The sequence below is a fragment of the Cricetulus griseus genome, assembly GCF_003668045.3.
Source record: "Cricetulus griseus strain 17A/GY chromosome 1 unlocalized genomic scaffold, alternate assembly CriGri-PICRH-1.0 chr1_0, whole genome shotgun sequence".
Lineage (NCBI taxonomy): Eukaryota > Metazoa > Chordata > Mammalia > Rodentia > Cricetidae > Cricetulus > Cricetulus griseus.
This window is the reverse complement of record NW_023276806.1, coordinates 71926209-71987156: the sequence shown is the minus strand read 5'-3', so window position 1 is coordinate 71987156 and position 60948 is coordinate 71926209. Positions and strand designations below refer to the sequence as shown.

The window sequence follows — 60948 nt, the reverse complement described above, 5'->3', positions numbered from 1 at the left end:
ACTATTAAGCGATTATCCGCTAAACATAGAAAGGAGAAACTTTCCATCAAAGATGTGAAACAGGCTCTCTACTGTGTGAACAATGGGATACTTATGTCCAAGCCCAGCTGTGTAGTGCATTAGTTGCAAGAAGTGCTCATATATAATATTAACCCAATGCAATTCGAGATACTTCCCAATATTTCACTACATATTGCACTCAGTATTCACAGCAACCCTTTAAGTCGGGCATCATTATAATTATTAGTTTCAGAAGAAATCAAAGCAAATCTTAATTTGCAAACGCCAAGAATCAAATAATCAGTTTGACTCTGAATATTGCAAAAGTCACTACCACGTTATTCTGTCCGTTCTGCTGACACTGTTCAGATTCACGGATTCCACATCCTACTGGCAAAACGACGCTTTGCATCGTGGTTACGTCATACCTGCACATAAACAAGGACTCAACTGAGCATGAGCAAATCCACGTTCCCTGTCTTGATGGCAGAGGGCGGTCCTATCTCCTAGGCAACAGCCATTGGATACAAGCTGCAACTGCACGGAGCTCCCAACACCTACACCGGTGACGTCACTTCCTTTGGTCTGTGCAGTTGTCCTAGCGACACAGGCGGAAAGGCGGTGTTGGGTACCCAAGAGACCAGGCGGGTTGGAAGTCACTTCCTCCCGGGGACGCTGTTGCCTAGCAACCGCCTTCCACCTCCATCTTTTGCCCCGCCTCCTGCTTATTTCAATACCTGGTTTCACAGACTTCCAGGCCCTGGCCCAGGGCGACATCGGTGCTAGATCCCAGCCGCTGTGTTCTCAGGTGGTCATAGGAGCACGGACGCAGGCGGCGCGGGGTGGGTACAGGAGGCTGCGAGCCATGGGGCTCCGAGGAGCCGTGGGAACCGCGCTGGGTGTGCTCGGGCCTGGCGCGTGCTGAGTCGGGAGCCGCGCGGAGCTAGGGACACGGACGCCACCTGGCCGGCCCGGGGAACTCTGGGCGGTGGCCGGCTATCCGAATGGGCCTCCAGCATCCACAGCGAGAAACAGCGACTTTAATGCAGCCTAGTGTAATGCAGCCTGGTGTCGAGACGTCTTTGTGTGTTTTCTGTGTGAGAGCAAACGATGGCTTGGGAAAATGTTGCTGCTGTTTGTAATTAAGCATTGTTTTTGAATATGGATATATGCAAGGCATTTTTTTTTTTCCGGGGCAGGGAAGGGGTCATATAACCTTGACTCTGACAGACCTCTTGGTCTAGTCTTGAAATGAGTCATACTGTCATCTGCAATGCTATATTGTTTAATAATGGAAAGGTGAAAAATATTTGGCAACATTTGGTGCTCATGCAGTTTGCTCATCCTTAAAATAGTTGCAGTGCAGTTAACTTGCTTTTGTATTTTCTTTTCGTGAAAACAAATTTGTTGTGAGAATTTCATGTTTTTACTAAAACGCCGTTTATATTTTTAGGTGAAAATATAGGCCAGTGTTCAGGGCAGGTTCTCTTTATTTGGCAGAGAGGGCACTAACCCCATGTAAAAACGTCTAATTCTTTTATCTATTTGTGTATTTTTCAGGCACCATCAAAGGCTGAATGTATTATTTCACTTATTTATTAACAATTGTATAAAAGTAGAGGAAAAGGAATACACTATGTCTGATGAAATCTTCAGCACAACTTTGGCATATACCAAGAGTCCAAAAGCTACCAAGAGAACTTCTTTTCAGGTAAATATGTCAAAGCATTTTGGTTTTGAGTGTCCTAGGACTCAGCACTTGCTGATTTGCCGGGGCGTGGAGGTTGGAGAAAAGTGGGAGGAGTTCTTGCTTTTCTTTTGCTGTGTTGTAGCGGATCTGTCAACTTTGGACACCGGTATTAAAACACCCACATATGTGGCTACCCTTTCTTCAGTATTGGCTTCTAAGTTGAAAGTGAAAGAGCCTCTTCAGAGCCTATCTCTGTCTAGACTTCAGTTTTTCTGTTGTAAGCATAAAAAGGACTTACAGTTGGATCCCTACAATTTCAAACTCTTCATCCGTTTTTGCAGTATTGATTATGCCCATCTCTGCAGTAGGCTTAAAGTACCAGTTTCAAGGCTGAGGGAAAGTATGGCTCAGTGGTAGGCTCCGGGCCTACCATGCTTGTCAAACCCAAGCCCCTACCTCCCTCAGAATATACTGGCCTCTAACAAAATGTCAGTTTCTAATAAATCCTATCCAAATTAATGCCCCTGTTATTGATTAGCATTTAGCTCTCAGATGGTAACCTGCAATTAATATAGCTGGTACTAGCAGTCACTCCCATAGGAGATGGCTCTAATTTCAGTGTTCTTCAGTGAGTTTGATGACTTGGGAACATGGCACAAGGTAAGCTTAGAGTGAATGCAGGTGAATGAAACTGAAATTTGAAAACAGAATAATCAAGTATTATTTGCTGAAAAATTACTTCTAAGTATGAGACATCCTGCTTGGATGGGAATTGATATTACTAATCTCATTTCAGGATGAGCTGATCAGAGCAATTACAGCCCGGTCAGCCAGGCAGAGAAGTTCTGAATACTCCGATGACTTCGACAGTGATGAGATTGGTATGTAAAGGAATACACAAATGAACCGGTTTCCTGTATTTTACTTCCTTAGTTACATTTCACCTACCCCTAACTTCATATAATACAATGCCTATGAATTCACTAGTTTCAGAACTCCATGTGTGCAATTAGTTAGAAAGCCACGCTTAATACTCAAGAAACTTATGAATTATTCTTGCTTATTTCTGAGTGTGAATTTAAAAACATATAAATACATTATTGCTACATCTACAGTAAAACGATGCCTTAGGAGTAAGCTATATTGGAAAGCAGTTTCATTTTTAAGTTCAACTTTTAGAATCCTACAATTAGCCAGCAACCAGAGCTCTCAGGATCAAATATTGGTGCTCCTGAGGAGCACTTTGTAATGCTCCATGCAGACATATTCGGGCTTGGAATTGTGGGTACAGTAGCTATTTCCTGTTACTGGTATAAAACATCATGATGTAGAAAGAGTTTATATTAGTTTATAGTTTTAGAGGGATGGAAATCCATCATGGGGGGTAGCAAACATGAAGCAAAAAGCAAGCTAATACCTGCTCATCAAACAATGCCACCAACTGGAGACCAAGTAGTCAGGTACCTGAGTCTATGGGGAACATTCTCATTCAAACCACCATATTCCACTTTCTGTAACCCCAGAACTCATAGTCATGGTAAAACACATTTAGATCCACTTTAAAATCCTCATGGTCTTTAACATTTTCAACACTGTTTAAAAGTCCAGTCTCTTTTGAGACTCAGGGCATCTCTTAATTGTAACCCCTTGAAAAATCAGAAAAGGAAACTACATGCTTCCAACATATGACTGGACAGGATATACATTACCATTCCAAGATAGAAATGGGGGGAGCATAGTGAGGAAATACGGAACTAAAGCAAGACTGAAAGGAACATAGCAGGGCAAACTTGAAGTCCCACATAGCTCTGGATCTAGTGTCTGGGACTCTAGCTGGCTCTGCCCTTAAGCTTTTCATCTCTCTTTTGTGCTGGTTCTAATCTTGTATTTAATTCACTTTGGCAGATATCTCATGGCTCTGCATCTCCAGCATCTTAGGGTCCCCAACACACAGCCCAAGTTTCATTTTCACAATTTCACACAATGGTTTTTTGACCTCTTAGACCCTTCAGACAGAGACTTGTGTGTCACAGGTTGCCTAACCTAGGGGTCTCTCTATAACCCATAGGAGGAGAGTCCATGATCCTCTCACATTTCTGCATTGAGTGCCTCCAAAGTCCTTATCAGGTTTGACTGTCAGCTTAGGGTGGGCTCTCACTCCCTTGAGTCACTTTAAAAAAAAAAATCCCATTGATTTCTAGAAGTGGAATTCCATAAGCTCTTTCACAACTGGAAATTTAGTTACTTAGATGGGAGAGGTCTTAACCTGAGGGCTCCCTTCCCTTTGATCTATTGCAGAGCCAGGAGCCTCCTGTAGCAGTGATCTCATCAGCCTCCAGGCTCAAGTTGTGCTGCAACCTTAAGCTTCCTTGGGCTCTTTTTCTCTCCAAGCTGTATTTCTTTCTGCTTCACTTCTTCATTTGTCTTATCTACCTACATAAGCAAAATCAGCAAAACCCACACCACAGCTTCAATGGCACACTGTCTTCAAGCTTCCTCTGGCAAAGAAAGTAATCCATTGCTTTTTAAGTTCGTGTTTTATTTGCTTTCTATTGCTGTGCTAAAACATTAACCAAATCTCAACTTGGGGAGGAAAGGGTTTATGTGGCTTAGGCTTCTTCATAACAACCCATCACTGAGGTAGGAGCCTAAGATAGAAGCTGAAGCAGAGAACATGAAAGAACACTGCTAAGTGGCTTACTCCTCCTTAGCTTGCTCATCTTGCTTTCTTACACTGTCAGGACTCACTGCTTAGGGATGGCACTGCCCACAGAGGGCTGACCCTCCCATCCCACATCAATCATTAATCAAAAATATGCTTTGTAGATGTGCCCACAAGCCTGTATGTTGGAGTCATTTCTTCTGCTGTGGTTTCCTCTTCCCAGATACTCTAGTTTGTGTCAAAGTGACAAAACCAAAACCCTCACATTTATCCTCAGGCAAGATCGTATGACAAAGGCAGAAGGCATTCAGATTCTTCACCAGAATATCACAGGAATGGCCTCTACCCCAGATGCTGTTCAAATCCTTGCTTCTTCCTGAAACTTCTTGAACTGGCCCTCTACAGTCCCCATTACTCTCAGAACTTCAGTCTTCCAGGCTAGAATGGACTTTCAAGCTCTCCTTACAGGCTTTTACTGCTATTCTAATCCAGAGTTCTGGGGTATTCCACATCCCACCAAAACCAATGTGATCAGGTTTCTAACAGCAGCAGCCCACTCTCTGGTACTAAGGTCTGCATTAGTTACTCTTTTGTTGCTGTGAGTCAACACCATGGCCAAAAGTGACTAATAGAAGGGTTTATTTTGGCTTATGGTCTCAGAGAAATGTGAGTCAATCATGGTGGGGGCAGCATGGCCGAAAGTTGCAGGCATGGGTGGCAGGAACAGGGGGCTGAAAGATAACAATAGCAGACAAGAAGCAGAGAGCAAGCTGGAAGTGGGTCAAGGCTGTGAGCTCCCAAAGCCTGTCCTTAGTGACATCCTTCCTCCACAAGGTAGAACCGCTCACCAAACAGTGCCACCCACTGGGGACCAAGTGTTCAAGTGTATCTGAGGTCGTGGCAAACATTCTCATTCAAACCACCAAAGTGGGTCATTTTGAGAAATATACCCTCCACATTAATATATCCACTATTTTGCTTTAACTTGGTTTCTATTGAGTAAAACATTCCACTGTAGGTTTCAGGTATAAGCATATAGAATTCTAAATCTGAAATTAAGTGCGCTACTCTGTAATATTCATAATGAATATTACATAATGAATAAATGTTCTCTGTAAAAACGTTTTCAATAGCTGTTAAGTCATGTGTGTCTTGTTAAGTTAGTGCTCTTTATTAGACTATAATATTTTGGGGTGGGTACTATATTTAGTAGCCTTTGAGGGACATACCCCAGAATAAACACAGTACTGTAGGCACTTGATAAATAATTTTAATATGTTAATGAAACTCAAATTTTATTTCATAAATGTCAACAAGGTGTGCCTAGATTAGCTGTTTTTAAGAGTTGCAAAATAATTTTGTGCTTATTTGGGGTCGTTGATTAATTTCTAGTCCATTCTCTTCCTGAAGATCGTTGCTTTTCAAAGAAATGAAATATAACCTTCGGATGTTCAAGGTACACTCTTGAATTCACCGTTTTCTTGTTTATATTTCAGTTTCTTTAGGTGAATTTTCAGATACCTCAACAGATGAAAGTCTAGTTAGAAAAAAGGTGAATGATTTTCATATATCTGACGATGAGGAAAAGAGTTCTCCAAGACTGTCTTTTTTGAAAACCAAGAAAGTCAACAGTGATGTAGCCAAAGATGGGCAGGAATCTGTCACACAGATCAGTGAAGACATGTCACCAGATGTTCATGATGATCCCAAATCCCAAAATGATGATCAAGAAGTTGGAAAAGAGATTACCGAAATAAAGGCAAAGCCCAGAGTTCTTCCTATCAAAAAAAGTACATCTTCAGGTAACTTAGGAAATTACTATAATTACATTTCCAGAACATTTTTTAAGATAACCTGTCACAAAATGCTTTTTTTTATGATAGCTAACATATTTAACTGTCCAGTTTTCCAGCTATAACTTAGTAATCATAGCTACGAAAGCCCTGTGTATATTCACTCTGGAGTCTGTACTGGGGCTTAAGAGAAAGCCAGAGCTGTTGTGGTCCCCCACCGATGTAGCTCGCAAACTCCAGGCTCATCAGCTTCAGTTCTGTTTGTGGGCATGGGGCTGCAGTGAATCTATTCTAATCTCCACATGTTTCCAGGATTAAAACAGTCATCTACAAACTGGGGGTGTAGTGAGGTGGTAGATATGTGGCTAGCTTGCACAAGGCCCTGGGTTCAAGTTTAGGTCCATGAAGCATGGAAACATTTCTATACTAATATTTGGCTTTTGTTGTTAATGAAGCTTCCAGACTCTCCTTAAGAAAATAGAATCTTTCTTTAAACTACTGAATGGAACTATCAGCCAAAATCTAGTTTCCTGATGGTAGCTTCCTGGTGTGATTGGGAAGTACTGGAGTACTCTCCACTAGTGTGCTAAACAGGTGACCTTGGGGGGGAAGGATGGAGTACAGCCATGTGGTGCTCCGGGAGCCTGTGGAGATGGAGTGTGACTGTGTCTCCTGTTCATCTTTCTTTCTGTCATGTGTAGTGCTGTCAGATATTTCATACCATGGTAGATGGCAGCAGTAACATCAAATAAAACTTTATTACAGATGTATGTGAAGGAGTGACCGTTCCCTCCCTGATAATTCTAGGAACTTTAAGAGGATAAAAGTAGAGCAGAGACCCTTGGAAAAGTGTCCAAGACACTGGTTAAAAACATTGCCACATGTTAGTTGTATGTGACTTGGGCAAATGGCTTCAGCCACTTCAAGAGTAGGAGGGCAAACCTGTTTTTCCTGTTTCCTGTCCCACAGTGTTGTTTAGAGAATCTTTTGAAGTAACTGGAAAATGCCATCAAATGTCAGCAGTCAGTATCAGGAAGCTGAATTAACTTCTAACCGGAGCCTTCCAAGTGTAGTGATGGAATCACAGAGGGAAAGGGTTGAACTTAGTTATTAAGCAAATATGAGGACTGAGAATATAGGATAATGGTAAAGTCTTTATCCAACATTTGTCAAGGGTCCTAAATTTGATCCCCAGAACTCACCAGAGAAATAAATAAATAAAGGAAAAAAGGAAGTCAGAGAAGAAATGTGAATACAGCATCAAAAATTAGGCTGGAACAGCTGGGTATGTATTATTACCAGTTGACAGAGGTGTCAAGCAATTCTCCACCTAGTTAATCCATTTTAAAGCTCTGCAAGAGCCTGCTGTATTAATGAACACATAAAGTCCTATCACTCTAGAGGGTGAGGCAGCAGGATTGCTGTGAGTTTGAGGCTAGCCTTCACTACATAGATGTGGGATGAAAAACAAGACATTCTTTTAATTGCTGGAAAAAGTGGGTGGGGAAGCTGGAGTGAAGGTAAAATTAAAATGAGCAAGACAATAGTATGTTGTAACCACAAGGTGGCAGAAGAATCCCTTTCAGTGTTTCCATCTAAGTAGATAATCCTGTTAAGGTTGAAGCAAAATTGTTCAAATGAATAGAACTTACTTTTCTTCTTGAAAATTCGACATTATTTCCGGAAATAGAATTGGGGCATAAAATCACTAAAGTTGTTGGGTTCTTCTGTTTGAAGAATAATAATTGAGGCTAGAGGCCAAGAAAAGTACATGGAACAGAGAACTCATAAAGGATCAAGATGAATGGATGGGCCGGGCGGTGGTGGCGCACGCCTTTAATCCCAGCACTTGGGAGGCAGAGGCAGGCGGATCTCTGTGAGTTCGAGACCAGCCTGGTCTACAAGAGCTAGTTCCAGGACAGGCTCCAAAGCCACAGAGAAACCCTGTCTCGAAAAAACTAACTAACTAACTAAATAAATAAATAAAATAAAAAAATATGAATTGATGGATGCATAGCTGATTCATTCATTTCAAAAAGAATGTACGTCCTGACTTTAGCCATGCTCTCTAAATCAATTGCTTGTTTTTTTAAATTTTTATTCTGTATTTATGATGCTGAGGTTTAAACAGTTTTCTTGGGTGCTAACCACCCTCTGTACCACATAACCACTGAATGCTAACCACCCTCAGTACCACAGAACCACTGAGTGCTAACCACCGTAGTACCACAGAACCACTGAGTGCTAAGCACCCTCTGTACCACCATAATAGCCAAAGAACCTATTTCTCTAACTGGTTGTCTTTGCAGCCCTTCCTCCAGCAAGAGGTCTTCCATCCCCTGAAGGGCAGCATCATTTTCGGCATGATTATAGAGCACTCAGCTTTGTTTTTGTCATTTTATTTATTTAGAATCTTACATTTTGTCTACCTACAAAGTCTTTGGGTGGAGACCTTGTGGCTGAATGGTTAAAAGGGCTGGTGTTGTATGGAGTGCCTGGCTTCAGAAGCCATTTCATTTCCTAAAGGAAAGGTTGTGTGATGGTTTATATTTTGGACATGTTTTCAATACTAAGAGAACTCAGAAAATTGAAATTAATTTTTATAAAACTAAACTAGACTAGGTAACTACAGGATGGCAACAGTACTTTTAGATTTTGATTACGGGACCTGTGCTTTATGGGAGCTTGTGGAGAAGTGTGTGCTCGCCCGATGCTCCAAGCACTGCAGCCTCTCCAGGAGGGTAGCCGAAGCCGAGGTCAGTTTCACACACTCGCCTGAAAGTTTCCTTTTTCAGGGGAAAACAGCAGCAGTCATGAAGCAGATGACCATTTTAAGCCTTCACCTCGACCCAGGAGCATAAAAAAGAGCATCCCCATGGAGGAGGGTGACAGACCAGATGACAAAAAACAGTCCCCGAGTGAAGACTCTGCCACCATGCCTTCCCTTCCAAGGCAGAATGGCACAGAGTTGGAAACTGAGGAAAAAGTACACTCCGAAAACCTTGATCTTGAGGTTGGCATAATGTACAACTGTTGAGTTGTTCTTTAGTTCAGACCTATCTCGTGTGTGTGTGTGTGTGTGTGTGTGTGTGTGTGTGTGTGTGTGTGTGTGTGTTTGTGTGTGTGTCTGCGCATGCACCTGCACATGGGTTCACATGTGTGTATATGTATATTGCATTTTATTTTGAAATCGTTAAAGAGATCTCGTTGGGTTTTTTTGGGGTTTTTTTTGTTTTTTTGTTTTTTTTTTTTTTAATTTCCTTGACTGTAAAAGTAGCATGATTTTACATGCCACTAGAAAGGTACACCCATAAGTTATAGTGAGATGCATCCATTTCAAAAGAGGTAAAATGTTAAAATAATTTTGTTTTTCTGGGTATTTGTAGTGTTACTTATCTTGAATTATAAATTATGTGACTATCTTTGCTGATGTAATTTTTTTGGCTAAGTACAGTTCAGTTCATGACCTTTATTTGGCTAGCCTCACTCTTAGGGTACTATTCTGTATTCTGTGAGACTTGGTCCATCCTCAGGTTTCCGTGAGGAGTTATGATTGCAGTGTCACCAGGGAGAACACTTGTCACCTCACTTTGTCTTTTACTGTGAAAAGCCAGCTTCCAGCTCATGTCTCAGAAAAGTACACTGCCCCCCCCCACCTCAATCTTCTTGGGCAGATGAGGGAAGATGAGCTGCAAGCAGCCTGGCCAGGTCTCCTCCACTCTCCACTCATCTGCAATGTGGGTGGAAGGACCTGCTAACAGAAGTGGTGCAGGGCCACATGAGTACCCTGAGTCCATAAATTTCTACTGCTAAGTCACTATGTGGCTAGGGAGCCGCATCTCCTTTAGAGCTGACGGGCTTGACCTCACTTGTGGCTCCTCTGGCTAGTTCTTAATATGCTCAGAAAAATCAAGAGAGGAACTGAAACAGTGATTTTATGTATTTAATATAATCACCTACTACACCTACCTTCTGAGCAAAAATCGGCCCACGGGTGCAATAGTGTCATGGCTGAGTGAAGTTAACCAACTCCTTTCTCATTGGACTTTGGACCTACTTCATAAAACCTCCTATCTGGCATTTAAAATATGATGAGAGTATATGATTTGGGATGTCATACACCCTCTGGGGGAAGCTACTAATGATTGCTTTTGGTAAAAAGGATATGGTGTCAAACTGCCCTGAAAATTATTATAAGTGCTCCTCTCATCCTTGGTGATAAAAGCTTCAGTTTGCAGTGGCAACACTTAACGATATCTAAATCATCCACTAGGATCAGAGAGCATTGCAGAAAGAGGGGCCAAAAGAATGTAAGAGCTGAACAATGGGAGGAGTGATGTAAACAGCAATCTTCTGGACATGACATGGCTAGCGAGTGCATGAATACACAATACGGCTACCCATACAAAACTTACATGGCACTAGGTCCATCAATAACTCCATCATAAATGGAGGGATGGATCATATGGCCTCATTGTCATAGAAACTACAGGCATTTAAAGGTGGCAAGGGCAATGTGGTCATATAATCCAATAGTGTAGTCATGCATGTATTGTCCTCCTCATTCAAATAACTTCTGATTTATTCAGAACCGTAACCTTTACAAAAAAGCATGAAAAAAATGGGGCATCAACCTGGGAAGAAGGTATTTGTTGAGAGATGAAGAGAATAGGAGGAGATAATGACAGGGACTTCAAACAAAGAACATTATGTATTAAATTTGTGGAGTCACAAAAGAAAAAAGTAAATGTATAAAAGAAAATAAATGCTGGTGTGACATAGAGAAAAATAATTAATATAATTACCTACTTAATTGAATATTGCCTTGGTTTCCTATAGTTGCTGGAACAAACTGCTACTAGCCAAAAGGTTGACAGAAGGAGAAATTTACTTTCCTAGCTCTGAAATCTAGGTGTCAGAGATCTAGGTGTCATTCTCTTTAAGACCCAAGAGGGGCCTTTCTTCTTGTCTCTTCAGTGTGCCAGTAGTCATCAACCCTCCCTAATCTAAAGAGGCATCACACCACCCTGCCTTCATCACCAAGCCTTGTGCCTTTTTCCCTCTTCTTTTCCTAAAACAAACCCTGCCAGAGTTAGGACAGTATGCCCTCATCTTAACTACAACTACATCTGTAAATATGGTACTAATATGACCCACTCTGGGTAGACATGAATTGGGAAAGGGAGCTCCATTTATGCAGGCACAGATTCTTCTTCTTTAATGATTTATTATTTTTACTTTTTGTGCATTGATGTTTTGCTTGCATGTATGTCAATGTGAGGGTGTTGGATCCCCTGGGACTGGAGTTGCAGATAGTTGTAAGCTGCCACATGGGTGGTGGGAATTGAACCAGGGTCCTCTGAAAGAGCAGCTAGTGCTCTTAACCACTGAGCCATCTTTCCTGCTCCAGATACAGATTCTTAACTGTAAATATTTCCTTAGATTTTTCATGTCCCCTGCCTTAAAATGTGATGTATCTGTGTGCTCCTTTTTTTTTTTTTTTAATAGTGTCATACTATGGCAACAATCTAACAGGAACATATCCAGCCATAACCCCACTCTCTCAGCAGTGGCACTATTCTTCTCTCCCAGACTGCCTTCCTCATGTTGGTCATCACTCTATTTGTGTTTTGTGTTGGACCTCTCATTTGTAAGGCATGGAGTCTTTCCATGCTGTGAGGTGGCCCTGAAGACATATCCATATGGTTTCTGACATAGCCCATAATGGAGAACTAGTATCCTGTGGGACACTCTATTTTTAACAATCGAATGCTCCCCACTGCTCAGGGTAAGTCTCCCTGGCTCTGCTTCCTCTTCAAGGTCATTCTCATAGGGCTTTCTCGTGGAGTTTGACCAAGCCTTCTCTTCCCTAGGTGTGTAACCTTTGTCTCCTCACTCACCACAGCCAAGTGTGTTCAGTGGCATGCAAGCCCCTTCATCTTTGTGTGAGCTCTCACTTGATGAGCATCTCCTCCTCTGCCTAGCCCTGTGGATACCACACCAGGTGTGGAAGAGGTGGGAGTGAGTGAGTGAGTGAGTGAGTGAGTGAGTGAGTGAGTGAGAGTGAGTGAGTGAGTGAGTGTCTGAGTGACATTTGCTTCCTCTCTGCATCTTCCTCTTGCCTTTCCTCAGTGTGCATACCTGTGCGCATGACTGAAGTACATATCAGTCATGCACTTTCCTGGCTTAAAGCCTTATTGATCAAGACATTTTAAATTTTGTGCTTTGATTTCTTACTCTTTTGTGCACCTTCCGTCTCTACATGTGTGGAGGCCATTGCGGGATGAGTTTTTTTGTTGTTGTTGTTGCTGTTTTTGTTTTGTTTATTTTCAAGATGTAATGATCAGGCTTAAATGTCAGTTGGGATTATTTATTGTTTTTTGTGTCTGTTATTGTGTTTGTATGTCTCTGTCTTCTCTTATTTACTAGAAGTTTGTCATGAAAAGTTAAATTAGAAGTTAAACTATTTGGGATTGGAAACTTCTTTGTGGAGAGGTCTGTGCCCTTAAGTTTTTTTTCTATATTATTCCTGTTTTGTTTTACATTGCATTTAGTTACTAACTTTAGTTTTTCTATTGTCTCTGTGCATCTGTGCCTGCTGTGGCTTGCCTGCAGAGGACAGAGGACAACTTTGTGGAACTTACAATCTTCTGGCCTTACATGGGTTGTGGGGAGTAGCAAGCTTTCCATCTCCTGAGCCATCTTGCTGGCCCCTGGTTTTTTCTTCCTGATAGTTTGGTGGGTACTGTTGAGGACCGAAAAGAGTATCCCATTCCCAAGAGCTGAGGTTCCAGGCAGGTTTGAACTGCCCACATCAGTTCTAGAATCTGAGCTGGAGTCCTGTGGAAGAGCAGGAAGCAATCTCAACCCTTGAGCCAACTTTCCAACACAGACAGTGTTAATGACTTTCTGTTGCCTCTGGGAGTTAATGACTCTGTTGCCTCTGGGAGTCCTTAAGGCTAACTTTATATGGTAAATATTTTCTTAACAGGACTCGCTCTTACAAAGTCTGACCTCATCGTCCATCAAAGAAAGCCCTGCAAATTGCACCTCACCAGGATCTCAGGAAAAGATATCCATAAAAGGTAGTTACACCTATTACTATACCCTGTTTGTGAACTCTGTATCACTCCAGTGTTCAGTCTGCAAGCAAAACTGTATTTTGTATATTTACAGGAAAAGGTATGTTTGCTTTTGTATGAGCTTTAACCCTGACGATGCAATTGATTGGGTGACTTTACGACACAGAAGTTAATTTCACAATGCCTCAGATTCTTCAGTGTATTGTAGTTACTTGTCTCAAAAGGCTGTTGGGAAAATTAAGCATTATAGTCTTTTATGCCTCCAGCAAAGTCTCAAGGACAACTGGAATTGTAACGATAAATCTTTCCAACAACCGCCCAAAATAACACACAGATATTCATATTAGGTACAATGCTGCTGGCCAATAACTAGGATTTCTTAATTGCAAGCTCTGTCTTAAGTATCAGCCATAACTACTAATCTATATATTTTATAAAGACTTATATTATCGAGTATGCCAGCCATATTCATCCTCTCTTGAGATCACATGGCGACCCCTGTCTTTACTACATTTCCCAGAATCCTCCTTGACTCCTAGCCCCACCTATCTTGCTTTCCTATTGGCCAACAGTGCTTTATCTATCAACCAGTAAGACAAACATATACACAGAAGGACTAAGTCTCTTATGCCTCCAGCAAAGTCTCAAGGACAACTGGAATGATCATTTAAAGGGAACCTGTATTACGTGTTTGATGCTGTAATCATACAGAGAACACATCATAATGGCCACCGGGACTTTTTATGCAGACACAGGCAGATGGACAGAGTAGCAAGCCTCTCTAGGCCTGTGAATTTAATCATCCATCTCATGTAGTTGTGAGAAATTTAAAATTTTAAAAATTACCAATACCTAGAAGGCCCTGAGACTACTATTAGAGTAAGTGCATATTAAATATGAGGTGTGCATTAACTGGTAATGTTATTCCCTTTGTTAATGTTGGAGTATGTAAAGCTTGATGCAGCCAAAATGAGGAGCTCGTTGCAGGGACTGTAGTGGCATTCCTTAAGTGCTGTGCTGGTTAATATTAGTCAACTAGACCTGTCTCAGAAGAGGCAATCCCAGTTGAGGAGAACCTCCATCAGCCCTGCTTGTAGGCAAGTTAGTGGATCATTGTCTTGATTAATAATGTATGGTAAAAAACCAGCCTGGTGTAGGTGATGTCGCCCCTGGGCAGATGGCTGAGTGGTATAAGAAAACAAGCTGAGCAAGCCATGGTGTATAAGCCATTAAATGGTGATCCTCCATAGGCTCTGCTCCAGTTCCTGCCTTGATCTCCTGCCCTGGCTTCCCACAACAATGGACTGTGAACAGGTCATGTAAGCCAAATAAACCCTTTCCTTCCCAAGGTGATTTTACTCATTGTTCTGTCACAGCTAAAGAGAGGTAAACAAAGATAAATACTTACTATGTAGTGCAATTTTTGTCATTTCACAGATTAAACAAACAAAAAACAAAATTGAAGTGCAGAGCTATTGAGACACATACCTAAGGTCAGTGATGAGACATAGTTTGACTTTGGCTCCTAAGTTCTTGTTCTTTTCACCGCTCCAAAGATTCCAATAATGAATTGAGTCATGGATGCTCTTCAGATTCAAACAGAACAACTGTAATGATGAAGTGATTTTGAAACTTAGTTCCTCCCCAAAATCTTCCCCCCAGTGAGCTATAATGAAAGCAGCTGAATGAAGACTTTTCAGTAACTGGAAATTAGATGTTGGTGGAAATCCAAATGGCTGTTACACAGGGACTGCAAGCTTTTATGTTGAATATCACATAAGTGACTGCTGGTTTCCTTCTGTTGGACGTCCCACAGTGTCATAGAGTCAATGTAAATAGAAGCAATTCAGAGAAAGCCAAGCTTAGTCTTCTTATGGGGAGCTTAGGCCTGTGCCGAGGAGTCCTGAATGTGCAACAGGCCAGCCCTTGGCACCTTCTTCATGTGAGATGATAGAGAAATAAAGGAGTGAAGCTCGTCTGAGCTTGACTAGAGCACGGTGTAAGATGAGTGACATGAGTCTGTGTTTCCCTCCCCATCTGGGCAGCTCACCTGAGCTGCCACTACCCACAGTGCTGCTGAGCTGTTTGCCTCCTGCTTTCCCAGCAGGCTCTCTTAGCTTTAATAGGATGGATTACAGTCTGGGTTTCTTGATTTGCATATCCACATGTTCTCCTTTACTTGGGAGTAATTATTCCATTCTAATTATGCGTATGCTGTGTTCTTTAAGTATGATGAGGCTTGTCAAATGTTAGATTGAATGAGCATTTTTGCATTCATAGATCAAGTGTGTTCTAATTTAATTAGATAGTTTTCATTGTTTTATTTTGTAAGAAAAAAAGAGATTATATCCAGGCATCATGGCAGATGCTTAGCATTCCAGCACTTGGGAGGTAAAGAAAGATGATTCAGGGGTTCAAGGCCAGCCTCAGCTATAGGACACCCTGCTTCCAAAAGAAAAAATTAGCAGTTAAGAGCACATATTACTGTTATTCTAGAGAACCCAAGGTTCATTCCTAGCACCCACATCAGGCAGCTCTCAATTGCCTGTAACCCCAGCTATTGGGAATTTTGACTCCTCTGGCCTCTGAGAAGAGCAACTGTGTTCATATTAACTGACACACACACACACACACACACACACACACACACACACACACACACTTTTAAAAGTTATGAAAATACTCAGTTGAAGGATAGTAAATGAATCTGTCATACCCTGTGTGGAATGAGAAGGATTTAGTGCTGTCTCTCTGCCTCCAAACAGATCATGATGGAGAACCTACTGAAATCTGGGATTCCTTGATATCAAATGAAAATGAAGAGAATTCAGTCTTGGTAAACTGTGTTACTCCTGAAGTTGAGCTGCCTAAGACAAGTCAGGTGACTGCTGATGACACTGAAGAAGAGAAAGAGAAGGCTGGGTTTACAGATGATGACTTCACCACTGACCCACTGCTCTCCACATCCCCAAGTGTCATAACACCCACCGAGACAGCAGAGCCGGCCAAGGTATGTTGGTAATGTGTAGCCTTGGCACTGCAGCTTCATACATGAAACAGAACCTTCAAACATCTTATTTCTGTCCTCACAGCTCTATATTAGTGTGGAGAACATCTTTTGTATTTTCAAGTAAATGTTACTTAATTCAGTTGAATTTCAATTTCAAGGAAAGTTTGCACTTGGCACAATGAAGCCAAATGTTCACTGGGACCTGTCAGGCATAGTAATATACTTTAAAATTTTCATAACCACATAGTATATGTGTCTCTATATAGGTGAAATGTGAACTCACGGAGGAATAAAAACTGATTTTTAAGGGGTGCAATGAAAAGGGGACAGACTCACAGATACAGAGTAAGGCTGAAGCCACCTCAGACCCTGCACTGCCATGCCAAGCACGAGCTAGAGCAAGGGAGAGAGTGGCTTTCTCCTCCAGCTTTTAAGTTGTATGTAGTGCCTCAGGCTACGTCCTCGAGCCAGTACCTCAAAGCTATTGGTGGAAAGAATTCCCACAATAATAGGTTTCTATAGATCAGATCATAAAAATGCAACTGTCTAGAACAGCTATGGAGATGTTACATTGATGATGTGTTAGTATCTCTTCAAAACATAAACAACTTTAATGAAAGGTTTGAAGAGCGCCTTGGGCATAGTAGTGAGTTTCAGTCTAAGTTCTATGAGACCCTTCTGAGAGACAAAAACAGAGAGGCATCCATAGAGAAGCAGATGGGGGAGGGGAAAAGGAAAGGAGGAGGGAGAGAAAGAAAAGAGAAGGGAAGCTTTGTAAAAGTGTTTTTCAATGTCTGTCCCTTCGAGCCATCATCAGGAGTATCATTATAATGTTAGGAATAGATTTATCTTTTCTAGGATAATTTTGTTCCATGATAAGATACATCAGAGTACCATGCTTTTCCAATTTACAGTGCAGCACTTGTAGTCTTTACTTCTTCTGAGTTTAGTCTTACTCTGTCTGAGAGTCAGATTAGAATGTCTGTGTCTATCCATTGTGTCTGGCTGAGAACTGGCTTACATAATACAAACTCCAAAGTGATCAAACCATACCTGGGAGGCTCCTGAAGCCCTGGTCACCACTGCCCCGAATGTAGGATTGGGCTCATCTTGGCCCAATCTTCTGTTAGCCCAGCCCCTTCTGAGTAGAGGTGAGTTGTGTCTAACAAGGAAAAGTCCTTTATAAAATATACACAGGATCTTAGACTAGGAACAAGCCTAAATTAAAACATGGGCCAGCCGTTGGTGGCACATGCCTTTAATCCCAGCACTCCGGAGGCAGAGGCAGGTGGATCTCTGTGAGTTCAAGGCCAGCCTGGTCTCCAGAGCGAGTACCAGGATAGGCTCCAAAGCTACACAGAGAAACCCTGTCTCGAAAAAAAAACAAAAAAAAAAAAAAAAAAACAAAAAAAAAAAAAAAAAAAAAAAAAACATGGTTTACACCCAACAGTAAGCATGGAATCTTCTTCTGAGATGGACTTTTGGTTTTATTCTCATGCTCTGCTGAGTGGTCCTTTCTACTTTGAACCCATTAACCATCCCATCTCTCCCCATCCCCCCATCCCCTGCCACTGCTGCATACAGTTTATTTGTTGTTTCTGGGTGTCTTAGCATTTCTGATGCTGTGAAGAGACACCATGACCATGGCAACTTTTGTAAGGAAAACATTTAATTAGGGTGGTTCTCTTACAGTTTCAGAGGTTCAGTCTATTGTCATCATGACAGGGAGCATAGTAGTGTGCAGTCAGACATGGTGCTGACTGAGAGTAGCCGAGGGTATTATATCCTGTAGGCAACAGGAAATGGTCTCAGTGTCACACTGAGGGAAGCCTGAGCAAAAGAAACCTCAAGGCCCGCCATCAAGGCCATACCTCCTAAAAGTGCCACTCCCTTTGGAGGACATTTTCTTTCAAACCACCACACTGGACATGAGAATGACATCTGTGCACCTTGCCACCATCTGACAAGCTCACAGACTCTTCTTTGAATGCATATTCCTCTCCTGTCTCACAGACTTCAGCACCATGTTTGTGTGTGTTAACCACAGCTAAGCATCTGTGCTTTTCTTTGTTTCTGTAGACCTGCACATTGTCCTCTGCTCTCCCTTTCAGCTACCACTGTGCCCTGAGGACCTTCCCCAGGTCATTTTCACCTGAGCAGCCCCTCAGCCCCACTCTAGTCACTCACTGTCCCCAGCGTTGGCTGTTCAGAAGCCATGTTACTTCTGCAGTGGTGCCATTCATGCTTAAGATGCTTCAGAACCTTGAGAGCATCCAGAGCACTGACCTAAAGGGCTTGACACTAGATGTAGAGCAGCACTCATTTCCTCAGCTTTGCTTCCCAGCCTGATATAATCATGGTGAATGATTCATGTATGTGTTTTCCGTCTATTAGAAAACAAATGAAGAACGAAACATGAAGAATAAAAAGCCAACGAATAATAGAGTATCCAGTGCCTCTGGCAGGTAAAACTTACCGACATCATTATGTATGGGCTCACAGTCTAGCAAAACTCACCTTACTCTAGAATCCATGAAAGGAATTTTACTTGCTGTCATGGGTTTTTTAGTGGTTTCCATTGTCAAATGGGATAGATATCTCATAATGAAACTCTCAGTCGGTTTCACTCTTTCATAGAAATTTTATTCAGTATTCTTCGGATTTTTCTCTCCACCTGTGGTTTTATTTTTTCCCTAATCTCCCTGCACAGCTGCTTGGCTAAAGCTCTTGGTATTTTTGTTGTTGTTTGTTTTTTTGTTTTTTTTTCCGATGAGACACTATATATAGATGGTCATAAAACTGAAATCCAGCACTTTTTTTTTTCTTTTTAGTGTTTTTGTCAAACATATGAAAAAAAACTGACAGTTCCCAGGGGCTAAATGGGTTTATTAAAATGATAAGAATCTGAAGCTAGCCATGTTGGCACATACCTGTAACTCAACATGCAAGAGGCTGGAGCAGGAGGATTGTTGTGCATTCAAGGCCAGCTTGAACTACACAGTAGCACCCTGTCTCAAATAAAACCAAATAGTAATAATTAAACTAAATGTTAAGAATCCATTTGATTGATGTTGCTGGCTCATATGTATTCTGTAAATCTTCTGATTCCTTTATTTATTATTAGTCAAATGAAGCAGGCCAGCCAACTTTGGCTAGTAAGTCAGTATTTTACATTTTATGAGCTGTTCTACCCCTGCCTTAACCACTCAGCTCTGCCATTACAGCATGGAGAATACGAAATGAGTGACCAGAGCTGCCATGTAGTAAACCTTCTTCAATAAAAGAGAAGCTAGGCCAGATTTTCCCATAAGTAACTAACAGGGTCCTATTCTTCTCAATTCATAGACTATGTCAAGTAACAGAATAATACAATAATATATTCAAAAAGTGATTCAAACCTACTTTTATTGGTGGTTGTCATGTAGTTTAAGATGTGGTTTATGTTTCATTAAAAGACTCTATAAGTATCTAACACAAGAACTATAGTTCAAAGTTACAAAGTTTAAATTATATTAGCAAAACGAAGAAAACATGACTCTTACCTGGATTATTTTGAAAGTAATTATAATTCATTTCATTCCATCATAGTTTTGTTTCATTTTGTTTGTTTGAGACAGGGTCCCACACTTAGCCCAGGGTAGCTTGCAACCTACTTTGTATATCAAAGTCTTCCTAACTGTGGCCTTATAGGTGTGAGGTACCATAACTGGCATTAGAATGCAGTTTTAAAGGTAATAACTGTATCTGGCAGCTCTACCTCACTTTTTCTTGGTTCATTTGAAACTTTTCAGGCTGATGACCTCTGAATTTTTAAAGAAATCTGGTCCCACAAGGAGAAGTCCGTCTGCAGCTACCTCTTCTCACTATTTAGGGACTTTAAAAGTCTTGGACAAGAAGCCATCACGGAAGCAGAGCATTGAGACAGACAAAGCTGATCACATAAGGGCAGCTGTTTATCAGGTAAAATAGAAAATATTTCTTAAATGAGAATTCATCATTTCCACAAGGCCTACTCATCAATTAATAACGTGACTGTCTAAACTGATAACTGGATACTCACTGTCATTGGGAAAGATTTCTTTTTTAGAAGTGTGTGAGCAATTCTGAGGGTTTTTCTGAATTATTTGCTGCTACATGTTGTCTAAACTATAAAAATAATGTTTTTAAAGAAAGAGAAGATACTGTTATAATTTATAGAAATACAACAAAAGCCAGTTTGTTGTAAAATCTGCATGCCGTTTTATCCTATTTCTTCTGAAAGTTTATGTTGTTCATAGTCAATTTTTCTTTAAACTTTTTCTTTCTGGAGACAAAGATTTTCATAATTTTTCACAGACTTAAGATTTTCCTATTATTTTTCACAATTTCAAGAAACATCTTTTTTGTTTTGTTACACAGAATTTAATCTCCTTTGGAAAATTTTACAGTTTAATTTCAGTATAAAATGTTGGTATACTTAACCATTATATTAAATCATACATACGATTTTCTTTTTTTTTTAATCGAATTAGAAACAAGATTGTTTTACATGTCAATCCCAGTTCTCACTCCCTCCCCTCCTCCCTTACCATCCCCCCCCAACTAATACCCTACCTATCACATATCCTTTCTGCTCCCAATGGAGGGTGAGGCCTTCCATAGGGGGTCATGAGAGTCTATCATATTCTTTGGGATAGGGCCTAGGCCCACCCCCCTGTGTCTTGGCTCAAGGAGTATCCCTGTATGTGGATTGGGCTCCCAAAGTCCACACCTTTGCTAGGGATAAGTACTGAACTACTACAGGAGGCCCCATAGATTTCCAAGATCTCCTTACTGAAACCCATGTCATGGGGTCTGGATCAGTCCCATGCTGGTTTCCCACCTATCAGTCTGGGGACCAACAGCTCCCTGTTGTTCAGGTCAACTGTTTCTGTGGGTTTCAGCAGCCTGGTCTGGACCCCTTTGCCCATCACTCATCCTTCTCTGCATCTGGATTCCAGTTCAATTCAGTGATTAGTTGTGGCTGTCTGCTTCTACTTCCACCAGCTGCTGGATGAAGGTTATAGGATGGCATATAAGTTAGTCATCAATCTCATTATCAGGGGAGGGAATTTAAGGTAGCCTCTCTTCTGTTGCTTAGATTTTTAGTTGGTGTCATCTTTGTAGATCTGCAGACCTTTCCTTAGTGCCTGATTTCTCTGTAAACCTAAAATGTCTCCCTCTATTATGGTATCTCCTTTCTGTTTTCTTCTATTCTTCCCCCGACTCAACCTTTCTGCTCCCTCATGTCCTCCTCACCCCTCCTCTTCTCCCCTTCTCATTCTCCTAGCTCCCTCCCCCCACCCACCTCCCTTGCTCCCAATTTGCTCAGGAGATCTTGTCCCTTTCCCCTTCTCCAGGGGACCATGACATACAGTTTTCTTAAACAGTAATATTCATCTTTAAGTTTTACAATATCACTGGGAAAAGAATATTGTTTTAGATAAAGCATAAATTTCTGGGTTCCTTATTATATTATTATTATTATTATTATTATTATTATTATTATTATTACTATTATTATTATTTTCTTTGGTTTTTCGAAACAGGATTTCTCTTGGCTTTGGAGGCTGTCCTGTAACTAGCTCTTGTAGACCAGGCTGGTCTCGAACTCACAGAGATCCGCTTGCCTCTGCCTCCCGAGTGCTGGGACTAAAGGTGTGTGTCACCACCACCTGGCATCCTTTTTTAAACTTTAAACAAATATTTCAAAATTAGATAAGAATTCTAAGTCATTTGGGCACCATATAGTATGATTTAACCTTTTGTGTTTTTAATTTCACAGGAGTGGTTAGAAAAGAAAAATGTGTATTTACATGAAATGCACCGAATAAAAAGAATTGAAAGTGAAAACTTAAGGATCCAAAATGAACAGGTATCATAAAGAATTTTATGTCAGTAAAAGTTCTCTGGATATTTAATGTTACCTAATGAACTGTTTTTAAGTGGTAAAATATACACATAAACAAAAGATTTCTGATTTCATTTCTTCAATTTGGTTTCAACTTAACTTTTGCATAAAAACACATACACATTTTAAGTTTCATATGCATAGAATAGACACAGCAGGGCTTACTATTAATTTAGTATTTGTATGACTGCCAAATTCAGTCTCAGAATTTGATGATGATGAGAGTTTAGTCAAGAACATAGTCAACTTATCAATATATACTGACATTCAAATTTCCTGTTCTATCTTCCACACCAACCCCTGCTATGGCTCCTGACCCACATTCTCCTTCACTGCATGGGACTCTTGACCAGCCCTTCCTGTGATTTCACTATGTCCCTCTTACCTGCCTAAAAGCCCACAATGCACTTGGAACTTTCTTCTCAGTTCCTTGTATTGATCCACACTAAAGCAGGTTGACAGGGAAATATTCCTAAAATGAGCAGCATTGGGCCAGTCAGTTCTTTGTGGGGCAGCCTCCAGGGACTGTGCCTCTGAACACCTCTGTGCCGTTGTACTGTAATTTTTTCTTTGGAATTACTTCACCTCCATGATGCAATCTCTGTTTTCAAGATTGAACAGTATTTGAGGTCAAATATTGGCATTAATGAGGTTAGAGACTAAGTTTGTAACAAAGTTGCAGTACTGCTCCTACACATTTTACAGTGTAATTCTGTTATATGACATTTGGTATATCTTTATCTTATAGGAATGTTATGTTTTGATGTCAAAACAGGGTTCAAGCCAAGCACTTGTCACTGTGTGCCTTGGGCAACCTATGTTACTTTATAATCTTTTAACTTTCATCTTTTTTTTTTTTGCTAACATTTTATAGTACCAGTTAGCCTGTTGTAGTTTATTTTGAAAACATTTATTTTTGCCTTCTTCCAAAGTCCATAGATGCTTCTTTCTCGTGAATACAAAATAGGTCAACACCCGATAAGTGCTTTGACGGTCTAAAAAGCAGTCAATAATATTTGTAGATCAGTTTGTCCAAGTAATTCTAAATAAATCATCTGCTTTGTAACTTCTTTGCATGACAAACATTGGAAGATTAGAGACAAATATATCTTTGTGTATCTGTGTCTAGCCCTGTACACCTGTCTAGACACATACACGTATGCCATTTTATTTTAAATCAAAACAGAAAAGAGCTGCTAAGAGAGAGGAAGCATTAGCATCATTCGAAGCCTGGAAGGCTATGAAAGAAAAGGAAGCAAAGAAAATAGCTGCAAAGAAGAGGCTGGAGGAAAAAAACAAGAGGAAAACGGAAGAAGAAAACGCTGTGAGGAAGAGCGAGGCCCTGCAAGTGAGTACCCAGGCCCTGACTGATCTTCGTTGTTCACAGTTCTTGTGCTTGAAGGAAGGATCTATTGTACTTTTGCTGATCTCAGAAAAGCCTTGGCAAGTAAGAAAACCACTCTGAACTCTTTCAGGCATTTGAAAAATGGAAAGAGAAAAAGCTGGAATACCTGAAAGAGAAGACGAGGAAGGAAAAAGAATATGAAAGAGCAAAGAAACAGAAAGAAGAAGAAACGGTTGCTGAGAAAAAGAAAGACAATTTAACTGCTTTTGAAAAATGGTAATCCTGCATGATTTGACGTTTGGTAGTTTCAAGCTAATTCTTGAGGCTTTTCTAGGACTCATTGCTTACAGGTCTACTCACCCCTCAATCTCATTGCTTCCGAAGCTATGTTAGGACATCTTCTTTAGTTTCCCACTGTTTCATGTTCTCCTACACAGGAGTGAAAAAAAGGAAGCCCTTCTCAAGCAAAAGGAAAAGGAGAAAATAAATGAGAGAAGAAAGGAAGAGCTAAAGAGAGCAGAGAAGAAAGACAAAGACCAGCAAGCCATCAGTGAATACGAAAAGTGGCTGGTAGGTGTTTCGTGCGAATGAACTTCCTTTTTAACTGACTTTTTACTCCTTGTCTGCTTCTCATTCCCATTCTCTGTTCTCCTGGAGACTCCCTTGTTGTGCTCAGCCTTTCCTCTGCAGATCAGAGTCCCCTGTGGCCTCTCATTTCCGTCTGGGCTTCTGAGGTTGGCCAAAGCCTGTGAGCTTGCACCAGTTGTCATGCTCTAGGCCTGCATCCCCGCTTCAGCCCCTTCCCATGGTGCCCATTCTTCCTACAGTGCTTCTTGCTTGTGACATCGTAGAAGGCAAACAGGTGCACTGAGCATGCAGAGTGCTCTATGCAGAATCCCCATGGCTATAGTAGCCCTGACCCTAATGGTGAGAAACTTACCCTTGTTTCTTACATTCCATTAGTATGCTGATCATCTAAGGCAAAGGCCTTATTTAGATATTGTTCAATGTAAGGGATCATCACTGAAGCTGAATGTTACAATATCCAGATGCCCTTTACTAGATGTTTGAGTAATAAGCCTTTGGTTTTAATCCACGTATGTTAACAGGTTACTTTTTGGTACTGTAAAGCAAAATACAGGCTTCCATTTTTAAACAAATAGTCATTTTGTTAATTTTGAATAAATAACATCCATAAATGTTATACTTTTTGCAAGTAGATGATACATTCTTATGTATAGTGCACGTATAAAATTTCTCCACAGTCCTAGCAGGTTTTTTGTTTGTTTGTTTGTTTGTTTTATCTGATTTAACTGGATTTATCTCAATCTGCTGTCTACAAACATCATCCAGAATATTTTTGACTTCCATATCTCACTCATGTTTTCATTTATAGATATGTGCAAATAATGTATTTCTGTAAATGGTCACTTCATAGATGCACATATTTTCTATTGGAATTTGTCTTACTAATTTCTAAAAGCTGCTGTAGCAGGGAAATTCACTTACAGTCTCCAGTAGAAGATGCAACCGTTTCACCCACTCGATTCTTGCTTTGCCAGCATTGTTTACTAGTGCCTTAGGCCGTGTCAATTCCAGTTTTATTTTGGATTTCTGTCTTTTCTTTTGACCTCTGATTCTCACACCTAGGTGAAAAGACCTTCCCCATAGTTTAAAGCTACTGGGTCTCTCTCATTCCTTTACAGCTCCAATATCCCAATGTATTAGCATTTTCCCTGACCTCAAGTTATTTTCTTACATGATGAGAAATTTGATTCCAACTTAACTTTTCCAGGATGTGTGTTTTACAAACCAGAATCTGTTCATGATGGTTTAAGAGCTCATCATTGCAATAGATCCCTGGGTTTGGGGTTCTGATTCTTGACTTTGTGCTCCATTGGCCAGTCTCATTATATATGGAATGAGACTAGTACCAGTCAGTTTTTCTAGTACCAGTCAGTTTCCTTACAGGCTTCACGTGTCATGTGTAGATCTTGTTGATTCTCCCACCACACTTCTTCTTTCACGGTGTTTTTCACTATGCTTCCCTGATTTGCATACAATTTTAGGATTAACACTTCCAAGAGCATAGAAGACCAAATTGAACAGCTTAAAAGTGGAATATATGATAAGGCATTTAGAGTTAAGCGAATAATCATTTAAGACCAACCTAAAGAACACTATAGAACTCCCCGAAGCCCAAGCCTTGAGGAAATGCAGCCGGCACAAGGCTCTTGGGTAGGAATGACCTGAAAGTGGTGATATAAAGGTGTCTATTCTCTCTGAGTCAACAGAGCCCTGGTTGTGAAAAACAAAGTATCGTTTGCATCATCTGTAGACTCTTGCAATGCTTCATGACAATCCCATGCAGAGAAACAATAAAATTGGGTGATCAGTGTTAGCTCATAATAGGCTCCTGTCTTTAAAAATAAAGAGTGCAATATTTGAAGCACTCAGTGTTTCATTCTGATCTTTTAAATTAAACTCTTACATAATGCTTGATCCTTTTAAAAATGTTAGAATGTGCTGGGCGTTGGTGGCGCACGCCTTTAATCCCAGCACTCCGGAGGCAGAGGCAGGTGGATCTCTATGAGTTCAAGGCCAGCCTGGTCTCCAGAGCGAGTGCCAGGATAGGCTCCAAAGCTTCACAGAGAAACCCTGTCTCGAAAAACCAAAAAAAAAAAAAAAAAAAAAGTTAGAATGCTTCCCATATTGAAAAAGTCTATGCCAATATCACTTGGGCAATTGAATATCATTGTTAGAATTTTCTATTTTGTTTCCACATTTTCTTGAAAATGGAGTAGCATTCCCATTGGTGGCCATGCCATCATTCTGTGCCCATGCCACACTATGTAGACTACAGGGTGTTAGCATGTTCCCATTCTCTTCAGTCTATTCCTCAAAGCCTTAGCAACAACTAGCACACTGCCCTGTGCAGGAAAACTCCATTCTTGAGTGCTCTCCAGAGCAGGAACAGACACCACACTGTCCACCCATTTGTTACATTACGCTTTCTGCGGGCAGAAGAACATATGGTGAAGGCAGGAGAGGGAAGGAAGGAGCCCAGATCCCCACAACTGACAGAAACCGTCCCTAAATTCTTTTAGTTGTTTTTACGGTGACATTGTTGATTCCTGCTGCCTGATAGTGAAGGTGATGACTGTCTACTTGTACTCCTGGCTATTCAGCATCTACTAGTAAGATGTCACTTGTTTCAGGTTTTCTCTTGAAAGGTAGGTTGGAGAAAAAGAAACATAGCTGGTGCAAGTAAGCTAATGACAGCTTTTCCTCTGCATGGTTTTAAAAGGTTCCCCTTTGCTTCAGTAGGAGTATCAAGCGTTCAGACATTCTCACAGAGCAAGACTATGAGCTTTAAGACCTCTCCTCACTTTCCCTGCCTTATGAACATCGTCTGTGAGTGGAAATCTTACATTGCCATACTGTTTTCATGACTCTTCTCAATCTTCAAATGTACTGACAAAAGATGCAGACAGCCAGCACCCACTCTGGTGTCTTCCCCGGGTCATCAGCCTACAGAGACAGGGTGGCTTAAGGGTCTCATGGAAACTGCTCTTTTCTGAGCAATGCGAGGACACCACATACAGGAGGAAACCACATACAGAGAAACAGACAGAGAGACAATCCAAGTTTCAAGATGGAAGAGTGAGTGCTGTTGAGATACCAAGTAAAATGTATCTAGATGAATGTGTGGATTTTGGATTAACCCCTAAGTGGACATTTCTTCAAAAGAAGTATAAATGGGAAGAGGCTCAGAGTCACCTGCTGTAATTAATAATGGAGAGACATGAACGATAACACTTCAATAATAATAGGAAATGCCACTAATCCTCTAGTGAAGCAATAAAATAGAAATATATCATGCCTCCCCTCTTTCTATCTCCCTGAATTACCTGACGCATAGATCACAGAAATTAATCAGAAATAAAAATCAAATAATGAAATCTCTAGTCAGGATCCCCTTCTAGCTCTGGTCCCTCATATTCTGATTTTCTTCACTTCTGGGATTCCTCACTCTTTCCAGCCTCCCCCACCTTTTCTGTCTCCAGCACAACCAAAGCCAAACTAGAAAATCTGGGTTTTGCCAAACCAACTTTTACCATGATCTTGGTTCCCTCTCCCTGTGCGCGCGCGCGCGCACACACACACACACACACACACACACACACACAGCCTCCTTCTGTGCCCGCCCTCTACTCCCTTCTCTGTTTATGTCCTAAGTTGCATTTTTTACCTGCATTATTTGTTTTACTACGGTCTTGTGTTACTGGAGTCCTTTATTCTCCTCTGAGGCCTCTCTCCCTCCCTGCAAGCTTCGGTCACAGTGGCTTCTCTTTGTTTTCTCCAGCATCACCAGCTTTTTCCCAGCTTCTTCTGAGACATGACACTTGAAATCCTCGGCTTGAAACCTTGCTCCCACTGAATCTACAGATGTTTTCTTCTCCCAACTTGTGTCACTTTAGATGAATGTTCCTTTAATCCATTTTTCTGTGGGAGTATAGTACCCTTTTATTCTTTGTTTCAAAGAAACTCACACAATTTTGGATTCTATGGTTTTAATATTTGTTTCTTACCTGTCCATTCTGAAAGTCTGAGCAACAGAAACTCACTCTCTCTCCCTCTCTCTCCCTCTCCTCTCTCTCTCTCTCTCTCTCTCTCTCTCTCTCTCTCTCTCTCTCTCTCTGTGTGTGTGTGTGTGTGTGTGGTGTGTGTGTGTGTGTGTGTGTGTATTTCATAAGCACTCTGTGTTTGACCCTCGGTATAGTTGTATGCGTGTGTGTGTGTGTGTGTGTGTGTGTGTGTGTGTGTGTGTGTGTCTGTGTCTGTGTGTGTCTGTGTCTGTGTCTGTGTGTGTCTGTGTCTGTGTGTGTCTGTGTGTGTCTTCAGATTTGATAAGCACTCTGTGTTTGACCCCAAATAGAAGCTGAGTGCTTGACATTTGAATGAAGAAACAAAAACCAAGGTTGCAAGGTGCCAGAATGAAAGCCCCATAGACACCTCCAAACCTGTTTCATGTAAGGATGTGATGTGAGGAGCAGCACGAATTAGTGGTGGCAGGAGAATTACTATTGGGTAGTTCCTTTGATATTTAGACTTCAAAGTTTTGCCTCAGAGAAGAAAAAAATATGCCAAAAGGATTAATGCAATAAATAGAAAATACAATCAGACAAATCAAAAGAAAACATAACTCCATGTGCATCTGTCACCCAGATCTGATTTCCTTCTAACCCTCTAATGCTCAGAGTCATCAAGGAGTAAAGTTATGCTATCAAATGAAAATATAATAATAATCTAAACATAATAATCTAAAATTCAGTGTAGGTGCTGGTGGGCATGTCGGTTCCTACAGCTGCTTATGAGAATAAATGGTGGTTTGGTGAAATTGGACATATGTAAGCACTACCAAAAGGGTGGGAACAGGGAAGGCATGATGAGGGAGCTGACACAGAGCCTCTAGGGCTCAGGTCATGTTCAGTGGGAAATCACATGTTATTAATTACACAGTTTTCTGTAGTTGAATTATTTCTTACTGCATTGTGTAACTGCTAACACTAAAAATAACATAAACAAAATCATACCAAAACAATATTATATTATTTGAAATATTATGTTATTTGAAAATACTCATACTACTAAAAGTTAAAAGTACTGTTATCTATACAGTTAGATAAGTCAAATAACTGTACAAAAAAAAATCACAGGAAGGGCAACAAATTGTTTTAAAATGTGCTCAAGCTCAATAAAAAATAAAACGCCAGACTAGATTTTCAAGAATTTGAGTGTCCTGTGTTGCCATGGCACAGTCGGAAGTTCCTCTTGCAGGTCTCCTCGAAATGCACCCTCTGAAGGTCACCACTAACTTTATACATTCATGATGTTTCTGATAAAAACTGCACACTCAGTTACAGATGATCTGTTTTGGTGTTTGATTCAGAGTCTTCCTTTGTAGACAAAGCTGGCCTCCAACTTATGATATGCCTCTCTGTTAGTCTCCCCAGTACTTCGATTATGCCTGTCCATTCCATTTCACCTATTGTCTCTATGCTCATCCTCCTTTCTGTTCCTATTCTTCCTCTTATCCTCCGTTTCCTAGCATCAACATCATTGTCTACTTGCCTGAGCCTCCTGAGAATTAAGATTATAAGCGTGAGCTTCCAAGGCTAGTTGGAATAATTATAATAATAATTTTTACTGTAACTTTCAACATTTGAAAGAGTGAGATGAAGTCAGGCATGGTGGTTCACTCCTTTAATCCCAGCTGTGTGGAGGAGGAGACTAGAGGATCAGAGTCCAGGGTCCTCCTTCACTAAACAGCGAACGTGATGCTAGACTAAGCTTATGGGTGTCTGTCTCAAAAACAAGCAAACAAAATGTGACATTGATACCTATTAATAGTAAATGTGTTCATGCTCATACAAATCAGCAACATCCCCTAGCTACTTTTCTTCATAACCAATTAAACAAGAAATTGTATACAAAGATCTTGTAATGAATTATTTTCTTCCAGCAATTCAATTCAGTAACAAGTTCACATAGTGTATATAAGCGGAAGACTTTTCTGGGATGTTTTGGTTGTTCTTTTGTTTTTCCTTTTATCTTTTTCTCCCCTTAGGAAAAGAAAGAAAGGCAGGAAAGAGTTGATCGGAAACAAAAGAAGCGTCATTCCTACCTTGAAAGTGAGACACACCCTCCGTGGAGCCCTCCAAGCAGAACTGTGCCCTCTAAAGTATTATGACGATTCAGGCTCTTGATTTATCAGTTCAACAACTTTACCCATGGATTTCAAAGCATCCATCTCATTATTTGTGGTAAGAAGAATCTATTTTAATTAACTGCAGGAACTTCTGCTGAGCATGAAAGAGATACTTTGCAGTTTAATCAGTGGAAGCAATTTTCTCAAGTGTATATAAACTGCCTCAGACAAGAAGCCAATCAGATTGCTGGGACAATCCAACTGCATGAAGCTTTATCATGTCCTAACCATTCCTGAAGTGAGGTGATCTGTGGTCACCGTCACTGAGTTCTGTGTCTTTTTAAAGCATGTTTAATCCCACTGATGGAAGGATGCCATCTAGATACCACAGTCATAGGAACGAATCAGTCTTTGGAAGCTTGTGCTTCTTGGTTGGTGTTGGGGATGAACGGTCCCTGGGGAGGATGGACGTATTCTTTCTTCTAACCTGATCTTCAGCTCAGAACAGCATCTTTGCTTTGCTTGCAAGTTAGAATCACACTCAGTTGAGGCCACAGAGCTCTAGGCAGCAAGTCACTTTAAGAACTTTGCCTTATGGTTTCATCTCAGTGTGTGTTGCCTGTGTGAGGCTTACCTGACAATCATAGCCACTTCTAGAATGGGCTCACTTCTGAAATTTTTCTTTCTAAATTGGATCTCAATTTGCTTGTTATTTGGTTAACACCAAAAGTCATCAATTTGATGGTGGTGGTGTCTTATAAAGTAGTTGGGACAATTTCATAGGGGTTCAGGGTCATTATAAAAATTCTTCCTAGAGTACAATTATAAAGATACATGAAGGCAATTCCAACCTTCTTAACTAATCTTAGAGTATTTCAACTTGCGTTAAGAAGCAGCTGAATAAGAAAGTAAGTTTGTAAAAAATATTCAAGAACTTATTTATTTATTTACTTGTCCTATGCTTCTCCCTGTATGAACTGGTCTGCTACTTGACTGGTCAGCTCTTAAAACAGACCAGTTGTTGGAATGCTGCTCTAGGCAACAATGCAATGCAAAGACAATCCATGGAAAACATAGTTGTTACTGTTCATAAGCTTCTTATATCATCTCTGCTGGATCTTCACAAATGTGATTTGTCAACTTTTTAACAATTATTCACAGTAGGTGGTATTAGCTTTATCGAGGCTTATAAAGTCCAAAATAACTTGCCATACAGCTAACACGAGTGGTGGGACCAAAACCCACTGTCACCCTCTTCCTTGAGACCTGTGTGACCTCAGAGACTGTGGCTGACTTCTGCGTTAATCAGCCTTGCAAGTGCTTGTCATTCCCAGGGTGTAAATCATGCACTGCTGGTGAGACATGCTCCTTTCCTAGTGCCTCCAGATGCTAGCCCTCCTTAGATGTATAAAATGACATGAGGGTTTATGGGATTTCAGATGTTCAACAAACATGGTATCAATAAAGCCAGGAGCTTGTGTGAGACCCAAATGTGGCATGTGCACAAAAGAGGAAGTCATGAGCTACTTTGTAGCATTACAGAGCACACCAAAGACATGCACAGATGAAGCTAGAAGTCTTTGATACTGCCAGAAGTGGTCCCTGCAAGATTATCAACCGAGTGCTGTCGAGATGGGATTCAGGACTCCAATTTGTGTGTTTTCCCAGAAGCAACCACACCCGCCAGAATATACTGATAATGGCTTCTTGTTAAATAGGTAGAGATAAAAAAAAAAGGGGGGGGGGTTGCACATTGTAAGAAATGAAAAGGAAGATCAGACAAAGGTGTAGTTCTTCCATGCTCACTTTGTACAGTGTGGTATTGTTGTTGTTAGCTCATAAATCATGAGAAAGGGATGACAAAACTAACGTGAAGTGTTTTGGAACATAAGGACTCAGTAAATAGTATCGTATTTATTTACCACAGTCCCTACTTCATGGAGATGAGATCAATGTGGTGTGAGCAGTACAGTAGTTATTTGGCACACTTTAACATACAGAAGAACTCAGTCTTCTGGTCCATCTTTGGTGTACCAGTTACAGTCAGGTGTTGCCAGGAGCAGGACTGTCTGAGAAGACCTCTGAATACTGGTTTTTAAGATTGTTTCTGAAGAGAATTAAGTGACAAGTGAAGATGTGCCCAATGGCCCAAAATGTCATTCCCTCAAATGTGATTTGGGATGAGTATGGTTATAGAGTAAATAATAGGCCTTTCCCCAACTTACAGCAACCTGTATTAAGTCTTATGAAGTTTATCTAGTTAAATACAGTTACCCCTTCTCCTGTAGTAAAAATAATGCAGAACTTTGGACAGTGAGTGAAAACCAATTCTGTAATGTACCAGTATGAGTTCCAGAGGGAAGACTCAAGCCTGGTAAGATTATCTTAATGTATTTGCCTATTTAAGAAATAAGAATTTCCCATATTTCCTTAAAAAGTACCAAATATTGATATAGATTAATTTATTATAATGAAAAAAAAAACTCTTACATGAAAGTAAATTCCATAATAACAGCAAAAACATATCACAGGTATCAAAAGGAATAATACAATATTTTCTTTTTATTATTTAGAAACAATCTTGTTTTACATGTCAATCCCCCCTTCTGTCTCCCTCCCATGCCACTCACCGACCTCTCCCCCAACCAAACCCCCCCACTCCCCAAGGATAGTGAGGCCTTCCATGGGTGATCATCAAAGTCTGTCACATCATTTCAGGGAGGGCCTAGGCCCTCCTCCTTGTATCTGGGCTGCAATATCATCCCTCCATAGGGAATGGACTCCCAATGTCCATTTGTGAACTAGGGTAAATACTGGTTCCACAGTTAGAGGACCCATAGACTGCCCAGGACTCCTAACTGGCACCCATCTTCAGAGGGCTTGGTTTGGTCCAATAATACGATATTTTCAATGTGGAAGAATTACTGTTTCCTTAAGGAAGTAGAGTAAGAACAACTCAGTGTAATGGTATTCCAGTAGTCTATGTATGTGAGTGTGACTCTTGAAGGTGATGGCTCACTAGTTGTTTTAGGTTTTAGGACAGCTGATGTTTTTTTACTGTTGCCAAAGAGGTACCTTGTAGGAGCTTGATAGCCACAGTTAGATGCTCCTTGGAGTGATGTAGCTGTTAACCTGGACAAGATTCTATTTCCAAGTTGCATAATCTAATGTCCAACATTTTTTCCAACCTCAGATGCCTAATGTTACCATTCAGGTTGACAGCAAGCCCTTTGCCCATCATTCCCCAGTTGTGGTAGCCTGCTAACATGCTCACACCAACTTTGGTTAACTGTGGTTGTTGCTCCTGTAGCTGACTGTTGCTCTCTCCTGTTTCCCTTTTCTCCCAGCTTTCCAGGAGAACAGCCGTTTGGGTGCTCAAACTGCTGTTTAAATATGAGAAAATAGTGGTACTTCTTAAATCCTAAGTCATGGCCCAAGACACAATAGAAAAAGGGGGCTTCACAAAATAGGGGAAAGTGCATGCTAGTCAGAATCCCTCTGAAAAGTAAGATAGTACAGAAAACAAAGTTGCCTATTTTAATCCTGACTCTTAGTTCAATTATACTGTACTAAAAGGCATTTAAAAACCCGTATGTGTCCATTCTACAGAAAGCAAATGTGTTATTGATTTTTTCCTTATCCCTAGTTACACTGACTGATAGGATAATGAAATACTATGTGGGTGCTGAACTGGAAGCTTTTCCAAGCCCTTTTATTGTAAAATGTCATGTGATACTGCTAGTTTGAAATGCTATGCTACATAGAGTGGTAACTGTGTAAGGGTAACAAGAGTATGTGAAATTCTTGGTGCTGAAATTAGGGTGTCTTTGGGATTACTGGGGGATATATATTTAATGCTTGCTCCTTAGTAATACACTTTTGTTTCATACTTAATTTATTAAAGGTAGCAACTCATGGTTGATTTTATTGGGTGTTATAATTTATTGGCTGTAAGCCAAGTGTTAATAAATGTGAGCTAAAGATAAAATATGTCGTGTTGGTATATCTTTTATAGGAATTGAATAGTGGACAGGAAGTGATTTTCAATGTAAGACTTGGATATGAAACTGATTTTACTGTAAAGATTGCAAATGTGACATCATTATTAAGTGGTTAGAAAATGAAGATTAGTGAGGTTGACGTGTTCCATCTCTCTGTGATCACTGAAGTTAACCTGTCTTTATTTCCTTGGAGTATTCTGTCACTGGATGTAAGAGGGTGGCGGAGGGAGCTCCTCCTCCACTTCTCTAGGTCTCTGTCTCTCACCACTCCCTCTGTGTCTATGTTATCTAAGTGTATATACATATATATGTGTGTTTAGAATGTTTATTTCATCATTGAAATAAAAATGAGATCAAGCCACCATTTGGTAACTGGATTTTTTTATTAAACAATTCATCAACATATTTCCACAATAACATACCTTTAATCACTTTATGCTGTACCTACAATTTATTTCTAGGTAATTTGTCCTTAAAGTGTCATAAGTGGATAGCCAATATCTCTATAGTAAATATCCATAATAATGATGGTAAGCCTCACTGAATTCATATATGCAAGTGAAAAGTGACGAAAATTAAGTATTAGAATGTCAGAAAGCCCCTCAGGCTTTGTGATAGAGGTGTTATACAAAGGCCCTCCCTTGCTACAGGCTACCTATGAGGCCAAAGTCATCACAGATCATGTGGATCTTTTAAAACAATGTCTTCAGTGCCACACATTTAGTATGTCGCTTCTCCCTAGATATTCTGTCACCAAGCCTTTTCTTCTTCACTATCAAGTCACATATGCCATTCCTTCAATACATGCGAGCGTGTGTGTGTGTGTGTGTGTGTGTGTGTGTGTGTGTGTGTGTGTGTGTGTGTGTGTGTGTAAAGGGCCTCTTTAAGCTTGACAATTGTTCTACAATGGAGCCACATTTTCAGTCTTGTATTTCACATGTAACCCATCCGAGTGTATTCACTCCCACCATCTAGTTTTCTGAAAAGGAAATTTTATTTTAGTTTTGGCCTTTTTTCCTGCTGTACATGCAAAATGACCATAGACCTGAGGAGGCAGACAGGGACAGGAGGGATGGATGGGAAGGGTGCTTGGCAACAACCAATAGTAGCCCAGGTAAATTTTCTATTTTTAAATCTCACTGACCATATCTCCTAAACAAACAGCTCTCAGCACTGACCCTGGAAGTTCCAAATGAAACAGATCTACAAAGCTTCCTGGTTCCATTTTCTTTCCCAGAAATTCCCAATTGATGTGCCAAAGATGCACACATGAGTGAGAGTGCTCTGATAGACACAGACTCTACAGCGTCCTCAACCAGCGTCCCCATGCAGTCAGTCACTTATGGCCATGAACTATCTCATATGACCTTCCGGGAGAGTGTCATCTGGGGGACTTGGGCTTGTTGATATGTCACTCTGTACCTACAAATTGCTGCAAAGTGAGGAACACATAGCAGTTAGTGCTCTGCCTCAACCTTAGAGTCTACTGTGACATAGAGTCCACTTTGTAGATGGGCTGCATTGGAGGTCATTTTGCATGTTTGTGAACTTAGGAGAGCTGAGTTCTAAACCACCCAAGAATTACCAATATGGGGTATTGTCCAGCTACCAAGCGAGGTAGGTGTTACCTGGAGATTAAATGGAGTCTCCCAACAGATGTAGCTCTCTGCCTTCGGGCATATCTGGCTGCCAACACTTTTTTTGAGGGATATACTGCGGTCCCTGGAAGAGAGAAGGGGTCCTTTCATAACTCAAACTTGACAGCCTGCAAACTTTGATTATTTTGGCAAACTTTAATAAAATATTCAATGACTTTCTTTGACTTTGACAAAAATTTCAATGACTTAAAATCCATTTATTTTGTCATAAGAAATTTAGCATTTCAATTGCTAATAAAAGAAAAGTTATTTGATTTTTTTAAAAATATAATTCCAACAGTATGGATTTGATGATGCAAAATATGTTTTCAAAAATCTGGAACTACATCAAAATGAAATACTTCTGTTCAGCCAACGAGACAGTCACCAGAAGGAAGATCCATCCTACACAATGCCAGGAAATATTCAGACTATGCATCAGATAATGGGCTAAGAAGCAAACATCAATGGGCTCTTTCATTTTACATGTTTGAGTGTTTTGCCTGTATGTGTGTCTGTGAACCATGTATATGTCTGGTGCCCATGCAGGTCAGCACAGGGTGCCATCTATAACTGGGGTTACAGATGGTGGTGAGCTGCCATGTGGATGCTGGGAATGGAATCCAGGACCTCTACAATAACAGCAGTCACTGTTCTTAAGTGCCAAGTCATCTCCCCAGGACCCATGAATAGCCTTATTTCAAGTGGACAATAGAGCTAAGTTGACTTTTCTAAAAGTCAAAGAGCCAAAAAATAAATAAACAAAAAATGGGCAGTCTCACCAATCATCACAGCAAGGCAAATCCAAACCACAGCTAGTCCTCTCCTGTGCCAGGAAGAATGGCTGCTGTGTAAGAATAGAGAGAGCAAGTGATGACAAGGATGTGGCTAAAACAACTCTTCCACTGCTAATGTGAAGGCAAATTAGCATGGGTATGGTACAGAGAGTCCTCAAAAAACTAGAGATAACTGACAAAACGTTTAGAAGTCCTACTCCTGACACGTCACCTTACCTAGGAGACCCCTGCATACCTGTGTTCACAGCAGCACAGTTAACATTGGCCTAGATGTGCCATCAACTAGCAACTAGGGTCTAGCAACCGAAGAATGAAGAAATATTCTGCTACAAAACCCTAACGTGTGTAGCAACAAAGATGAAAGTGATCATTATGTTAAGTGAAATAGCCCAGGTCCAAAAAGTAAAGCACCACATGGTCATATGGTCTCAATGTGGCATCTACAAGAATGTTGTTTCATAAAAATTGTACAATGAAGGTTTTGAGAGCAAATGAGAAGAGGTGGGAATGAGTTACAGCGAGACCACAGTAAGGAGTCCTAGCCCCCTGGTGGACAGTAAGGTGATCACAGCTATGATGTTCTGTGCCTTCCAGAAGGTGAAGGGAAGGGTTTTGAATGTTTTACCATAAAGGAATGACAGGCACTTGAGGAGATATGTGGTACTACCCTAATTTAAGTGTACAGTGTACGTCACATAGTATCCCATTAATATACAGAATTTTTATGTTCTTAAAGGTTTAAATTTAAAAAACCTTAGCATGTGAAACATATAAGACTATGGTGAGTATAGTCATAAACAGCATCCTAGACCAATGAGAAAATAAGAATTTAAGTCTAAAAAAGTAAAATTTCTTCTATAATCTTTTCTGTTACTTTCCATACTAATGTTTTCCATCAGAGACAAAAAATGGGCAATATGATGTGCAAACACATTTTCTCTCTTATTCAGACACAAGCTGTCTTGTCCACAGGGATGAATATTCAAGATGTTTTATAGTACTAAACACATTGATCAGGATTCTATGCAGACAACTCAGGTAATTAAATCACATAGGAAAAATGCTAAATCTAAATAGCTGATACAGGACTCTTATTATACATTTTAAATTACTTTTTTTAGCTTTTATTTGAATTCAATATTCCATAATAACTGACTTTTTACTTTATGCAAGGAAAATTCATTTCTGTTAGCCAAGCCTGCTACAGAACCTTTTACATACATGGACTCTTTGACAGTAACAATGATTTCCTGGTGCCACAAGACAAATGTTTGGTGGCAAGACCTTACCTTTCCCCTCCATGATCGGAGAGCACATGTCTCAGAAGTTTACAAGTAGAGCCAGAAAGTTCTTTCTGAGCAAATATTTGTCCAGCTGCATTTATTTATTCATACTAATTAGAGAGTTAGATAGCAATGCAACGCATACTTTCTTTGTTAAAATAACCAAGTGAAAACGCTGAATTTCACTTTGTAGTGAAGCATAAAATGTTAAAAAATTCAGAGTGGAATATTAATATTTCCATGCTTCTTAGGAGTGATTCTGGCCTACTTGTGGTTCTGTGTCTTGTAGATGCCTAGAGTTGCCACTGGCTAGTGTCGGCACTGAGAATAACTGAGGGATGAAGCCAAGTTCCTGCCCTTATACTCCAGGGGCAAAGTGGGACATTGAAAGGTAAGCATGGATACATGAAAAGCCAGTAGCTGTCAATCTAATAACCTGCAGGCTGGGTAAGGAGACAGAAGGACTGTCATTGTCCTGACGGATTAGCACAAGTGTGTAATGAAATGAATTAGGAGCAAAACCCCAAGAGAACTGACTGAGCAAACCATGTGAACTAAGAACAGAAGCCCAGAACCTTAGAGTTCCTTGGGCAAGACAGACACTTGGGAATTACCCTACACTACAGGTAAAACCAGAGCATTGACAGCAGGGAAACTATCAAGCTCTTATAATACAGGTAGTGACCTTTGACTGTGGAGTGTGCAATAGACATCTGAGAGCAAACAGAGAAGGTCATAGTGCTATGGGGCTATGAAGAAGGAGTAAGGTGCTATGGTCCTAGTGGAGCCAGGTCATCAAATTCCATGTGTATACTGAGGAATAAGCTACAGGATTTTCTGATGGGTTGGGTCAGTGTGTGGTGAAAAAATACTAAAACCCAAGGTTCTACTGACCAACTTGGTGAATGGCAAAGCCACTCATGGAAATGGGAAAGACTGAGTAAATAATTTTTTTAAAGTATTGATTACATGTTGCTAGTTAGAATATTCAGATCACAGGAGAGTAGCTGCATAAATACAGGTGTGTTTATGACACCACAGGACTTGCTGGAATTAGCTAGTCAATAAGTATATACAAAGAAAAAAGGAGGGTTCTGGAAAAATTTTAGGACAACTCAACATTTATAGGCCGGAAAGAAAAGGGACGTGACATAAAGAACAACAGGTGCAAATCTAGGAGGCCCAAGGGCCACCGATGCCCTGAAGTTAAATGCAAAACATGTGTGAGGGAGAGTGCCAAATATTCCTGGTAGACCAGGGACAGGGATGCAGAGAGTTTGCATATTGGGTGATAAGGAATTAGTGATGGCTTCAGAGAATAAGACTTCAACCGAGCACAGAGATGAATGCTTGAGTCCACCTTAGAGACTGGGAGGAGGGAAAACAGGATGCACAGGTGAAAGCAGATTTGGGATCGTAGGTGGAAGGGGTATGGGGCACATTACTTGTTTTGAAGATGGATGAATTTGTAAATTGTAATATTTAGCAAAAATAAAAAACAGTTGTGACTTTTATACTTCTATAGGAGGTCCATATTCTATGATTGAAGAATTCAACTAAGATAAAAGTTATCTCTGCATTTGGGCAATAATATTCATATTCTCTCTTTTTATCAAGTACTATCTAGTGAAGAAACTATCTTAAAGAATAAAGTGAAATGCAATGTTTATTACCTAGATTTGACAACTGTCACGTTCTTCCTGGCCAATTTTATATATTTCTTCCCTGGCTAAAAATTATATTGATCAACCATAAAAGTTGGCAGTAATGAACATAGTGGAGAAATAATTACAGATAAAAATAGGTAGACTTTTGGTACACTTAAACTTCTAGATGTAGAAAATAGTTTATCTTGATATTCCTTTAAATAATTCTAATTATGCATATTGATGTATAATGACTGAAATGCATTACTTATATGTAAGCTTAGACACGATTGCTTTTTCTTATGGTGACATGGAAAAGGTAGAGAGAAAATCAACAGAACAATGCATGCTGTGGTTACATATATGTAGCTCATCAAAGCTGTTGGCATTTTCCAAGAGTCTCAGCTTAAGTTGACCCTCACATCAAGAAAAATGTAGAGAAAGAAAATGTCATCCTTCAAATAAATGGTAATTATTATCCTTCTTGAGCCATGACAGCAAGTAAAATCTGTCACAAATATCACATATGAAAGCAGCTTCCAGATGTTTCTGACTGGGTCCAAGTATATGTTTTTATTTATGAGTCATTCTTCAGACTTGTTTAATTGGGAACTTCCAGCAAAACAAAACAGAAGAGAGTCAACATATTGATTTTTCATTGTGATTACACACTCAAACTAGATGAGAAAACTACTATTGAATTCATTAAAAGTAAAAGGAAATTAAATGGAAGCATGGAAATTGGATTGAGTAAGCTAGTAAATGGAAATCCTTGACATTTTTGGCCTTAGAATTTTTCATGTCTCCATTGTTTAACCCAGTATTTGGAGAATATTGATACAGATATCTTGATTTTAGATTTCTCATTGCTTAAAATCTGGAGAACAGGAATAGGTTAAATAGAAAGGCCTTCAAAACCCTGCTTTCTATTTAAACTATTCCTGTTCTCCCAAACTGTATGAAATCACTTTCATTGTTTTTCTGGGTCTTTATATCTCCTGCATAGACAAATACTCAAATTATATATACACAAATTAGATCTACAGAGTTCTTTGTTATCCTTACATGTTACCTAGCCAGTATTCCCTGCCTCAGTTTTTGCTTGGTAATGAAACTGTGGTTATGGGTAGGCTGCAAGTTATCCAGTTTAAGCATTGACTTTGTATCTTTCACATTCCAGTTCCCATGGTGACAGATGGTATATTTCTATCAATATAAATACCATTCTGTGTTTATAAATGTAGGTGAGCATTGACATTCCTGATAAAAGGAGACATGAAGAATATATGTTGTTACTTTTTACTTGAACACAGAATAGTGACTGGAGCTATAACAGTCTTAGTAACATCATGAGAACAGCAAGAGAATTATGTCTGTGTGGTAATATATTGTTTATGATATAATAAAGCCATTGGAGATCAGAATGCAATGCTAGCTATACTAGCTAGCCATATAAGCTGGACAGTGATGGTGAACACCTTTAATCCCAGGATTCAGAAGGTAGAGACAGATGGATCTCTGTGAGTTCAAGACCATACTAGGCTACCAGAGAGTGAGTCAGTCTAAAATAGTAACAGAGCTCACTCCTTTAATCCCAGCACTAGAGGGGTATATAAGGAAGAAGCAAAGGTCTCATTTGAGATTCAGTATTCAATCACAGGGAAGACAGGGTCTCCATTTCAGCCTTGGTAGAAGTAAGAGCTACTGGCTGGCTGCTTTGCTTTTCTGATCTTCAGCTTGAACCCCAATATCTGTCCCTGAGATTTTAATATTTGTATTACATGTCTATATTTCTTATCTACTAAAATATGATAGTATTTGTTACTTATGAATCTATGTTCTCATGAAAAAATTATGTAACTAGTTTTATGTCTGCTTGTAACAATAAGTCTTTCTGCCAAGCCACCAGAGCCCTGATGCCATGTGGGCACTTTTTGCCAGGCTGCCCAAGTTCTGCCTGCCACCACATTAAGGTCTCAAGTAACACACAGAGCCTTATATTAGGTACAAATGCTGCTTGGCCAATGACTAGGATTTCTCATCTGCTAGCTCAGTCTTAATTATCATAAATCTACATATTTTATAAGACTTATCAGATGCAAGCATCCTGTCTTCCCAGGCTCACCTGGTGACTCTGTGCTTTCTCTTACCTTTCCCAGAATCCTCCTTGACACCTAGTCCCACCTATCTTCTTTTCCTATTGGCCAACAGTAATTTATTTATCAACCAATAAGACACTCATATACACAGAAGGACCTCCCCCATAATCTCCTCTCTTCTGTCTAAATAAAAAGGATAACTAAGGAAAATTATAACCATAACTGTCTATCTTCAACTCCATCAAAGACCACAGAAGGACAATATATAAACTCTAGAATTGACAGAGACATCTCGGTACCTGGACAGTCACCCAAAGTTCCTCTGTAACGTTGGGGCATCTATCTTCAGCCCATAGGCCACAGTGAATCTGGCACACTTTTCCATTTCAGAAGGAAACACTCGGGACTGTTCATCTTGTTTTGTAAGTTCAGCAGTCACTTTCTTGTGGGTCCTGCGTGTCCAGTTTATATAGCAAAAAACAGTCCAGGTAAGAGCAGTTTCTTGTCCAAATGGCTAATCTTGCCATGTTGAAGGCAAACTCCATAATGAGTTTCTTCATGCCCATCCTCCTTTCTGACATAATTGTTGTGCCAGGAGCAGTTGTGTCTCACTGTCATGAAAACCCTAAACCATTTAAATGCCTATTCTGTAGGTCTTTGAAAGGTTTGAAGAATATCTATCCATCTCAAATACATCTCTGTATATCTAGAAAACCTAACTGACCTAATTATAATTTTTGACTATTATAGGTAATTATATAATCTATATTTAATTATGCATATCATTTTAAAAGATCTGCATAAACACAATACCTGAACAAGAGGAGACATATACATATCACAAAATTGACCTTAAAGTTTTATCCATACCAATGCAAAGTATTCATTCCTATATCCTATTCCTCTTTTTTTCTTTTAAAAAGAGATTGACTGTGATCATTACCATTTATAATCAAACCCATTTAAATGAAAACAACCCTTTATAAACAATATTTGGGAATTTGGGCATCATTCATTCCAAACTGCTTCCTGCTGGTTGGGGGGCGATGTCCATACTATGCGGGTCATGATAAAACACAGAAATCTGGCCCTAGTCATCTATAGCTGCATCATCTTAGCTGTTTCGGATATAGGATCAGTTGGGCCACTGCTTCAGGGGGTCTTGCTTGACCAAACAATATTAGTCTGGAAGGAATCCATAGTTTTCCATTTTCTGTGGAAACACAAGCAAGAAATCTTTTCCCAAGTAGCCTGTCCTTAGACTTAAATTTTGAAGTCAAAGCATTTTTAAAATGTATAAGTTGGATTAATTTAGCAGCATTGATAATTAAATATATTGTAGCAGCTTTTGTTCTTTCCTTGGCAATCAAACAATTTAAAGACAATAATATAGCATATAGTATCCAGACTCTGTGTATTTTCCATCGTTATGTCGCTTTTTATTATTCTATTCCTTTTACTGTCATTTTTTTTTATTTTATGAGACAGGGTTTCTCTGTGTAACTTTGGCTGCCCTTGAATTCACTTTGTACACCAGGATGGCCTTGAAGTCACAGAGATCTGCTTGCCTCTACCTCCCTAGTGCTGGGATTAAAGGTGTGTGCCACCACACCCAGCTACTCTATTTCCTCCTGTATGTTTTTCTTTCATAAGCCTACAAATATTTTTAAACACACTCTAAACATTTACAAGTTTTTCTTCATCTGTTTTTATTGTAAATCTTTGCCTCTTTCTGGCCACACAGTCTTTTAACTGTTAAACAACACCACCAAAATTAAAGGTGGCTTTCTTAGCCGATAATTTCCAAGATGGTAGAGGTACATTTACCATCAGCTCTGAGAGTTGTGCAGTCACTGCCACTGCCAGCTGTGTAGGACAAAAAACCCATGACTCTGAAATTAAGAGTCTCATACTCTACGGACTGAGCTAGCTGGGTTTTTTAAAAGAGCCCTGCGTTTTTTTCCCCCGCTTAGGCTGAGTCAGGAAACCTCTTTTAAAGGAATCAAATCTCTGCTTGTCTCTAGCAAAACAGAGACCACCTGAGAAAATGCCACTAAAAAGAAGCCGTTCTTGTCTCTGTTCTTTTGCTGCTAAAACCCCTTTTTAAGCTTTTGTGAAGTTTACATGGAAGCTCGTAACACTACCTCCAGCTGCCCAGGTTCTTCGGCTGCTTGACTAGTCTCCAGAAGGCGGCTCACAGTGCCTGGTGGCTTGCAGCAGCAGGTTCCCTGCTTTCTCTGGGAACCCCGGGGCATGAGGTTATCCCACTCCTGACACCATTCTGTAACAATAAGTCTTTCCACTAAGCTGCCTGAGCCCTGCTGCCACGTGGGCGCTTTCTGCCAGGCCATGCAAGTTCTGCCCACCGTTACGTTACAGTCCCAAGTCTGCTAACAACAGGTATTCAATGATTTGTAGCCAAACAAGCTCTCAATCTCTTAATGAGCACAGCTGTTGTGGAATATTTGCTTAACTAGGCACAGATGTGTTACATTTGTTTAACTGGGACTTGTTTAACTATGCAAAGATGAACTACTGTTTCACATTGACTGCCTAAAGCGCCTGATTGATCTAGCTGACCAGCCAATACCGAGGCAAAGTTGGGATAGGTGGGTTGGCAGGCAGAGAGAAAAGGGGAGTCAGCCAGCTGGCCAGAGAGCAACCAGGGGCCAGCCATCCAGACATGGAGAAAGCAGGAAAGTAGGACACACAGAATAAAAGAAAGGTATAAAGCTCCGGAGGAAAAATGCAGATGAAGAGAAACAGGTTAAATTAAGTTATAAGAGCTGGTGAAACAAGCATAAGATGACTGAGCACATAACTAATAAGTCTCCATGGCATGATTTGGGCAGTCCGGGAAAACCTGCTAAACCCTGCAACTGAATGAATCTGTTCTTCCACAATACACACAGTAGTTAGATGCAGCAGGCAATGCTAGTTACTGCAACCAGCAAATCCCAATTTTCAGAGGCCTTTACGGTTATATCTCTGGGAAATAAGGTCAGGAGTGGTAGGGGAAGACAGAAATGACGCTCAGAGGCCTCTTTCAGCAGTGACCCATCAAACAGCTGGAAGACTGGTAGAGAAGACAGAGGAACTCTAGGTAGGATTTCTCAGCCAGGTCTAAAAGAGGTGCATATTTTCCTGGTGGGCGTTTAGAGCCTGTCTCTCCATTTTAGAGGGAAGTACATGCACAGAAGCCGTCTGTGACCCAGGACACGATATAGCAGATTTGGTGCTCAGTCAGTCCCTACCTTCAGTAACAACTACACTTTAGATGAATGTTCACCAAATTTGCCTCCCATTTTAATGCATATGATTACATTAACCATAAATGATATCTACATTACCTCACAATTTCTTGTTTTAAATGTGCATATTTTATTTAATACATATCTGTATATGCCTTGAATATATGTATGTTCACAACAAGCATGCAAGTGCTCACAGGGGCCAGAAGCAATCAATGGATTCCTTGGAAATGGAGTTGCAGGCAGTTGCTGTGGGTGCTGGGAACCAAACCCAGTTCTCCTAAAAGAGCATCAAGAGCATCCTTTCAGACATTATCCCACTATCTGAACATACATTTATTGAATAATAATTCATAGGCAGTAAGTCACAAGAAGATGTCCAAGGTTTTGACACACACACACACACACACACACACACACACACACACACACACACACACATTTATATATGCTCTTTTCTTGACACAACAATGTAGCATCCAACCATCCCAAAAAACCTCATGCTCCTTCCCAGTCCCAGTCCACACAAATCTGCTCTCTCATCTATCTCTGTGCCACCCACAACAGAATTACACATAAGCAAATCCTACAGGTTTGCCATGCCATGTTTTCTTCTTCCATGGAGCACAACCTCTCTTGAGATGGCTGCAGTGCTGCCAGTCTGCTGCCTCTGCCTTGTACTATATAAATTCCCAGCAGGTGCCTGTTTTTATATTTGAGATTATGAATAAAGACACTATAAACACCTTCATTTAGGCTACTGAGGAACATGAACTTCATTTCCTGTGAGCAAATGCCTTTGAATTGAACTGCTGGCTCATGGAGCAAACATATGACTAAGCATTTAATGAAACATTTTCAATTTTTTCCAGAGATATTGCAGTTCCTTTACAGCCATTTTCCCTGTTCTCAGCCTTTACGCAGTGTTATTTAGGAGTCTTATTCAAGGAAGGGTGTTAATATTTAGATATTTTAATATGTGTATTCACAATGTTTGCTTCAGATGGTTTAGGATATGTCATAAATAATTGTAATTTAATTAGCTAACTCAGTGACTATTAGCCTGTTATTTCATGAGTACCATACCTGCATCTGTCATGAGTATAACATAACAGGCCATCAATAGTTTTATCTGCACATTCATAAAGCAATCAAGATTAAGGTAGAAGACTAGGCAACATCATCATATGCTATGATTTTTGCCTCTTTTCCTAGTGGCAAATAACTTCAGATTGACTTTGTGTCATAGCTAGGGACAACTGAAATTTCCCTATGAGGGCCATTTAATCATTAGCCTAATGGCATAATAAATTGTTCAAAAGAATAATACTTGGTTTCACAGTGAAATATGGGGGGTTATGATCATGGGTGCAGCAATTGTTTCTTGTGTTCTCGTTAGTATCGCTGTTCAATCCAAATAGTAAAAGCAAAAGTAGTTAGGGATTTGCTTTAGAGTCAGAATTTCCTATTAATCACAGCTTTTCTTGTCAATAAATCAATATAGGATATTAATAAATGGAGAATTAACTGAGAACTATTTTTCCAACCCTTTTCAAAGTGTACCTATATACAGACGAATGCACTGTCCCAAACTGGTGCACATCCACTTATAAATTCTGTTAACTTATGACTGTTAAGATGCTCCACAAGTAACAAATACTACCAAAATGAGCAGCATATTTTAAATAAAGTCATCTTGGAAATCATTTAAATACAGCAATATTTTTAAACAGAATCAATGTGAGTAGAGATTATTTGTGTTAATAAAGTTAAAAATAGAAAAATGTAAGTTGGATATAAATAATGAAACTTAATGTTTATCTATTGAATCATTCAGAAAGTGTTTAAGTGAGGTAAGAGCCCCTTAAAATAAAGAATGCTTTTTACATTAGTTTTGAGTGGGTTCATCTTTTGCCAAGAACAACCTTGTTTAAATATTCCCATTGTTTCTTCATTCTCACATGAGCTGCTTCTGGATGAGAGGCCTATGTATTTTAATTATTATTTTTCCAGGGTTTTTAATCCTAAGATGGTATTGGATTTTTGTCAAAGGTGTTCTGTATTCTACATCAATTGAAGTTTTTGTGCGATTTTTGACCTTGAGTCCATTTATGTGATAAGTCATATTCATTGGTTTAGGTATGTTGAACAGTCCTTGTATCCCTGTGATGAAGCCAGCTTGATGACAGGGAATGATCTTTTGAGTGTTCTTGAATATGGTTTGTAAGTAGTCACTTGTGTCTATATTCATTATGGAGATTGATTGGCCTGTAGTTCTGATTTTTGTTGAATCATTATCTGGTTTTAGGTGTCAGAATCATACTGACTTTATAATGAGTGCCTTCCTTTTATGTTTTACAAAATAGTTTGAGTAGTATTGGTTTTAGTTCTTTGAAGGTCTGGTGGAGTTCTATGATGAATCCATCTGGCCTTAACCTTTTTATAGTTGAGAGGTTTTTAAATTACTGCTTCTACCTCAGTGGTTGTTACAGATTTCATGGTAATTTTATCAACGATAAAAATTTCCATTCATTATTTGAAGACTAAAATTATCATTCTTACCTTGTACATCATCTCTCTTTCCCACGTAGTTCCTATTAGACCATTCGCTGAAAACATCTTCACACATAACAGTTTCAGCATGAGTCCTGTAGTTAAATGAATCCTGGGTGATTGCTAATTCTTTTGCCTTGATTTCTCCAGTCATTACTGGGTTTGCTCAGGTTTATCTGGTCTATCATACAGTATTTTATACAAAATAATAGATAACTATACATACTGAATTCTTATATATTTAAGAAGTTATAGTGTTATGACATTTGTACTTGAAAGAAAATTATGCTAGGTATAAAATGTTGGAGGTTTTCCATCCGTTCTTGGAAAACTCAAGGCTCAGTATCCCCTTCCTCTGAATGTGCCCATATGGGCCTGTTACAATTTTCATCCCAAACAGATAATTGCTATGGATTGAATGCTGAAGCCTTCACCTAACAATGATGTTACATGAAGATGAGTCATTTGAGATATGATTAAGTTTAGAAGAGGTCACAAGAGTAGAGCCACAGAATAGGATAATGTCTGCAGATACCAGGGTGACTTCCTCTTTGCCTCATGAGAACACAATAAGATGTTGGCTTTCTGCAATCAGGGAAGAACCCCCCCCCCAGGACCAAAGCATACTGGAACCATGCTCATACTTAGTGTTTGGTCTATAGAACTATGTAAAAATTCTATGACAATGATAAGTAATAAGTAAATAAGCAACAGCTAAACTTTTATTGTACTGAGTTGTTTTTAAAATAATCGAGTCTGTGTTTTTTGTTTGTTGGCTTGTTTTTGGTTTTGTTTTCCAAAGCAGCAAAAGGATCCCTCTCCTGGGGGAATGAGTCCAATAATACACACAACTTTGTCTCTATTCTGATGTTTTGGTTTGTTTGAGTCAGATAACATTGGTAAAATTTATGGATGTTAGTTCACATATTTATGGAAGGTTTTCTTAACTTATATATTAGACTATTCTTTTTTTTCCTTGCTAAATTGTTATTTGAAGAACCCAGGTTTCCTTGTCTGTCATCCATACATACAATATTTTCTGTAATTCTCTTTATATTCTTTCCTATTACATATTATCTTCTCAGTTTTCCCATTCATGTTATCTGGGTCATTTTCTATTATGTAGACAGTGTCTGTTCTAGTCTCGTGTTGACTCCTGCTGTTCTTTTATGGTGTTGTCCCACTGGTATCTCTGGATCCATAGTTCCATGTCCTTTTGTGTTGTTTCCATGTTTAGATCTCACCTACATGTTTAGATCTCTGCTTCATGATTTGTTGTTGTTCATTTCATTATGGCTTGTATTCAGTATTTAATAAGTTGCCATTCCAATGGAGATGGTATTTCTCATTTCAACCCTTTATACTCCTTTCCCCACTAATATTTAGAGTAGTAACATTTATAAATGAGTATAATTAGTTTTATTTATTATTTCCATTTTGGATGATCTAAGTCAATCCCAACTCAATTATTTTAGAAAATTTTATACTTAGAAAAACATTCAAAAAAAGAAAAGCTGGCAAAACTTTAGCCCAATTTCTTGAGCAGCTTCATCTGCTGTAAAATAGTGCATATGTGTATATGAATTTTTATGGCACGTTGTCTCACCACCCACAGAGATTGGCATCTGTGAACTGCTCACAGCATGACATCTCAGCACTTCCCTGCCACCTTCACAGGCACTGCTACCATCTGACATTTTCACACTCTCTCTCTAAAAGGCAACTGTCCTATTACTCTTGGGAGCCACTTAACCTTGGGATAAACAATCTCTCAGTTAACATACGCACTTTGTTCTAGTTAGCTCCTTTATTGCTAAAGGTTCTAACTTCAAAGTTGGAAAAATGACGGCATATCAGCAGCTTCTGTAAATTCTGTAGTAGCAAGTACCCAGATGGTGTGGAGAGTGCTCTGATCGTGGGAGCTATTCCTCATGTATTATTGGTTGAGCACAGATAACTCCTCAAGACATCAAGAAAGGAACTTTATGTTTTAAATAAATTTGTTATTGTACTACAGATCTTCATCACTCCTTCTTCTCCTTCAATTCCAGTCCCCAGTATTATCTCCAGCTCTGTAACAGACTACCTGTTGAGGCCTCTCTTCACTCTCTCCCTTTCCTAGGAAGCTGAGAAGATCACGGTGGAAATCCTGTATTTTCCCCACCTGGGGACCCTGTCAAACACTCCCCTCAGCATTTCTAAATATCAGCTTCCAATACCTAGAAACCCATTTTAACCAGAACCCCAGTAGGCATACCTGTCAGTATCCCCTAATAATTCCCTACAAGGCAACACACAACCACCACAGCCTTCTAAGAAACAGAAAGGGCAACAGAAACCAAGGGGGAAAAATATCACCCACTCAACAAAGACAAGACCAAATATCAGCACTTATAATTACAGTCTCCTCTAGCCCAGATACCAAGACACAGCATAAAAACATAATAACAGACAGAGCAATGTGTCTCCACTAAAGTCTAGCAACCCTACTACAGCAAGCCCTGAGAATTGCAGCATAGCTTAAGCACAGGACAAACATGTTAAAATAGTCTTTATGGATATGATAGATGTCCTTAAAGATGAAACGAATAAATCCCTTAAAGAAATCTATGAAAACACAAACTAAGAGTAGAAGGAAATGAATGAAACATTTCAAGACCTGAAAGTAGAAGTAGAATCAATAAAGAAAACCCAAACTGAGTGAAATCTAAAAATGAAAAAGTAAGCATTTGAACAAGAACATCAGATGCTAGCCTCACCAACAGAATACAAGAAATGGAAGAGAGAATCCCAGGCATTGAAGACACAATAGAAGAAATGGAATCCCAAGTCAGAGAAATTGTTAAATATAAAAAATCCCCAGCACAAAGCATTCAGAAAATGTAGGACACTATGAAAAAATAATCCAACAATAATAGGAATAGAAGAAGGAGAAGAAATCCAGGTTAAAGGCACAGAAAATATTTTCAACAAAATCACAGAAGAAAATTCCCCCATTCTAAAGTAGGAAATGCCTGTCAAGATACAAGAAGCATGCATAACACCTAACAGACAGGACCAGAAAAGAAAGTCCCTTCAGTGCATAATAATTAAAACACTAAATGTGCAGAAAAGAAAGAATATTAAAAGTTGCAAATGAAAAATAGCAAATAACATATAAAGACAGGACAATTAAAATAACACCTGACACTTCAATGACAATTCTAAATGCCAGAATGGTCTGGACAGTTGTTCTACAAATCTAAGCTACCACAGACATCAGCTGTGACTAGTATGACAAGCAAAAGTGTCAATTGTTATAGACAAAGAAAGGCACTCCAGGTGAAATCAAATTTAAGCACTACCAGTATACAAACTCAGCTTTAAACATGAGGCCAGAACGAAAAGTCCAACCTGAAGAGGTTAGCCTCACCCAAACAAACACAAGGAATAATCCCAGACCAGTAAATCAAAAGAGCTAAGACACACACACACACACACACACACACACACACACACACACACACACACCAGGAAAAAAACAGGAATCAACAAACACTGATTATTTATATCTCTTAACATTAGTGGTCGTAATTCTTTACTAACAGAATGGATGAGAAAACAGGGTTCACCCTTCTGTAGTATACAGGAAACACACATTAACATCATACCAAGGATGGAAAAAATATTCCAAGCAAATAGACCTCAAACAAAGCTCATATAGCCATTTTAATATCTGACCAAATAGACTTCAAACCAAAACTAATCAAAACAGAAAGAAAAGGATAGCATATTCTCATCAAAGGAAAAATTCACCAATTCTTAACATCTATGCCCCCAAAACAAGGAAACACTACTATAGCTTAAATCTCTATTAACCCTCACACACTGGTAGTTGGAGACTTTAATACCATACTGCCATCAATAGACAAGCCATCCAGACAAAAACTAAACAGAGAAATGCTGGAACTAACAGATGTTGTAAACCAAATGGACCTAAAGATATTTCTAGAACATTGCACCCAAACTCAAAAAATATACCTTCTTCTCAGCACCTCATGGAACTTTTTTCCAAAACTTATCCCATACTTATTCACAAATCAAATCTCAAAAGATACAAGGAAATGGAAATAACACCTACATCCTATCAACAACACAAAGTGTACAAACTCATGGAAAGTGAATAACTCACTACCAGATGAAATATGGATCAAGACAGAAATCAGGGCACCAACTCAGCCACAATACCCTCAACCTATGATCTGTTCTGTCTGCAAGATGAGTTGGGGCAAAGGTGGTACAGAACTTGTGGGAGTGGTCCAACTTAAGACCCATACCATGAGAGGGAGCCCGTTCCTTATATTGTCTGGAGGGCCAGGAATCAGAAGCTGCATACTCAGAGACCCAGGGTAGAACTAAACACTATTGGTAAAAGAAAACAAGAAGTCACAGCAAAGCCTAGCATAATTGTCATCAGAGAGGCTTTATCCATCAACTGCTAGGAGCAGATGTAGAGAATAGCTTGGGGAATCCCCTGGGAGATGGGAAGGAAGAATTGTAGGACCCAGAGGGGTGAGAACCCCTCAAGAACTTGGCCCACAGATTCAACTAATCAGGGCTCATATGGGCTCACTGAGTCTGAAGCAACAATCAGGGAGCCTGTACATGTCTGAGCTAGGTTCTCTGCATATATCTTTTGGTTGTGCAATTTGGTGTTCTTTTGAGACTCCTAAAAGTGGGAGTGGGAGTGTCTCTGACTCTTTTGTCTGCTCGTGGGACTCCTTTCTTCCTACTAAGTTCCCTCATCCAGCCTTGACATGATGATATGTGCCTAGTCTTATTGTAGCTTGTTGTGCCATGTTTGGTTGATATACCTGGGAGACGGGCTCTTTTCTGAAAAGAAACCAAAGTGGAGTGTATCTGGGGGAGAGAAGATGGGGGACAAGGGGCTGGAAGGAGAGGAGGAAGGGAAACTGTGGCCAAGGTGTAATATATGAGAGAATAAAAATTAATTAAAAAGGAATTAAAGACTTTCTAGAATTGATTGAAAATAAACACACAACATATCCAAATGTATGGCACATAAGGATGTCAGTTGAGGCAAGTTCATAGCACTAAGTGCCTACAAACAACAACAACAAATTGGAGAGATCTCATACTAATAACAGCACACCTGGAAGCTCTAGAACTAAAAGAAGAAATCATATTCAAAAGTAATAGATGGCAAGAAATAGTTCCAGACCTGAAACCAAACTTTAATCAATGAAAGGAAGTCTAGGGAGAACCTTGATGTGAGATGGGAGTGATTTTTATACTCCCAACAATATCCCTGAGAACGTTTGAACCAGGCAACTCCAACTCTGCTAGACCATGGATTTCCTCTTCATCCAATGGGATAGAGAACTTTTATTTATATTTCCATGATCTTTAATGTGAAGATGGAATTAAAGCCTTGAGGTTTTCATTTCAATCATGATTTTTGACCCTTCTGGAATTGTAAGACCATGAAACCATGTAGCAAAACTTTCATTAAGCGTGCCACTTTTATAAATATTGTTAGCAATATTTATAAAAGTGTTCTTGATACTAAAACTTGCTTTAACAGGCAAAAGATTACTCTAAACAATGAATGAAATCTTGGAGCTATCATCAGCATTGTTTGGAGCAAGGAACAATGAGATTATATGAATGAAGAAAGCTCTCCCCTGATAGCTGTGTATTTGCATGGCGCCAGTTACTGCAGCTCGAGGATGCTAAGACAGACACATCAGGGTAAATGAATTAACCACAAGCAAGCAAGCAAGGGGAAGCACACCCTTTCTCATATGATCTGGACTGAGTCATGGAGAAAACAGTCCTGGCCATTTTCAGACACACCGTGTCAAGTTTTGGAAAGGTGGATATCCTGACAGGAGAACTGGAATTCTTCATCACTCCTAAAAACCTGATATCCGAATCCCATCATTCAGATAGGAAAGGGGCTTCTGCCACACTGCAGCTGTCCCTGAGAATGGCGGCCCAGTCCTATCCTTGTGCCTCTCCCTAGGGGCGTTGCCACAGAATGTCTGCATGAGGTAAAATCAAATTAGGTTGCCATCCACCCACTTAACTGAATGCAGATAGCTTTTTAATCTCTGATCGTTAACATCTGGTTAGGTTTTCCCCAGACTACTCTGACTAAAGAAATCATTGAGGAATTACATGTCCTTTGGTAATTCTCAGAGGTAGCTGCATCATTTTACCATGTAATGAAATTCCCCTCGAGTTTCAGGCATAGCTACCTTAGAAATATTTAGAAGGTTCTCTGATAACTCAGGATGTGATCTGGGATTCTGAGTGCCTGACGCTTATCTCTGGGTGATCATTACACTATTCTGTACTTCCACAATGATTGTACTGTGTTGTCTTCTACGGTCCTGTCTCCCTAGGAAACTATGGTTCTCCTATACCAACTGTGATTTATAAATGAACCCATTCTCCATTCTTTCAAAGACACAGCTTTGATAGGAGGCAGTGTCACTGTGAGGATATCATAAAGACCTCACATCTCTCTCCTGACCTTAAGCAACATCAAACCTGTGGTGACAAAACTGGCTCACAGTCTCTATAGACTCCCAGAAGTAGCATGACAAGAGAGTTCCAGAAATACTGCAGCTGCAGTGCAACTCCATGCACACTGTGGGTCTACACCTACACAGGTGCAGCCTGCGTCCACAGTCAGACACGTGATCAGGTTTTCATGTCACAAACATCACTTTTCTTTGGAAGATATGATTTAAATCTTCTCAAATATCCATCATAAATTCTACTTCAAGAAAAGATGTGGCTTAGTTAACTGTTGCTTCCTAAGCCAGGAACTAGAGTAAGCTTCGTGGTACAATTGAGAACACGTTTTTTTTTTTTTTTTTTTTTTTTTTTTAGTAGCTGTCTTAGTTAGGGTTTCTATTTCTGTGAAGAGATACCATGACCATGGCAAGTCTTATAAAGGAAAACATTTAATTGGGGTGACTTGCTTAGAGTTCAGCAGTTTAGCCCTGTCTTGTTATGGCAGCAGTGACAGGAAGGCAGATATGGTGCTGGAGAAAGAGCTGAGAGTTCAGCATCTTCATCTGCAGGCAGCAGAAAGAGACAGTGAGTCATGCTGGGCCTACCTTGAGCATCTGAAACCTCAAAGCCCCCTCCCAGTGACATACTTCTTCCAAAAACCAACCCCTACTTCAATGTGACCAAACCTCTTAATAGTCCCAATCCTTATGGGCCTATAAAAGTCATTTTTATTTAAAACACCATAATATATCTTATGTAAATTTCTTATAAACACAAGTGTTTTGAATTTCAGATTTTTTTTAGCTTTTTGTCATATTTACACAAACATAGTAAGGCGTCTTATGATGTGATCCAAGTGTAAACACAACATATGCTTCATATTACACCTTTATGTAGAATCTGGAGGCAATTTTATACAGTATTTTAAATAAATTGTGCATGGAACATCATTTCATAGGGCTTATCGCTTAAAAAATTGTGCTGATCCTTAAAAAGTTGCTGTTTTGAAACACTCCAGATTGTGAATGACCGGATTAGGGATGCTGGAACCATAGATACACAAAAGAGAAGATGGGTAAATATGAAGGAAAATTCCATGCTGCGTTTTAATTTTAATTTTTATCAAATATAGAAGTTTAAAGGAAACAAACTAAAACAGTAAATATTCTTCTACATTAGGGCAGAATAATATTTCTCAGGTTTTAGTCTGATATCTGAAAATTCCTATGCTTTCTGTGGAAAAAAATAAGATAGCCATAGAATTTAGATTCAACCCTGTATCCACAGGAAAGAAGATTGGTTCATATTAAAACCCAACAATGGAAATAAAACTACAAAGAATAGAGGCTAGAATAGTACAGTGACCTATGTTCTCATCAGCACTCCTGCTTATTACTTAGGCTGCTTGAACAAGAATCTCTAAGCCTCAGCTTTATCTGTAAATGACGGGGGCTTTATGATGCTTCTGCCAGGACATAAGCATAATAGTGTAGCATAATCAGTTGAAAGAGGCATCCTGCTGGAGACGTTTGTCATCAGTTGCCCCAGTGATTGTGCAAGAGGGAGGGTGCTATCCTTGGTCCTGAAATGTTCTTTTTGCACCTGCAGAAATACTCAGTGGAGGGGGGCAGGCAGAGTATGAACTAATCCTTAAATCTCTCAAAAACTAAGCTATACTTGAAAGGGGTGTGGATAAGAAGTCCAGAGAATATGACTCTTCTCTCTCAGGAGAATAAGAAGCTGTCTCTGCAAGCTACCCAAGAGGATGAGTCAAGAAGTTTGTGAATTTTGTGACCCACCTGTTCTAGGCTTTCATGAGAAATGTAGAGGAAGCCTTTCACAAAATAAAAAATAAAGGTGTACTGGGAATACAACCCAGTGTTGACTTAGCATGGGTGGCACCATGGATTTAAAGTCCAATGGAAGGAAACTGTGAAAGAGGCAGTTACAACAAGATGTTTAAGTTGAAAAGACCAGAAGGTTAGATAAGTGGGAAGACGATTGATGTGATCAACAGCAGGGCATTTTGTGAATCAAATTTAATGATGAGCTCTGGGAATAATGACAAGCAAATCCTTGATTAGACCAGATGATCTAGCCTGCAACAAATTTTTAGAAAAGAACAGACCTGTGACTTCATAAGTCACAATAAGGGTTCCCAAGATCTGTATAGTTCATATATATCATGCAATGTAGTATCAAAGTTATCCCAGTTTCCACAGGCCCCCTGGTATAATCCAATAATGTATTCTTGCCAGTGTCCCAACCAGGATGGCCTTAATTTTCTTCATAACTTGAATAAACCTTAGGCAAGTTTCTCCCAGACTAAGGAATTTTCCTTCCATTTTCCTAAAGCAATTATCTCTAGGCTTCCATTGATTCAATAGCCAGGAGCCCTTCACAACAACTTGGAAGCCATTGCTTTATAAGGTGATCATCTAAAGAGATTGCGCCCTATATCCAAAGCTCTGAATTCCAATTCAATTAGTGACAGCTAGCTAATGGGAATGCCATGGCAACATTGTCCCTTTAATGTCCTTCAGTTCCTCTCCAAGTGATCACCTCAGTGCTTGAAAACTCTACAGTTGTGTATGTTGGGAGGGGGATGAGGTCACTGCCTCTCTTATATTGCAACTTTTTTGAGAAAGTTCTCTCATGTCTTCTCTGTGTGTATTATATCGAGGGTTAAACTTAGAGGCTATATCTGGGGTAGGCAGGTCCTCTACCAGTGAACTATATCCCCAGTCCTTAATAACTCTTTATTTTGACACACTGTCTAGCTATCTAACACAGGCTTGTCTTGAATGCTGACTCAGGTTGGCCTTGAATTTTTTATCTACTAAAGCTGCCTCTGGAGTATCTAGGATTACAAGCCTGCACTTCTGGGGCTGACCACCTTTGTCTCCTTAACCTGTTCTGTTCAATGTTTCTTTGATGTGCATGTGAAATTAAAGTCTACAAAGCTAGAAATTAGTGACTGTTTTGTTATGTGATTGATATATCTCTAGCATCTATAGTCTTATCACTTTGCTTGGATCAATAAATCATGTTTTATGAAGTCAATTGAAAAAACTTTGTCTCTTGCATTTTATTATCTAATAGCTTGAACAAGTCACTGATCTTCTAAATATTAATGTCTACTTGTAAAATGAAGAAAATTCAAATATTTTAGTATTAAAAATAGATTGCCTATAAAGACTGAATCTGTATATCAAACTTTAGAAATATGTAAGCCTTTTTGAACTTATTATTGCGTTTCATCTATCAGACTTAAAACATAATACATATGGATTTTTAAGTAATTGCTTTTTGTAAAACAGAAATGAATAAAGAGCTTAAGGACATTAAAAGGAATGGAGAATCTGGAGAAGAAAGAAGGAGGGGAGAATGGGAAAGGAAGAAATGAAGGGAAGAGAAAAGAAAGTGAGAGAGAAAAATTGAGAGATAAGGGAAAGAGGGAAGGAAGGAAGGAAGAAAGAAAGAAAGAAAGAAAGAAAGAAAGAAAGAAAGAAAGAAAGAAAAAGAAAGGAAGAAGAGTGGCATTTGGAATAGGCTTCAGGACTGAGGGTATAAGAATGTGTGATAGAAAAAGGTAAGTGGAAATACTAGAGCTGTATTGTGCTTCTTATTTTTATGGTTTTCTTTCTCTGGTGTTGGAATTGAACCCAGGACTTCACACAACAAGTACTCTACCATTGTTTTATATCTCCATGCCTATTATACTTGTTTATCAGGTGGAAAGAGAAAGTATTCCTCATGCCAGTGTTATCATGTCATAAATTAGATCTGTTTTTTTTTTTTTAATCTGTGGGTAACATTTGCCAACAACAACAACAACAAAAAACCCTATCTCTAGGCTGAGTGATCCAATAATGCTTTCTATGCAGTAACCTGCCTAAGAATATTCCTAAGATTTAGAGATACCCTCTCCATCCCACCCATATGCCTTGACACTGAAGTCCTAGTTGTCAAGGATTTGTCTTCAAAATAGAAAAAAAGGAAGGCAAAGTTAAGGCAGGTTTAAAAGTTTATACAGTGCTGCAGCCTAGGTGCTGTCCAATTATATTATAATGAAAACCATTTTTAGCCATAAAGTATAGAGTTATGAAGCTAAACCTCACTCTGATTTTCAGAAATCTTTCTCCAACAAAGTGGTAAAAAGTAGAACCCCCCTTTTTTCCAACTGTGGTACATTACTGAGTGGCACATGAACACTGACTAGAGAAGTTTAATCATTTACAATGAAAGTCAGGAGCACATGAGCTCCTTTTGGTAGTAGAGGCAAGTTTTCCTGCAACAAACAGGCATCAGAGAGCTTTTGAAGAAGGGCATTCATGGAAGCCTAAAGCACATGCATCTGTGTTCACAGGGACAAAAGTTTACAGGGCTTCTAGGAAGATGTGAAGACACTCACTGAAAACATTAGTTCTGAATGGAAATTCTGATCATTTTGGCCTCTTTTATACTCCTATTTATAGGAAATGTGATATCCTGATCCTTAGTAAGGCTTAATTTGTAAACCAGGTGTTGAGGGCTTCAGAAGATACAAGCTTGCCCGGACTACATATGGACTGTAGCAAAACTCAGTCTGGATATGTCACTTTTTATTGATGCTATTTGGGGAGGGACAAGTGGGAGAGTGGGATACAACAAGAAGAGGTGAGAGCGTTAAAGATTCATACTAGATATAGGCTACATAGAAGACTTGATTTGATACACATTTTATTCTTAAGCCTTTAGTAAATTAGATGAGATTTCATTCAATTGTGTGGTTTCACTCGTTTTCAATTTACCATTTTATTCTCTTTACCCAAGTAAATGAATCTCCTCAGGGATCTGTATATATTAATGTCCAGACCAAGCAGACGCCAGATGCATTTCCAACAGGATGATAGTGCCTCCCTAGAGAATTCACTTTTTATAGGTTTTTGTTCTGTTTGTCTATTAGACAAAGATAACTTCTCCTTTTCCATAAAATTCCAGGTTCTCCTTAAGCTTTCTAATCAAGCAAAGTGAAGTCATGTAATTACTGCCATGCCCAGGGTGACATTTGAAGTTCTTGGTCCATTTGCTTCAGCACAATGCTCTACTGAGTCTCATCTGAGGTGAAGTGGTCACCTCTTGTTCCACATTGATGTCTTTTGATCTCGGGAAGACATAAACTCCCAAGTCTTTGTGATCACAGCTATCTTTTCCCTCCTGATCTTTGCATTATTACCTATATGGGAATCTAAATGAGATTAAACATGCAATCATTAGATCAGCCCATTCTTCATCCTGAAAACCTATCAGGCAATTTTAGAAATTGCCTTATTTTCATACCATAAATAACATACATTCTAGATTACAAATTGAAAGTTAGGTCTCACATAATTATAAATGAAATCTCTGTTGTGATTTTAGCTCACTTGCTCCCCCTTTTCATTGTTTGGATGTTATCAGAAGAAAAATATATAACCATAGCTCTAATGTCAGTGGCTGGGTCAGCCTTTTCTCCCAGAATCCACATGCACATCACCCAGATGCACATTGCTATTTTTATTGGTTTAGACTAAAAGTGTCATTCTAAGATTTTGGTGGTCTAACACACAATCTTGCTTTACAGGTTCCCAGTAACAGAGAACTGTTGACATAATATGCAAGTATGTCTTGATATTGCTTAGTCAAGTGCTTGGTAGCACCTAATTCTCTCCCATAGCTTAATTCCATAAAAAATTCAATACCCAAGATTCTTCCATTGTATGTAACCACAGTTCTCTACAATTCCATTGTCTAGATATGGAAAAAAAAGGATGTGTAACAATCAACCTCCTCCTTTATAGTCTTAGCCTAAAAGTAACAGTTTATTTCTCTGGCTAATATTCCAGATTAATCAAACAACACCTTTAAGGAAAAGGTTTGCTTCCTGACTGATCATCTGTATCTATATAAATCTGATTAGGGCTTTCTTCCTCACACATCTCTGTAGGAGACAAGGGAAAGAGCATATTTTGATACCAAATCAAAAATTTCTACCATCATTGCTACTGTTAACATAGCCTGCATTTGGAGATTATAAATTTCCAGGAAAAATCACCACAGAAGCTGTTTTAAGCAAAATACATGGGTAGTATTATTGCTATAAACCAACATTTTAACATGCAGCAGTGTTTAAGAACACCTCACAACATGCACATAATAATCAGTATTACCATCTCATCAGTGAGTTAGGTTTTACTTATCCTACCACAATAAATAATGCCTTAGTCCATGTTTTGTGTCACCTTGCTTAGACTGTTGTTTCTAGAGACCAAATTTTGGTATCTTTGCAAATTCCTATTTGAAAATGCAATCCCCAAAGTTACTGTGTTAATATTTGGAATCTCCAGAAGGTGCTTTAAATAACAAAGTCATTCAGTCTCTCAAAATTGGGGTTAGTATATTTACACAAAAGACCCTATATGCAGACAGAAGACCAGCATCTTAAAATGAGAAGCAAACCCCCAGAAGATCTCTATTGTGAAGGGCTTTAAATGTAGTCAGGTTTTTCTTTGGGCTGCCAGCTCACAAAAAACCAACACGGAAAGTTATATTAATTATGAAAGCTCAGCCTTAGCTCTGGCTTATTTCTAACTAGCTCTTATAACATAAATTAGCCCATGTCTATTAGTTTACTTTATATCTTATGGCTTTATTACCTCATCTTCATATTTCCTGTCCTTCTGTGGAATAATCCTTCTGTACATTGTGAAAATGTGTTGCTCTCATTGTTAATAAAAAGCTGATTGGCCAATAGCTAGGCAGAATTTTCAGGGCAGAGAGGATTCTGGGATGAAGGGCAGAGTCAGAGGAGTGGCAGCCAGACACAGGAGGAAACAGGAGGTTTAAGATGAAAGACAGGTAAAGTCATGTGGCAGGATGTAGACTAATTGAAATGGTTTGATTTAATTTAAG

The 60948-nt window shown here is 39.5% G+C and overlaps 1 protein-coding gene across 2 annotated transcripts; it reads left to right on the top strand.

Annotated features, from left to right (window-relative positions):
- Positions 1-659: 659 nt before the first annotated feature.
- Map9 (microtubule associated protein 9) lies at positions 660-32967 on the top strand. 2 transcript variants are annotated; one of them, XM_027392936.2, is made up of 14 exons: positions 660-842; positions 1561-1711; positions 2487-2571; positions 5849-6154; positions 8941-9158; positions 13137-13230; positions 15993-16237; positions 18632-18702; positions 20029-20197; positions 22041-22130; positions 23353-23514; positions 23642-23787; positions 23949-24081; positions 30143-32967. In XM_027392936.2, exons 2-14 carry the CDS (start codon positions 1637-1639, stop codon positions 30263-30265), a joined length of 1917 nt encoding a protein of 638 aa, XP_027248737.1. In that variant the 5' UTR covers positions 660-842; positions 1561-1636; the 3' UTR covers positions 30266-32967. The 2 variants fall into 2 exon arrangements, with proteins under 2 accessions (XP_027248737.1, XP_027248738.1); XM_027392937.2 differs by having other exon boundaries at positions 665-808.
- Positions 32968-60948: the final 27981 nt, after the last annotated feature.

Excerpts from the sequence above, each read along its gene's own strand:
- Map9 (XM_027392936.2), top strand. The coding sequence starts at position 1,637 with ATGTCTGATGAAATCTTCAGCACAACTTTGGCATATACCAAGAGTCCA. Across the intron at positions 20,198-22,040 it reads TAAGGGCAGCTGTTTATCAG|GAGTGGTTAGAAAAGAAAAA; the intron begins GTAAAATAGAAA and ends TTAATTTCACAG. Across the intron at positions 23,788-23,948 it reads TTAACTGCTTTTGAAAAATG|GAGTGAAAAAAAGGAAGCCC; the intron begins GTAATCCTGCAT and ends TCTCCTACACAG.